This window comes from Canis lupus, chromosome X (assembly GCF_003254725.2).
Source record: "Canis lupus dingo isolate Sandy chromosome X, ASM325472v2, whole genome shotgun sequence".
Lineage (NCBI taxonomy): Eukaryota > Metazoa > Chordata > Mammalia > Carnivora > Canidae > Canis > Canis lupus.
Genome location: NC_064281.1, coordinates 16,881,537 through 16,953,625, shown reverse-complemented (window position 1 = coordinate 16,953,625; position 72,089 = coordinate 16,881,537). Strand labels below are relative to the sequence as shown.

At 36.3% G+C, this 72,089-nt stretch overlaps 1 protein-coding gene and 1 long non-coding RNA gene across 2 annotated transcripts; one reads left to right on the top strand and one right to left on the bottom strand.

Annotated features, from left to right (window-relative positions):
- Positions 1–20,555: 20,555 nt before the first annotated feature.
- Positions 20,556–62,782, bottom strand: LOC112654070 (uncharacterized). The gene is made up of 3 exons (XR_003132705.2): positions 62,646–62,782; positions 46,602–46,654; positions 20,556–20,710 (listed from the first exon to the last, which is right to left on the bottom strand). It is a non-coding gene; the product is annotated as an uncharacterized LOC112654070 (long non-coding RNA).
- On the top strand, positions 47,894–49,466 carry LOC112654062 (nucleolar and spindle-associated protein 1-like). Its single transcript, XM_035711497.2, is given in 2 exon segments — positions 47,894–48,105; positions 48,108–49,466. Coding segments are annotated over 2 exon segments (1,341 nt in total). The 5' UTR covers positions 47,894–47,952; the 3' UTR covers positions 49,296–49,466.
- Positions 62,783–72,089: the final 9,307 nt, after the last annotated feature.

The window sequence follows — 72,089 nt, the reverse complement described above, 5'->3', positions numbered from 1 at the left end:
ATTTTTCCTCAAGTACTATATATAATCATCTTACATGTAATGTCACTTAAGTCCTGAGATGATATCTATATTCATTTCATAAGTAGTTTAGCTATGGTGAGTGACATTATTCTGACCACAAATAAGCCTTCAAATAAGCATTTTTACACTTAATAAAACTGGTTTTGCTGGTTAAGAGAATATATGGGTAAATATTCACTTGTTCTCCAAATGAGGAAGGTTTTACAAGAATAAAAGCAATGTGAAAAAAATCATTAAAACGGTAGATAGATTTGACTGCATGAAAATTCCAAATTTCTGTATAATGATAATAATGAAAATTTACCACAAATTAAAATTAATATTAATTAAGTAAATGCAAAAATATAGTAGAGAACTGATATAAAGATGCTAATAAAACTATGAAAAAAACTGCTCAGTAGAAGATATGGGCTATGGTCATGAACAAATAACAAAAGAAAAAATGGTCAATATATTTACGTGTGAAATGATAAATTACAAATTACATTTGAAAAAGAATAGTAAGTTAAAGAGATAGCATTTTTAACAGATTTATTTATTTATTTTAGAGAGAGAGAGAGAGATAGCATGAGCAGGAGGGACAGACGGAGAGGGAGAGAGAATCCCAAGGAGACTCTGCACTGAGCGGAAAGCTGGATGCAGGGCTTGATCTGACAATGTTGAGATCATGACTTGAGCCAAATTCAAGAGTCTGAGGCTCAATAGACTGCACCACCCAGGTGCCTTGAGATAGCATTTTGACAATGAAATTAGAGAAGAATGATCCAAGATAATACTCCAAGTAGTCACTGGTGCACACTGCTCATTGGAGGATACATTGGGATGATCATTTTGAAAAGCAATTTGGCAAATGTACTGAGAAACTTAAATATGTTCCTACCCATTAATTAAAATGTTTAACTTCTAAGAACCTATTCTAAGGAAACATTTGTACATCTAGAGAAAATTTTACAAAAGAAGATATTTATCATAGTATTATTTACAATAGCAGAAGTTGGGGAAATAAATGCCTAAGGATGTTGAAATTGCAACGCATGATGTATTATTACATAGCCATTAATAATTGTGTTTCCAAATAATTCCAGTTCTGTTAATTAGAACTAATATCAACATTCAGAGAACATTGTCTAGAATTATATATATCAAAATGTTAACTTCAGGTGATCTGATTATGAGTAGTTAAACTTTTTTCTTAATACATTTCTGTTTTCAGCAAGGATCATATGTTATTTTTGTCATCAAAAAAAATGTCATTTAACTTGGGGCACCTGGGTGGCTCCGTCAGTTAAGCATCTGACTCTTGATTTCAGCTCAGATCATGATCTCAGGGTCATGAGACTGAGCCCCATGTCGGGCTCTGCACTTGGTGTAAAGCCTGCTTAAGATTCTCTCTCCCTCTCCCATTCCCACCATTCACTCTCTCTAAAAAATAGTTATTTAAATTAAACTTATATATACTTTAAAAAACTTACAAACTTTATTAAAGCTAGTTCTACCAGACCAAACAAGCTCTTCCGAGTTCTAGTCTATGTTTTGCATTTCCCTCTTTTTGTTCTTATCTTTGTGATTCAACCCTGCCCCAAGATCAGCTTGGTTCTCTTGTTGGGTAGAATACACGGACTGTTTTATGGAGAGATGGTGACATGTTAATGAATTGCAATGTGGAAAATGGGGGAGCTTTCTTTCCAAAACACAGAAGATCCTTTGATGAGGTTCCTTTGATGTCTAGTACTAATTACACTCAAAGCAATATTTCAATCAGGCTATAGAGGCCCATTCAAAACCTTGTCATTTGCCCCAGTTTAAATTGATTAGTTCAGGTGACTGAAGTCTCTCAAATCCTTACTGAAGGATTTAGGAAGGAAGTCCCATGGATATACATAGTCCATGTTTTCACATTATCTACACCATACCATTTTATAATGGGTCTGCATTTCCAGTACTGGTTGATCAAGAATTTGTCATATTTTATTGTTTCAGTATTCTGAAGAAAGGGGTACCAATATGTTAGTCTCCAGAGCACCAGCAGCTGAATGACAAAGAATTCAGGCATAGGGAAAGGCTTGCCAGGGTGGTAGCTTTTGCTTCTCCTTGGGGAACTCATTAAAAGCCTGAAAATGGCTGACAGTCTCTTAGAGCCTGGCTACACTAGCATTTCAACAGCACTGAAATTAGTTCTCCCAATGCTCAGTCATCTAAGAAATGCCCTTATGTGGAAATCTTCTACTAAGTAACCTTACATTTCCATTGGTATGTCATTATATTAACTCTAATTCTTCCAACCAAACTATTATAATAGATTAGTTAGAGGCTGGGTATAGTCCCCAAATTAGTGTTGAGATCAAGAAAATAGGGTGGAGTCTGATGTATCAAAGACAGAATTCTAGGGAGAGCAGCTACAGCAAGTATGATAATTCCAACAATAGCTTATACTTATTGAGTGCTCACTGTAAACCAGGTACTGTGCTAACATCTATACATAGATTACTTCATTCAGTTCTCCTCAACATCCTTAGAGGAAGGAGCTGTAATGATCTCTGTTTTACAAATGATGACATTTGAACCCCGGTGTTTTGGTGCTTCAGCCTCTGCTCTTAACCTTGAGATAAATGTGAAATGCATTTAAGATTGTAGAACCTGTGGTTGCCAGTCCATATTCAACAACTTCAGGTTCCAGTCTTCAGAGAGTTTTTGGGAGCACCACATTTTAGGATCATAGACCTGAAAAATCTGGTCACCTTCGCTGGCATGGAGACTCGTGTCTAAAAGACTGAAATGCTTGAATAGACCTGCTGGAATTCCCCTACCTGCCATGACCAACTGACCACCTTTGTGTCTATCCTGAAGATATCTTACCCAGCAAGACAATGAAAGATTTAGAGAGACACAAAGGAAAATCCTTTCTTCACCAGCCAACCCTTCAAATACAAAATAAACTAATCATTTTAAAGATGATCCCTAACATTCCTTGTATATTTTAAAAATTATTTATATGAACAATCCTGCACTGAATTAAGTCAAGTTCTTTGTCCTTGGGAGCTTGAAACTACATGTTTCAAAAACTAGAGATTGTTTTGAGAGTAGTTATAGCCATAATTCATAAGATACTTGGTGGTTGCCCAATATGCATATTAATAAATGCTTTGCATATTTTCACATGTAATTCTCAGAAGAACCCTACTAAATAGATGTGATTATTCTACATTTTACACACGAGGGACTTCAGACTCAGAGAGATTAAGTAACTTGCCCACAGTCCCACAGCTGGCAAATTGGAGCTTGAGTCTCTTTGATTTCAAAGCCCCTATTTGAGACCACTATCTCTACTTCAAGGCCCCTCAAATTTTAATGTAGGAATCACCTGGGAATCTTGTTAAAATGTAAATTCTGCTTTAGTAGGTCTGGAGTGGGGCTTGAGATTCTGGACTTTTAACAAGCTCCCTGATGTGTCTCATACTTCTGGTCCTTGGACCACTGTTTGAATAACAAGGCTTTACAGCTTACCCCTAAAGAGAAAGACCATTTGGTCATTTTATAACTCAGCTTCAAGGTGCAGAAGGAAATTTTTCCTAATTGTCCTTATGAGTAGAAAATAGTATTATAAAAATAGCAGTAGCTGAACAAGTCACTGTTCTAAGCATGTTACATGTCATATTTTATTTAATCTATGCAGTGACTCTCAGAAGTAGATAATATTACTCTTCCCTTTTACAGATGGGGAAAATGGGGTACAGTGTAATCAGTGCATAGACTTTGTTCCTCAACCTCTTCCTATTCTTCCCCCATTGACAAACTTTCTCAATTTCTAAAATTCCTTAACTAGAGATTCGTTCCCTTGTTTACATTTAAAAAGTAAACTAAAAAAAAAATACAAAAATAAAAAGTAAACTCCCAGAAGAAGGTAATATGCTTCTTTATCATTTATTTATATCTTAGTCTCTTTTTTTATAATGAAGGAATGAGGAAGAAAAAAACATATGAGGACCTTGGGTTCCTAAAGAAGGTAAAAAAGAAAGGGGAAAGAGAGGCTGAGTCTCCAATGAAGCTTGGTAGTACCTGTTTTACAAATTGTGGTATGAGCCCTGATGGCTCTCCCATACATCCAAAGCTAAAGCCATTGGTAATTTCAAGATAAGCAATAAAATTAAGTTGTGGATTTACTAACTATACAGGGATCACCATGGAGACAACTGAAAGAACTCTTAACATGGAGAGCTCTCCTTATCCATCTCTGTCTCAAATTATCAGTACATCATATAAACAGGTACAGAAATAAATTTGGGAGGGATGATTACAAAGCAAGCAGGCTAGAGCTCCAGAATTACTGGTGATGGAGTAACTTAACAATCCATAGAGAGTTTCTGAGTTTGGTCTTCAAAAGTCACATGTTTCTGGATGCTTCCTTCATGTCAATATGGCCTAGTTGGAGGAGACTCAATTTATAATTTAGAAACCATTGTACCAACTCTACCCCTGTAGTACAAAGTAAGAACCTCAAATGATGTTCTTTTCACTGCAGGGGAATCACCATGGCAATGTAACTCCTGGTCTATTCCCCTGTGTCATCAACACAATAATGAAATAAAAAGTAGTAGGGAACAGTAACCTTGACAATGTGGATTTTTGTCAAATAGCTCTGACCTAGAATAAGTCATTTCAGAGAGTAAACTCTACAAAATGCAGCAATTTGTTCTCAGTGGAAACTTAGAAACATTTTCTGTATTTTGTATAAAAATAGCATGGAAATAATAATACCATGAGTTGAGCTCAGGAAGCTGACTTTGAGATGAAGTTTAACATGCAAAATATTTATTAGGGGGTGCCCTTGGGGCAGTAGGGGAAGGGAGCAGGGCTTGAGAAGAGGGAGAAGTTGAGGTATAAGTTAGACCCAACAAGAGCCATGACTGACCCCACAGAGAGTTCTGAAACCAGAAAGGCCTTTCCAAGTTGTTCCAAGTTGGGTCAAGATGGATAGGTCTTTTTAACTTTGTACTGATTGGTCATTGAATGTGGGTCATCAGGTAAAGGGATTGATATTGGGTCAGATGGCTCTTTGCAGCTGAGGCAGCCACAAAGAGATTGACAGCTGAAGGTTGTCTGCCAACAGCACTGCCAGCAGCTGAGATGACAAGCCTTTCTCTCAAGAGAAGTCAAGGTGGCACACCACAGTGTCTTCCACCAATAGTAATGGTTTCAAAATACCAAGAGCTCTAAAATCAGATAAATGAGATTTGATTTTTTAAAAAATTTTATTTATTTATTCATGAGAGACACACACAGAGAGAGGCAGAGACACAGACAGAGGAAGAAGCAGGCTCCATGCAGGGAGCCCGACATGGGACTTGATCCCAGGACTCCAGGATCATGCCCTGGGCCGAAGACAACGTTAAACCACTGAGCCACCCGGGCTGCCCTGATTTTTATTTTTTAGTTGGGAAAACCTCTTTCTGATTTATAAACCACTTCCTGGGACAAATAGCTAGGAGATTCTACTAAGTATGAGAAGTCATTTCACTGGTCTTGGTGTGCAGAAAGTTAATAAAAATAAATGTATTTTTCATCCCTTACTGTGAATAAAAACCAAATAGATTACTCATTCTAATTTTACAGTGTACATATGTGTTTAAATGTCAATGTGTATTTTTTCTTTCTCTTAGTGAGTCAGGAAAAGGTGTAAAAACATTTAAATAATGAATTACCATATGTGTAATATACTCATTCATTCACTTAGCAAATATTTATTGAGCATCCATTATATGTCATAGCACTGCAATAGCCATTGGGTCTACAAAATTAGTAATAACATAGAACCTGATTTCATAATTATGGTAAAAGAAACTGAAAGAATAAAAGAGTATCAGGAGGAATAGAGGTAATTAGGAAACACAGGTAGGAGGATGTATTTGCTTCCTCTAATTTTCCTTTTCTATCTGCCATTTGGTAAAAATAAATAAATAAATAAATAAATAAATAAAAATAAAAATAAAAAAAATAAAGGCTTGAACAGTCCTAGCAAATAAGTATAAATGAGAAAAACAACCATCAACTTCATTTTCTGTCAACTCTTTATTATATCCATTTTATCACTATGGTTACTTTTTTTTAGGTAGCTATCTTTCCCTCTGGAGTTCATAGACTTCACTAGGTTCTTCCATTGTTTGTGAAATGCACTCCCATAATTAATAAACTTAAATCTGCTTATGAAATGATTGATGGCAATTGAAGTACTGGATAGTATCTGTGAAAATGGGCATCTAATGACACCAGTGGCAGAGTTTGGAGAAAAGTATCTCTCTTCTTTCAATGTGAAGTAACAATTTGGAAAAACTAAGTACTTTCATTTTTAGCATTCTGTAGATTTGCTGAAAGAGACTCCTGAATTGGGAGATAGAGGCTAGACATCTTCTTGGATTAAAGTGATTAAGGGCACCATTGTGTTTATGTTTACACTTTTGAGCAAGCAACTAAATTCAATATGAAGCAAGACTTGAGTAGAGGATATTTCTTGGTATCCTGGGAAGAAGATTTCACCTAGAGGTTGTACCAACCCAAGCAGAATAGATCTTTACAAAACAACCTCTAATAATATTTTATTTACTCTACTTCTGAATGCCATACAGAATAGATTTGTTTTCTTTCCTTAATTGAATCTCATGTACCTTTGACCCATTCTTACCAGGACATCTTTCTACTTGGTGTTTACCCCACTTTTATTTTTATTGAATTTTAAAAGTTATTTTTAAAGTAAATCTCCTGACTTTTGCAAAGAGTCGTGAAAAACTAGTTAAACTGGTTCTCTTCTCAAGACCTCTTGAGACACAGGTGGAAGCTATGGTGGCTGAGCAATAAGAAGATGAAAGTTGATTAAAAATTTAGAGTCTTAAAAAAAATTAGAGCCTTGGACCAACAACATCAGCTCATCTTGGAACTTGTTAGAAATGCAGAATCTTAGGCCCTACCCCAGAACTCCTAAGTTATAATCTACATTCTAACAAAATCCTAAAGTGAATTATATGCAGAGTAGGATCTAGGAGGCACTGATTTACAGCATTTGTGGAAAAGTCTTTCCCCTATAGCCAGAGGAAAAACACAGAATAGCAAAATACTTAATTTTTTCCCCTTAGTCTCTGTTCTTAGGCTAATAATATTGTAACCAGTTTGTGATACAAAAGACAATTGTCAGACAAAAGATCCCTCATAAATATGGCTCACAAAGGTCAAAGGGGCCATCTGAAGTGGAGTCAAACTTTGGAAAAGCTGAAATAGAGCTTTTCATCCATTTATTTTTCAAAGGGTTTAGAGAAAAATATCTAAGAAATATATTACAGATGCAAAATCTTCAAAACAGAACTAGAGGAAAACATTGTGGAAATGGTTTTAAAATGAGTCTGATAAAATGTACAATACTGAACTGTTTTCCCATGAAAAGAATGCAGCTGGAGGCAGCATTTACAGCTGGCAGAGAAGAAGTTTAGTCAGGGCAAACTTGCCTAATTTTACTTCAATTATTATATTATGTTCATTTAGAAAAGCATTAAATGTTCCTTTGTGTAACTTTTCTTTGTCATCTCTTTATTTATTTTTTTTATTTACTTATGATAGTCACAGAGAGAGAGAGAGAGAGAGAGAGGCAGAGACACAGGCAGAGGGAGAAGCAGGCTCCATGCACCGGGAGCCCGATGTGGGATTCGATCCCGGGTCTCCAGGATCGCGCCCTGGGCCAAAGGCAGGCGCCAAACCGCTGCGCCACCCAGGGATCCCTCATCTCTTTAGATTTGAAAGGTTATTTCATATATCTACCAGAACATGAAATCATGCTCATGAAATGTAATCTCCAGTTTCATCAGCAGCAGCTGGCCTAACAAGTCCTGCTGAAACATTTAAGTTTCTTGTCTCCACCCAGAATGCAAGCAGGTGGCAGGCAGGTCAACAGCAGTGGTGACAACTGGCTAGTGAGAGGGGCATAAGTCCAAATGAAGAACTCCAATCACATTCCTTGCTGTGGAGGACGAGAGGCCTATTGTTCTTTTCCAACATGATCAAAAACAAAGTTTTCTGGGTTCTACAGACAGGTGAAATGAAGGACTCTTAGATGAACCATCGCTAATAACAAAAATCCTGATTACATGTGGAGAGAAAACAAGGAATGCAAATAAAGCTGAATTGAAACATGAGGTTCCAAAATAAAGCCTACATTCAAAGGAGGGCTCCATACTTTCTAATCCATGAATCAGTTCTTTTTTTTTTTTTTAATTTTGCTCCTTAGTGAATTGTACAGAATTGATACTTTTATAGAAGGGAGAAGTGAGGTTAAAAGATATGCCCGCGGGCAGCCCTGGTGGCACAACGGTTTAGCGCCAGGGTGTGATCCTGGAGACCCGGAATCGAGTCCCATGTCGGGCTCCCTGAATGGAGCCTGCTCTCCCTCTGCCTGTGTCTCTGCTTCTCTCTCTCTCTCTCTCTCGAATAAATAAATAAATAAAATCTTTTTTTTAAAAAACAAGATATGCCCGCATTTGCGCTTATCTACAGAAAAGAAAGTTGTATTTGAACTTTTTAATTTTCTAGTAGCTGACATGCTTTTAACATGCACAGTACAATAATACACTTGAAGCAACTCCCTCAACAACTTTTTTTTTTTTTTTTGTGATAGGCACACAGTGAGAGAGAGAGAGAGGCAGAGACACAGGCAGAGGGAGAAGCAGGCTCCATGCACCGGGAGCCCGACGTGGGATTCGATCCCGGGTCTCCAGGATCGCGCCCTGGGCCAAGGGCAGGCGCTAAACCGCTGCGCCACCCAGGGATCCCCCTCGACAACTTTTTATCGTAGCATTTAATGATCTCTTTGATGTTGTTTACTACTTGTTTCAAATGTGGTGTTGTTTCACAAGTACTCTCCACAATTAGATGCCAAGTACCTGTATACAGGCCTGGCCATATTTTACCTGCTCTGTGAATGCTGATTGATTAATTAACAGGGAAAGGTGAACATTTGGAAGAGAAGAAAACAAAAGGACTGAAACATAATGGATCTGGGAAGAAAGGTATAGCTCTGAAAAGTTGCAGCCTAATGTTTTAAATTTAGGGCATAACATTATAGAATATTATATTTGGAAGGGTCCCTGGAGGTGATCTTACCTATCCTTCTACCTATTGAGGAACACATTCCATAGAACTCTTCATGGCAGCCATATAGTTTTATTTAATTATCTCCATTGCTAAAGAGATTATTACCTCCCATATGTCTACTGTTAGACTAATCCATTCTTTAATGTCTTTCTTTATCAGTACAGCAATTATTTATTGAGCATCTGTGTCTCAGGTGGCATGCTAGTTGTCAAGGATATCAGTAATAAGTCAAGTTCTCCCTCATGTAAAGCCCAAATAGGTGTTGCTGTTGAGCAGTTCTCTTTCAGATGTTGGTTCATAGATCCAGTCTCCTTCCATTTCGTGGCTCTGCTGTGTTTAACTTGCAGCTTCCAAGTTTATCATACTCATTTGGGTCAAGCTGGAAGTGATGGAAAGGGCACGAATGATGTGTGTGGGAGTCTAAATGTCAAGCCTGGAAGTGATGCACATCATTTCTGCTCATATTCCTTGGCTAGATCTCAATCACAGGTCCACACCTAACTTACGTCAAGGGAGGCTGGAAATAGTTGTCTAGCTGTAGGTCCAGGAAAAAGAAGAGAACAAAAGTTTGGTCATTGAGTAGCAGTTTCTGCCATAGTGCTTTCATTATGCAGATTTGTTGGATGAGGCGATGGGGCATGCTTCAAAGATCAGGCAGGTGTAAATAGTGAGGCAGGATTCAGATTTGGGTGATCTAGCACTAGAGCTCTCCAGTGGTTCTTATGTGTGGCCTCCCAGACCAGCAGCATGAGCATCACCTGGAAACATGTTAGAAATGTACATTGTTGGATCACACCCCAGACCTACTGGATCAGAAATCATGGGGTGGGGTCCAGCAATTTGTGTTTTAGCAAGTCCTCTCTGATTCTGACAGATACTCATATTTGAGAACCATTGCATCATACTATATATTACCTTTCATTTAAGGGCTTCCAGAATGTTTTTCTAGTTGGCCATTAATATTGTCCATCATCTAGAGGGATGTCTGACAGTACAAATGACTAGAAAGATAACATTTAAATTATTTTAACTTAAGGGTATCATTTTCTCTGCTTTAAGTTTAAAATAATGATGTTTCTATTATAGCGTTGCCTTGTTTTAAGTGTTATTTATGTATTTGTCTGTTTTCTCATACTAATTTCTAAGCATCCAAAGTGCTCTTGTATCTCTCACAGCCCCTAATAATTTGCTTTCCAAATACAAGGCATTCAATAACTGTTGTTTTAATTGAATGGGAAAAAATGTTGTACGATAATGTTTCTCATTAAATCAAAGATATATGGAGAACAGCTTTAAATGCTAAAACTTTTCAATCATATTTTCATGGACTATTAGAAACCTCACAAAAGGGAAAATTTAGTATCTTCGTTTTCAATAGATAGCAAAGCTAAAAAAAAACTGTTATCAGATGTGAAAATTTACAATGAGAAGTTTAAAAATTATTAGTTACTTAAAGATCTACACAGTATTCTGTTTTTCTTCCCAAAATAACTTTCTCAATTAGCTAATTTATAATGCACAGACTAAAACACATTAAAATACAACTTTCATTATTGGATATTTCACAGGCTGTAATAGAATTTTAGAATATGTATAAAATAATTTTTAGTGCTTTAAGTAATTATTGATTCTGCATAGAACTCTTTATCATGCAGGAGACTATCCTTGAAAAGAGATGTTTTCAGAATGTTGTTTACATGGCGGTGTCTCATGTAAATTTTGCTTCTAGACACGACTATTATCTTGCATATTTCACAACCTCCCTTCTTCTCTTCCTTCCATAAATCAAAATATTATAAAGATAACCAGGACACAGTTTACCATGTAAATATGTGACAGCAGATAATATTATCAGATTTTTTTCCATATCTCTATCTTCATGTTGAAAATCAAATTGAAGCATTTATCTATATAGTGTGTATTTCACAGGTGCAGCTAAGCATTTCTTTATAACTGAATCAAATATAATTTGGTATTATAAAATGAAATGGGGTGACTCATAAGCTATTGACCAAGTTTTAATGGTTAATTAGCAGCAGTACATTATAACCCCTCACCCACCCACAGTTACTATTGTGGCTAAAGGAATTTTAATTAACTGTGTGAGACCTCAGTCAAATACACCTGCAAGTCAGCTCTCTTTTATTTTTCAAAGCTCTCCTCCTAGTTTCTTGCTTTGGAATTTCTATCAGACAAAGGTAGTGATTACAACTTCTTTGGGCTTTGACCACCTTCCTTTCTCTTGTTCCCACTTCTCAACCTACATTATCCTTTGTAAACTTTGAGAGTGATCATAACAAATCTGATAATGAAACCAATGGCTCTCCATTTCTGAATGGTAACCCAAACATGCCAACCTGGCCCCGTGTGACTCTGCTCATTTCCCCACTGGTTCACTCCTTGTTTCCAGTGGCATTGCTATAAAGGCTATTTTGGATGTTCACTAGGATTTCGAATCAGTATGCTATTCACTCACTCCAATACTCGCTTCAAGGTAACTTCTAATGCTTTCAAAGCGGTTATCTTATACATGGCTTAAAGCAAAGTATTTGGAATGATCTGGGAAGGAGAGAATAGGAGTGACAAGAGAAACCCTTTTCCTTTAGCTTATATTTCTGACTGTGTAAAAATATACCTAAGCTGAGATAGATACATTTGTGGGTGAATAATAAAATTAAAACATTAAAAATAGAATGAGGTCTGGCTTGAGTTTAAGGTGAGTGAGTGAATCATGTGCCCGATTAAATTAGCATTGCACAGAAGTGGAACCAGAAGGGGGGTAGAGTATAACAGCTCTCTTCCCTCTGGGGTGACTTTTCCATCTGTACACTGCAGGCCTGCTACCAGATAATGAATGGTGAGAGATCCCAAGATGACAGGTGGCAGAAGAATACAGAAGAGTCTTATTAGCCAACTCCTACAATATGTATTCTGGGAACTGCTACTTGAGTATTTTTTCCCTTAAAGAGTACCTGTTAGCAAAAATTGAATTTAGAAATAATATTCTTTACCTCATGACCTCCCTATGGGAGGAAAGGTGCATTAAAGATACTCACAGGAAAGCATAGAAGTGAGGGTATAGATGCTACCTTTTGGTGGCTGGGCATCTATTTATCTTATTTGTAAGATATTTGGGAATTCACCTGTCCCCTGTTTATAGCCATGAATCTGAATGGAACATGAGGATGGAGAATATGGCCAAGATTAAGCCTGATATAATCTGAATATTTGTGTTCCCTCAAAATTCATATGTTGAAATGTTAATGCCCAATGTGATGGTGTTAGGTGAGGCCTTTGGGAGGTGCTTAGGTCATGAGGTTTGAGCCTTTATGAATGCAGCTAGTGTTCTTAAAAAGAGACCCCCCCCCCAGAGACCCCTTGTCACTTCTACCATATGAGGACACTGAGAGGGCACCAGCTATGAACCGGGAAGATAGGTCCTACCAGAACACAACAATGCTGGCCCCTTGATCTTGGACTTCCCATCTTTGAGAATCACAAGAAACAAATTTCTGTTGTTTATAAGTTACCCAGTCTGTGGGATTTTGTTTTAGCAGGCCAAGGGGGCTAAGACAATGCCAGTCAGCATATTGCATTTCCCCAGGACACAGTGATTGGTTCAATGATGGTTCCGTGGTCCTATAAGTCTGCAAACACACTGGGGCTTTCCCAGGGTTTCTAGGGAGAAGATATTCATTGTTTTCTGCTTTACTTGAACATGAGGGTCTGTAGAGGCCATATTACTTCCCTCATACTGGTACAACAAGGTGCCTGAGACTGAAGAAATAAATAGGGGCCCAGAGATAGTGAGATGGAGAGAAATCAAATCTCTTTTTTTAAAAGAATTTATTAAAAAAAAAGAATTTATTTATTTATATGAGAGAGAGCGTGAGCAGGGAGAGGGGCCAGGAGAGGAGCAGAAGGAGAGGGAAAGGAAAGGGGGCAAGAAGAAGAGGAAAGGGAGAAGGAAGGGGAAGGGGAGAGGGAAGGGGAGGGAGGGGGGAAGAGGGAGAAGCAGACTCCCCACTGAGTGTGGGGCCCAACAGGTGGCTCAATCCCAGGACCAGATCATGACCTGAATCAAATTCAGATGTTTGACTGAGCCACCTAGGCACCACTAGAAATCAAATCTTGATGACATCTTTTGAACATCAACTCCCAACTGTTGCCTGTAGCCGGCCCTGCCTCTGGATCAGGGTTTGTTCTGCTGCCTCTGGGTTTGTTATGTAATTTTTTTTTTTTTTTTTTTTTTTGCTTAAACTAGTTTGGAGTGTTCTGTTATTTACAACCAAAATTGCCCTGGTTACACAGATTTGAATAACAAGTGGCTGTATAGTTGAAGACTGATCTACAATTTGACAGGAGCCCACACCTTTAGAGATTTATTTATTTAGTGATAAATCAAGAGTAAGAGGAAACTTTGAGAAAAGTTTGTTTGATGGTCCAGAATTTTAAATCATTCCACTGGCAAAGCTCCTAGCAATCCATCTACTAATTCATTTGCAAGCAATTAAAAGATGACCCAAGGTCATCACCAAACCTCAAGATAATTCTGTATCTAACGTATATGTGATTTATGTAATTTTATGATATAAATGTTTTCATAACTGAAAAAGCACAATAATGACATTTATGTGCTGTGGGATAAAAATGAAAAATCAGAATGTGGAACCTTACAAGGAATCACTTTAAAAAAAGTCGCCAGGAAATCCCCAGTATGAGGCTTTTTAGAATGTAACAATTTCATTGAGAGAAATAATTTATTAAACAATTTGGAACTCCTCTGAAAGTCTTAGTCTTTATTACAATTTTCTGGTGCTTAAGTTATTTTATTTAACTTTATATGAGGGTAATATTTGATATACATTAAATATGAATATAAGGTATAACCATTGGCATCACAGTGTTTTTAAAGAAATGAATACTTATTTGATAAATACTACATTTCTGAAAATATTGTACAGACTAGTGGTTTTAAATTTATTTTGTTTGGTCCCATTACTAAAGAATTAACTCTCAGTGGATATTTATTTGAGAAAGTGGTTGCTGTACCTAAAAATAAAGAAATGTTAATGTTGCCCTTTCCAGGAGAGGCAATAGATAGCCATCTTAAGAAGATGGATTTCAAGCTATAAATATCAGAAAAATTCAGCAGTCCAATAATTTTCCAAAATATATTTTGAAACAACTAAAATAAAATGCCAGGCCTAAGTCTACAAAAGCCTTTTAAAAAATCTGATGATTAAAGGAAGGAGTTTGACTTTTTTAAAAAATTGTATTTCAAGATTGATGAGAGAATGAGTGGATCTGGTAAATAAACCAGGACATCCCACTCATACTGGATCAGTTTTGTCTGCAAGAAGTAAATGTATGATTTCTTTAATCATAGTTCAGCTTAGATCTATGAAGACAGTGAAGGTAGTAATGAGTTGCACTGAGCCAGCAGCACACAGAAATGCCCTGGAAATCAAATGATCCAGTTGGGAATCTCAACTCCACTCCTTCCTAGCTGCAAGGCCTTAGGAAGTTTACTTGCCTTCTCCAGCTTCCTGATATGTAAAATGAATCCAATAAGTCTTAGCTATTATCACCTAAGTTTTTCATATTATAACATTTGTCATTTGTAAAGTGTTTCTCTGTGCCATGTGCTGCACTAAACATAAGTGCACATATACGCACACAGTCAGACACACTTAAAACTCTCTAAGGTAGGTATTTTTAATTCCCCTCTTATAATGTAGAGACTGAGTCTCAGATAAGTTAAATATGTCACTCAGGATCACATGGCTTGTGTGTAGTCAATCTTAGATTTGAACAAAAGTCTACTTGATTCCATAGACAATGATCATAACCTGCAAAACCAAACAATCTCTACATGTTGTAACAAGAAAGACAAACAACTGTAAACTTTCACTTTGATCCATATCACAATTTTGAGGGATGCTTGCTAATTTTGCCTATTTCATAGACAGCTCAAGAATGTATAAAACAGAAATTTGTGTAAAAACCACAAACTACATACTAGCTTTGGGATGAAACTAAGATGGACAGATCCTATAGTATGAAACTGGAGGGAGAAGAATTTGTTTGTTAGGTATAAAGGTAGGGCTGTGAGCCAACATATACTGCAAGATATGGTCATGGTCACTCAGCAGATGGCAGAACCAGTCTCTAATCACTGTAGAAAAAAATCAAAGTCAGAAAACACAGCAAATCCCATTGTGGCATTAGAGTACTCCTCAACCTAGAACTCTAGGCAACCACTAATACTGATTGAGACTGAAAGATAATATGAAACTAGAGCTCATGGACCTACACAGATCATGAAACTCCATTCTTATAGCAACTCTTATTTCTCAAAAAAGGTGCAAGTCTGTGCTGGTTCTATTGGTTCTAGAATATTAGAAGTGAAGATATGTAGGCAGGTCCTAAGCTTGTATTGAATACTAGGAATAAGACTGGAATTTAGGAAAGGAAAAAAGCTATGATTTCTGGTCAACAGGCCATACCTTTTGAGCCAGATTTTCTGGTTTCATAATGATTTGTGTTTATTGGTTCTTTGTTATCTTTGATCATTAAATGAAATATGGTTTAAAGAACTTGTTCAATTATTTTGTCATTTTTTAAGAAGAGAGCCAGATATCCATAGTTATCTGGGACATTAAACTGAGAGCAGCTTACATGATTATATTGAGTAAAGTTACCCAATTCTCTAAAAGTAAAGTAGACCAAGGTTAATAATGGCCAAATTTTGAGGGACAGGTTGTTCTTTTCCATATAGAGATGTTTATAAATCAACCAATACTTTCTTTTTATTAGTCATTTCCTGATATACTATTAAACCAGTCTGAATTATGTTAAACATGTGATCCTGATGAATTCTTTTTCATTCTGAAAAATCCTTTCCTTGCTTGAATTCCTTCTCTTAGTTTTCAGCCAAGTCTTTTTCAGACTTCTTCATGAGCTTTTCTTCTGCTTGATGTTTAATTGCTGATTGTCTTCCAAGGTTTTCTATGCCCTGACCACTTCTCTTTTGCCCATGTTATATTTTATTTTATTTTTTTTTTATTTTTTTTTCCCATGTTATATTTTATACATACACATATGTAGATAGTTCTTTTGCTATGGTCTTAATCCCTTAGATATCCAAAAGCTACATATTATGAAAAAGACACAATGACTTTGGACCTTTACATAATGGACACAGTTTGGCTGTATTATTATCATACAAGAGAGTTGGAATAGAACCCCCCTCACCTAAAATTGGTTTGGATATTGAGACACATCATACCACATATACATCAAGAGGATGAGAAAGAGATTTATTATTCACATAATAAGGCTTTCTAGGGAAAGAAATGTATATTCCTAAGCAGGTCCAAAAATGACTTGAAAGAGCAGGGAGGGTTGGCTAGCTTTTGATTTATAGTTACAAGGTAGTGGAGCTCACTGGAATGAAGGGCTTGCTTGCATGGGCTGGGGCCTGCATAGTTTTAATTTCCCCCTGGCACCAAGTCTCAAACATCAAGGCCTTACTAACTTGCTCAGGTACAGGGGAAGAGGGTGTGGCAAGGCTTTAAAGCTATCAACAGTCAAACATCAGAAATGGATTTAGACTCTTTATCACAGATCGTCATCTTAATTAAGTCATAGATAATTTAGGTTTGACCACTACAAATTTACAACTTCAGTCTAGTTGTCTCTTCTGAATTATAGAATTGCCAGATTGATCTTTCTGCTTGAATGTATGACAGAGCCCTCAAGCTCAGCATATTCAAAACTGAGTTCTTATTACAATGTAAGTTAATTACCTCTCAATCCACCTAGTTTTCTGGATTAGAAAGATGAGCAATATCCTAGATGTTTCTCTCTTCTCACCAAACCCTTGCTCCTTTCTTTAAATCATAAGGTCCTATTGGTTCTACTTTTGTTCACCTTGCTGATCCATACCCTCCTCCTCCTGTAGATCCCCATTAACTATCTCAGTTCAATCCCTTATAGTTTCTTTACTGGATTATTGCAATATCTAGATTCTAATGGCCACTCTCCTCCTAGTATCATCCTCCCCGATAATTATACTTCCCCTCAACATTTACCATCTTTTTTATTATTTTTTTTAACATTTACCATCTTGACCCCAAATGAAAATATGACCATGTCATGCTATTTAATACTCTTCTGTTATTCTTTTTTTAAAAAGATTTATTTATTTATTTTAGTAGGGAGAGGCAGAAGGAATGGGAGAGAGAGAATCCCAAGCAGATTCCCTGATAAGCATAGAGCAGGACATGGGGCTCAATCTCATGACCCTGAGATCATGACCTGAGCTGAAATCAAGAGTCAGATGTTTAACTGATTGAGCCACCCAGGCACCCCGAACTCTTCTGTTATTTTTGATCAGTCATATGTTAAAGTATAAATATCATAGAATGGCACACAAAAGCTTTTATATTTTGGCCTTCACCTACTTCTTTGGCCTCATCTACCTACTTTCCTCTCCTGACTCCTATTCTTTTACATTCACCCTGGGTTTTAGTCATACCAAAATACTTTTAGTTCCTCAAATGAACTAAAGCCATTTTTTTGGTTCCCATGCCTTCTCACATGCTGCTCCTTTTGCTTAGAAAATCCTTTCTGTCCCTGTTCCCTAGGCAGCCCTATTTATTCTTCTGTTCCTAATGTAAATAATATCTCTTCTTTGAGGCTTTTCTTGACTTCCCCAGACCATGTTATGAGCATAGAACCCTGTGTATAATAAGTATAGTAACCATTTATTCTGTGCCTGACATTGTATTAAGTCCTGTACGTATGCTATCTTAAGCAATTTATATAGTAATTTTAGGAAGCAAGTGTTGATACCCCTGTTTTATGTATCAGAATATTAATGTATGGAGAGTTGCAATGACCTACCCAAGATCACACTACTATCAGGTAATAGATCTCAAATTTGAACCCAAATTTATGTCTTATCTAGACCAATGTTTATGATCATGATATTGTATGTTAGGTGTATGTTTAATGTCTTATCTCCCCCTGAAGTCATTTTTGTTTTTCCTAGGCCAAACAAATCTCTTCTTTTAGATTATTTATTTATTTATTCATGAGAGACACAGAGAAAGAGAGGTAGAGACACAGGTAGAGGGAGAAGCAGGCTCCATGCAGGAAGCTGGATGTGGGACTCGATCCCGGGGTCCCAGGATCATGCCCTGAGCCTAAGGCAGACGCTTAACCTCTGAGCCACCCAGGTGTCCCTTAGGCCAAACCAATAGTAGTACCTAACATATGTGTATTATATGTTGAAGAGACCAGGATCTGTGTGCATTGAGACTGAGTAAATGCCAAAGAACAATATAATGCAACCATTAAATCCATAAGTTAAATCATACCAGTATATCTGAAATCTAGAAAAGCTGATTAGGAAAAGACTAAGAATAGGGATCCCTGGGTGGCGCAGCAGTTTAGCGCCTGCCTTTGGCCCAGGGCGTGATCCTGGAGACCCGGGATCGAATCCCACATCGGGCTCCCGGTGCATGGAGCCTGCTTCTCCCTCTGCCTGTGTCTCTGCCTCTCTCTCTCTCTGTGACTATCATAAATAAATAAATAAAAATTAGAAAAAGGAAAAAACTAAGAATAGATTGTTATTTATGCTTATTTGTTCAAATATAAATAAGGAAAAATAGCTTACTTCTTTAAAATCATCAAATGATTAAAGTAAAAACAGTGTAAAAAGTCTTAACGGTCTTATGTCACAACATCTATGTCCCTCATATCTTGAATGGTCCATAAAGAGAAATAACTTTGGTTTCTGCCATCTGTTCCACATATCAAGATAAATACCATGGAAGGGACTGAGAATGCATTCTATGCAAGAACTGTCACACAAAGAGCAGACATTAAGACTAAAATTGCAGCTCTCAGACTGAAGAGCTGAATAATAACCAAAGATGGTAGAAATCCTAACAGCTAGAAAGTCAGGGGAAGAAAGATGAAAAAATGAGTTGCATTGTTTATCTCACTTCCAAAGATGATGTCATAAAAAACATGCAACCTAATTTCAGCTCTACTGTCATTCCAGGAGTATCTTTTTGTGTCATTCAAATCTGCCTACCTAGGTTTCATTCCTCCCTGTTGACCTTACTCATCCTTTATGATACAGTTCCAATCCCACCTCCTTTGGGATATACTCCCTGGTCCCTCAATCAGCACTGCTAACCTCACCATTTTTGCTGAAAACAATCCTATTTACACTTCAAGTTAGCACTTTTTAGCCAGATTCAAGACCAAGTTGAAGCTTCTTCAGAGCAGACGATAATTTTTTTTTTTTTTTTTTTTTTTTTTTTTTTTTTTTTTTTAGAGATAGAGAGTGGGAATAGGGGGATGAGGTAGAAACAAGGAGAGGAAATCTTAAGCAGGCTCCATGCCCAGTGGGGAGCCTGATGCAGGGCTTGATCTTATGATCCTGAGATTATGACCTGAGCCAAAATCAAGAGTCAGATGCTTAAGCGACTGAGCCCTGAGAATTCTTTTTTATCTTCTGTGCTCATGGCAACTGCCTATCAAGGACTGAGTTCAAAGTAGGCTTGCAATTAAGGCTGGTTGAATTGAAATAAATCTGTTTAGGTTAAGGAATTACTCGACTATAAATCTTTCTTGTCCAAGTTACTTGTTCCTCTGAGGATAGACAAGTTTTAAAGAAGTAAGAGTTCTCAAATAGTCTCCTTTGAGTTCTGTTTGCACTTGATAATTTTTTAGTGAAATATTAGCCTCTGAATATTTACATACTTTATTAACATAAATGACATCCTCATAGATACAACTCAGATGTTACCTATAACCTTGACTGAGTCACGCTTTACTATCCCTTCCATTTTCCCAATAGTCAACCCTGATTCTTTGTTTTCTGGAAAGCATCTGCAGCAGCTGCTCCTCCTATTACAACTACTCATATTTGTCAGCCTATATTTGGTGCAGCTATCAGGGGTCCATGCAAGTAGATCAGGAGAATGAAGCAGTCAGGAGAATGGACCTAAAATCCTGTAGAGTGAGGAAAATGGAAAAGAAGTTTGGACAGAGAAAATGAATAATAAATCTTCTGATGAGAGAGACAAAGAAAGAAAGAGAAAAGTTTGTTTTCTATACCTTAAAAGTCTAAAATTTTATTTATTCATTGGATTATCCATTTTAAACCCAAACTTGGAAATTTTCTTAAGGCCATTTGTAAACTGGAAGAAAACAAGAACTATTAATATTATTATGGCATACAAGAACAGATAAAATGATTTAAACAGCATCAGTTTTCAAAGTTACATACTACATTGTCACATCCATTAGGATGATTTTGGCTGCAAGTAACAGAAAACCCAACTCAAAATTATTTAAGCACAGGGTATTTATTATGTCATAAAACAAAATGTCCAGAGATAGGATGCCCCACAGTTTATTATTTCAATTGTTCAATGATTTATTTTATCATGAACTCTTGTTCTTTATTTTCTGGACTGTAGCTCCCCTCATGGTTGTAGAATGGCTCCAGTAGCTCCATCATCACCTTTTTGTATACCTAAGTTCAGAGGAAGAAAAAAAGTGCTTATATGTTTCTTATTTCTTGTTAAGAAGCATTTCCTAGATTTATCCCCCTACAACTGACCAGAAGACAAGATTTCCTTTCACATCTCACTGTCCAGTCACTGACCAGGATCAGTTGACGGTAGAATCACTATGATCAGCTTGCTCACTTTAGGAGCCACCCACTAAGGCTAGTGATGGAGCCAGCCTTCCCTGAAATACTGAAGCACCACATGGAGGAGCCATGTAGTCCTGTATTATTTGAAAGGAAGAAGGGAGCAGGTCTCCCAGAGAGGCAACCCAAACTGGATGCTACAGTCACTTTTTTGGAAAAATATTAAACAATGGTGTTAAATAGTTCACACACACACATCATTGTAATAAAGATAGTTAACAGGTGTTGGGGGGCCTGGATGGCACAGTCTGTTTTGAGCTCCTAACTCTTGATTTCAGTTCAGGTCATAATCTCAGCATCCTGAGATCAAGCTCTGCATCAGGCTCTGAGCTCAGTGCAGAGTCAGCTTGTTCCTCTCCCTCTACTCCAACCCTTACTCCCTCTCCCCCCCCCTCAAATAAATAAATAAAATCTTTAAAAAAGACAGTTAATAGGTGTCATGGTTACTCGTTGCCAAATAAGAGGAAAATATTCCAGGATGACTGAGGGTTATGAAAGAATATTTCTGGGAGGAGTAGGAGAGAGAAGTTGATGAAGAAATAAGAGTATTGGGGATCCCTGGATGGCTCAGCGGTTTAGTGCCTGCCTTTGGCCCAGGGCGTGGTCCTGGAGTTCTGGGATCCAGTGCCACATCAGGCTCCCTGCATGCAGCCTGCTTCTCCCTCTGCCTGTGTCTCTGCCTCTCTCTCTCTCTCTCTGTGTCTCTGCCTCTCTCTCTCTCTACCCCTCTGTCTCCCGTGAATAAATAAATAAATAATATTTTTAAAAAAGAAATAAGAGTATCAGAGAAAAGGAAACAAGAAGAAGGGATAGAGAGATTTATGATGTTAGTAGGACCTTTCTCATAATCCCATAATAGAAAATGGGCTATGCATTCTGAACTCTAATTGTAGTATTGAACACATTTTCCAGTAACTTCTTTTTATTGAAACATATTTTTATGTTTATTGAACATATTTTTCATTCTAACAGCTCAAAGGAAATGAAATACATCATTTCTTCTACCTTTCTGTAAGGTTAGATATAAGAATTTCCAAGCAGTACAAGTTGGTTGTCTTAGAATCTACACTGGATGTTTGTCTAAGTATCAACTTGTTGTCCAGCCTATAAAGGGTTCTATCTGAAGTACTGAAGGTGGGCCAACTGAATCTGAAACTATATCTGAATTCAGACATAGTTTTTCACATAGATTAATTGCAAGTAGTAGTGGCCTTTTGCAATATACTTAAAATCCCACTATTCTACACTCATTTCTTTTAACTTTTCTGGGGGATTTACATAATAGATGATTTCCAATATTGGCTCTATAACCCTTTTCTTCATATCTACATACAAAAACCAGTGCTACTTTTTGGGGAAAATACACTAAAACATCATTGTACAACCTCTTTTTCAGAGTTTTCCCAGATAATAATGGCACTGTTTTTAACAGTCCCACTACTCACCACTGTAATCCAGGTGAGAGGAAGAAGAGACATAAGCAACAGTTATAATATTTATTATTTTCTATAGAACTAAGGGCTGACTCTACCATGCTGTTTCTTCTAGGACCTCCTGCTTTAGTCAGGGAGGGGAAAGGTCAGGATCAACTCTACCTATCAAGCTGTTTTATTGACTACCTCTTGTTTTTTCTCTCCTACCAGAGATGTTATGTTGTGAATAACTGTGAGGGGATAATTTCAGTGTTTATAAAGAGAGAAATGGAAACATCTTTATAGTTATTTTGATTTATGAGAATATATAGGTATTTTTTAAATACTGAAATTATTTCCAACTTTCATTAGCAAATTTTAAATTATATCATTTATTAAAATATGAATAAATCATTGGATTAAAATTTTTTATTTACATAATCCCTTAACTGTGCAGTCCCATATTTCTTCAACTTTGGGAGGGTCGTGTCAATTTAACAAACAAAATTACTTGAGTTCATATCCCATATTGTGGGAGACTTAGCATTTCCCAGTATCTTTAGGAATTCTTAAGTAAGCATAGATTTCTTCTAGTCATCTCTTCTCTAATACCTACATTTCTCTGCATTCTCTGTTTAATACTGTCCATTAAAAATATAATGAAAGGGCAGCCCTGGTGGCACAGTGGTTTAGCGCTGCCTGCAGCCCAGGGCATGATCCTGGAGACCCGGGATCGAGTCCCACATCAGGCTCTCTGCATGGAGCCTGCTTCTCCCTCTGCCTGTGTCTCTGCCTCTCTCTCTCTCTCTCTGCATCTCTATGAATAAATAAATAAAATCTTAAAAAAAATTTTTAAAAATATAATGAAAGCCACATAGATAATTTTTAATTTTCTTATAGCTACATTAAGAAAAGCAAAATTAAACAAATAAATTTAATATTATATCTTTAAAATCCAATATATCCAAATATTATTTCAACATGTGTTACCAGCTATGATTCCAGTGTTCAATATCCAGATGTATCTAGTAGTTAATGTATTGTATAGCACAGCTCTGTACTCTTATGTCTCATTTCCAATGCTAGGTCTCTTCCCTCTTTGCTAACCCTAAAATGGACCACTAACCCTTTTCCTGATTCCCCAAAACAATTATGAATGAAAGTTTTTGCCTATATCACTCTTTAGCTTAAGGCTTAGGAATATTGGAGGATAGTTATACTATTACACAGCCTACCCAAACATTGGACAACTGGAAATTCCAGATCTTAATGTGCTTCCACCACCTTTGTCATGAAAAATTTTTCTCTGAGCATTTCTTCTCAAACCATGATCTCCTACCAGGCTTCTAAGTACAATATTAGTGGTGAAGGATTATGGGCACAAAAGAAATGTATTGCAGAACTTTCCTTAAAAACAGAAATGTTAAGGCCTAACCATCTTGTCCATCTCAAGGTTCCATCTTGGAAAAGCCCTTTTCTGACTTCACCAAAAAAATATATAAATCCTTATGAAAACTTGGCTCAACTTTTCTTAAGACAGTCAGCATATTTTGCCTTATAATAGTAACATATTTATTTACTTAGGCCCCACCTTGTCCTCCACAGAATTTGAGGCCTTCCCTGTTTTGAAGGAATGATTCTCCTCTTAATTATGTTTCCTTGCCTATTTAGGATAGCCCCTAAATGTCTCTGATTTGTGCTCAGCACAGGGGATCTGATCACTCATGTCTAAATTTGATTCTTGATTGATGCTTATGCCACTCCCTACTGTTTTTCTAATTAAATTGCAGTCACTGTCTGGCCTAGATAAGCCTGTCTTGGTGGCTCTGTGTGTTACCAACCAGCCTACCTCAAGTCTGTACATTCCCTGACACCTCTGTCATTCCATCCATTTACCAGGGCACTTCATGGGACCCAAGTTAATTAGAGCCAAAATATGATATGTCTTGGCATACTTTTTATTGAAACTATAGCTGATATAGGATTGAGAATAAGTTCTGACTTATAAGACAAAACAAACTGGAAATGAGGCACTGACTAAGGAAAACTGAATTACAACAAAAGAAAATATTTCAGATGGCTACAAACCTTGGCTGATGTCTAACTCTTGCCAGTGCCATGTGTTAACCCACATACTTGCCCCACAGAGCATGATGAGCCTTTATAACCATTGCTTTGGTGACAATTTTAATTGATACATTGAAGCTTTTCAACAATAATCTCCATTCTTAGTCATTAAAAAATTTAAAAGAACTTTAAAATGCAACCATAATAAGTATGTTTGTGGCAGGAGTGTGAGAGAGCCTTATTATTCTTATGGAGTTTGAGAATTCCCAAACAACCTGACTTGCAAATATTAGTAAATACCCAGAAAAAAAATATAAATATGTTAACAAAATTTTATAATCATCAAATATAAAATGCAAAGTTTCAATGAAAATGCATCTCTTAATGATGAGAATGGGTCTTTTTCATTTAATTATATGTTAAGGATGACTGCAACTTATTGCTAGAATGAGACAAGAGTCAGCATCATTTATTTTCCAGTTTTACATGTTATATATGTAAGTATTAAGCAAGCTTGTGCACATGCAGGAGATGAGAAAGGGAGGACCTTAGTATAGCAATGCCACTCAATTCTTTGAATGTCTTCTGAGTTCTGTGTCAAAAATCACATGTGCTTTATTATTAAAAGCTACTTTTCATGATCTGTCAACCAACAACTTAAGTACTTTTTTCAATTTTGCTGAAGAAAGAGAATTGGAAGTTGCAACTTGGCAAAGTATCTTATCCTCTCATTAGAACCATGCACTTTACAACAATGAAATTAGTATTTCAAATTGTCCCCTTGTTGGGCACCAAGGAAGTTTCCCCACCCAGGGCACTCAGTAGTAAGGTTCAGGATGGTTGAGAAACAGGCTTATTTTTATAAAAGGGAGAAGTATGAGCCTAATAGCAAAAATAGGAAAGGAAAAGCAGAATGATGGCGAGCACATTCTTGGTCAGACCAATTTTAGGAAGGAATACAGAATACACAGGAGAGTTGAAGGTCTAGATATTGATTTCTTTAAAACTATCCATGGCTGCATCCCCTTTGGATAATTTTTGTGTACCTGAAGGAGTCAACAAAGTCCCCTAATCTACAGCCCTCTGCAGTACGTCACAAGAATCATTCCATTTTTTAGGAAAAGTACAGCATAGGAAATATAATCAATAATACTGTAATAATGTTGTATGGTGAATCACTGTGGTAAGCATTGAGTGATATATAGAATTCTTGAATCTCTAGGTTGTAAACCTGAAACTAATATAACATGTCAATTATACTTCAATAAAAAAAGAATTACTCCATCTTTGGGAGATCCTCTGGAATTACTGAATTATATGCAGCTGGTTAATAATCATATGCTATACTGGGAATTTTCTTATATTTTTGATTTATAGTTTTATGCATGTAATAGGGAATTATTTAATTCCCCATAAAATATTTATTAGTTCTTATTTTCTGAATTAGGTTATACACTTTTTGAAGATCAGGACTAGATATTATTTATTGCCTCACCAATCAGAGTACCACTCACAAAACTGAACAGTGTTTGATTATTGATGCCTGTTTAACTCTGTTCTTGGCTTCATTAAGCAAGTTTCTCTCTCCCTCTACTTTCCTCTCCTTCAGAACATACTTGTAATACAGATTTCTTATCTCTAAAAGAGATTCCTATAAAAGAATAAATTCAGGTTTCTGTGGTTGTAGACATCTGGCTCTGCATTTAGATCCTGATTCATCCCAGACTACAGGCTGACATGGTAGTCAAAGGGAGACTCAGGAATCCTGAGGAGAATATGACACTTTAAGTTTAGTATTATTTAAACCTAAACTTATAGGTCATGATACTATATTTTCAGGGTTATTTATTAAATAACTACTATATTTTCAGGGTTATTTATTAAACATGTACAAATTGAAGAGGAGGGGATTCTTCTGAGCTCATTTTACAAGGTCAGCATTGCTCTGATACCAAAACCAGACAAAGGCACCACAATAAAAGAAAATTGCAAGTCTGCATCCCTGGTGAATGTGGATACAAAAATCATCAACAAAATATCAGAAACTGAATTCAACAATACTTCAAAATGATCATGTGTCATGATCAAGTGGGATTTAGTCCAGTGATGCAAGAATGGTTCAACATCCAAAAATCAATGAATATGATACACCACTTTAAAAAAATGAAGGCTAGGGATCCCTGGGTGGTGCAGCGGTTTAGCGCCTGCCTTTGGCCCGGGGCGCGATCCTGGAGACCCGGGATCGAATCCCATGTCGGGCTCCCAGTGCATGGAGCCTGCTTCTCCCTCTGCCTGTGTCTCTGCCTCTCTCTCTCTCTCTCTCTCTCTCTCTCTCTCTGACTATCATAAATAAAAAAATAAAAATAAATAAAAATAAATAAAAAAAACAAAAAAAATGAAGGCTAAAAATCCTATGATCTCAAGAAAGAGATGCAGAAAAATGCATCTGACAAAATGCAACTCAATTTGTGATAAAAACTCTCCACTAAGTGGGTATAGAGAGAAAGTACCTTCACATAATAAAGACCATGTATGACAAGCGCATAGCTAACATCTTGAGCAATGGTAAAAAATCTAAAAACTTTTTCCTTCAGATCAGGACACGACTAAGTATGGTCATTCTTACCACTTTTATTTAATATAGTATTGGAAGTCCTAGCCAGAGCTAGAAAAAGAGATAAAAGGCAACCACATTGAAAAGAAAGAAGTAAAACTGTCATCATTTGCAGATGACAGGGTACTATATATAGAAAACCCTAAAGACTCTACCGAAAACCATTAGAACTAAAAAATGAATTCAGAAAGTTACAGGATACAAAATCAATATATAAAATCTATTGCATTTTAATACGCTAGCAATTAACTATCAGAAAGAGAAATTGAGAAAATGATCCCTTTTACAACTGCATCAAAAAGAATAAAATACCTAAGAATAAATACAGCTAAGGAGGTGAAAGACCTGTACACTGAAAACTATTAGACACTGATGAAAGAAATGGAGGATAACATAGATAAATGTAAAGATATTCCATTCCCATTGATTGGAAGAATTGATACTGTTAAGATGTTCATATTACCCAAAGCAATCCGCAGATTCAATTCAATTATTATCAAAAGTCCAATGACATTTTTCACAAAAATAGAACAAACTATCCTAAAATTTATATGGAACCACAAAAGATCTCAAATAGGCAAAGCAATCCTGAGAAAGAAGAGCAAAGCTGGAGACATCACATTCCCTGATTTCAAACCATATTACAAAGCTATAGTAATTAAAACAGTATGGTATTGGCATAAATACAGACATGTAGTCAATGGAACAGAATAGAGAGGTCATAAGTAATCCCATTCATATATGATGAATTAATTTATGACCAAAGAGGCAAGAATATACAGTGGGAAAAGGACAGTCTCTTTAATAAATGGCATTGAGAAAACTAGACAGCCATATACAAAAGAAGAAATGAAAAGAATGGATGGACCACTATCTTACACCATACACAAAAAATAGCTCAAAATGTCTTAAAGACTTTATACCAGAAACCATAAAACTCTTAGAAAAAAACATAGGTGTTAAGCTTGTCAATATTAGTGTTGATGATATCCTTTTGGATCTGACTCCAGAAGTAATGGCAACAAAAGCAAAAATGAACAAATGGAACTACATAAAACTGAAAAGCTTCTGCATAGTGAAGGAAACCATCAACAAAATTAAAAGGCAACCTACTAGGTATGGCCCTAGATGAACATGGCATCTCCTGCCTTCTGCAGTCTGGGTGCCAAGCCAGGGTGGGCCGCAGGTGGGATGCTGCAGGACTCTGAGGCCCTGAAGGAAGAGCACCCAGGCCACAGGAGAGCAGTGGCTGTTTAGATGCTGAATTTTTCCAACTTTTGTATATATCACATGCCCCTAAATCTAAAGCCTCATCCTTGAAGCCTGGTCTTTGTGCCCTCCCATCTTTTTGAAACATTTGTACTTCTTTCTTAAAAAAAAAAATGGCAACCTCCTGAATGGATGAAGAAATTGGCAAATCATACCTAATAAAATGTTAATATCTAAAATATATAAAGAATTCATACAATTCAATAACAACAAATCAATCAGATTAATAAATGGACAGAGGATCTGAATAGACATTTTTCCAAAGAAGACATACAGATGAATAAGTAAGCTCAACATCACTAATTATCAGGAAAGTGCAAATCAAAACCACAATGAGCTATCACCTGTTAGAATGGCTTTTATCAAAAAGAGAAGAGATAGCAAATGTCAGTGAGGATGTGGAAAAAAGGAAAGCCTTGTGCACTGTTGGTGGGAATGTAAATTGGTAAAGCCATTCGTCAAAAAATTAAAACCAGAACTACCATATGATCCAAAATTCTACTTCTGGGTATTTATTTGAAGAAAATGAGGATGCTGATTTGAAAAGATGCACCCCCATGTTCATTGCAGCATTATTTACAATAACCAAGATAAGAAAACAACCTAAATGTTCTTTGATGGATGAATGGATAAAGAAGATGTTATATATATATATATATATATTATATATATATATAATATATATATGGAATGGATATATACACAATTGAATATTACTAAGCTATAAAAATAGATGAAATCTTGCCATTTACAATAGCGCAAACTGAAGGGCATTTTACTAAGTGAAATAAATCAGACAGAGGAAGAAAAATACTGTATGATTGTTCTTGTATCTGGAATCTAAAAAGCAAAACATATGAACAAACAAAACAATAAAACTTATAGATATGAAAAACAGATGAGTAGTCACCAGAGGGGAGGAAGGTTCAGGAGTGGGTGAAATAGGTGAAGGGGATTAAAAGGTACAAACTTCCAGTTAAAAATTAAGTTATGAGGATGTAATGTATGGCATGAGGATTAAAGTCAGTAATGTTGTATTGCAAACTTGAAAGTTGCTATATTTTAAAAGTTCTCAATTGAAGAAAAAATGTAAATTTGTATGGTGACAGATGGTAAATAGACAATGTGGTGATAATTTTGCAATGTATACAAATGTCAAATCATGTTATACATCTGAAACTAATATAATGTATCTCAATTATACTCCAATTTAAAATGCAAGTTGATAAATATATCAGATGATGAGTTTTGCCATAGAGAGCAATGAAGAAGGAAAATAGGGGAAAGGAAATGTGGAGTGTAAGGGAGGTTATTGTTTCAATAAAGAAGTCAGAGATCTCCCTGTAAAATGGAAACTATAATTCTTGCCTCATGACAATGTTGTAAAATGTTAGATAAGGTATTCAAATTTCCCTATGATGAGCATAGAGAAAACTTACTGAATTCATAGATGAGAAGAAGATGTGGATTCACTAGGTTAAGATTACTCAGTTACTGCTAATTGGCACAGTTGGGATTTGAACTTGGATTTTCTACCTCTAGAATCTGTGACCTTCCCATTTCATCTTGATGTTGTGCTGCTTCCCATGGGTATTGATCACACTTGAACAGACATTGAAGATAATATTTGTTTGCAAATAAACCTAAAATAAATGCTTATTTTTCATTTTCATGACAAAATAGTTGACAACACCGAATATTGGTGAAGATATGGGAAAATATGGGTATATAAAATGGTGTGGCCAGCCATTCTAGACAACAGTTTGCAGTTTCTTTAAAAAACTAAGCAAACTTGTTCCATGTGACCCAGCAATCACATTCCTGCACATTTACACTAGAAGAATGAAAACCTGTATCTCCACATGCACACACACACACACACACACACAAATGTGTACATGATTGTTCATGGAAGCTTATTTGCAATAGTCAAAACCAGGAAACTACAGAATTGTCCTGCAGTTATTGAATGGTTTAACTAACTGTGGTACATCCATGCTATTGAATGCTACTCAGCAATAAAAAGGAACAAGCTATTGATGTACACAACAACCTGGATGAATCTCAAGGGCATTATACTAACTGGAAAAAACCACACTCAAAAGGTCACATACTATATGATTCCATTTTTATGACATTCTTGAAGTGACCATATTATAGAGAAAGAAAACAGATTAAGTGGTTTCCAGGGGTTAGAGATGGTAGAGGTTTAGGGGGTAGCTATAAGTATAAAGGGAGATATTTGTAGTAATGGAATAGTTCTGAATCTTGATTGCTGTGGTGGTTACAGAATCTATCAATTTGATAAAATGACATAGAACTATATGCACAATTTATACCAAGGTCAATCTCCTGATTTTGACATTGTACTATAGTTATGTAAGATGTACCATTAAGTGAAATTGGGTGAAGGGTATGTGGGACCTCTCTGTACTGCCTTTGCAATGCCCTGTGAATATATAATTATTTAAAATGAAAAGTTACAAGAAATCCAGATCATATTTTTCCTTTCTAGAAGTGCTAGTTGACTATTTTCATATCTGCTTTCACCCTATTATTTTATTTTTATAAACATAAGTATCTTCTATGTTTCTATGATAATTCTAATATCTCAGGTTTTATATGTCTGTTTCTATTGCCTGTTAGTTTTTCTGGTTCTTACTCATGGTGCTTTATTTCTGATAAATTTTGTGATTTTTAACTCTGAAATAATCATTTTCCTTAGAATGTTATTTTTACTAGTTCTTCAAAGTCTGAATTGAAATCAAGGTCTTTCTATTTGTTTTTGCAGTCTGCTGGGAGTGGTACAAAACCTGGATTATGTTAAATTTAATTTTCCACTTGAGGTTTTTGGACCATATAAGTAGTATGAATTTAAACTGTAAACGCTAGAGAGGACTTTCTTATGATTGTGAATTCTCAGAGATATTTCATGTTACTGTCATCTAGTAGCAGGGTCAACTTGCTTATCAATAGAAGCAAGTTTTCTGTCTCCTTCTGTAGTGGGGTTTGATTTTCCATTCACTTTTCTCCCATAGTTGTGGTGGATGTGGTCCTTTGGAGACCATTTATATGTGGGGGACGACTAACTGCAAACTCCACTTAGAATGACACTGGTTCTGTCTTCCACACCTTGTGCAGTTGTGAAAGGAAGAAGCTCAAAATTTGCAAGGCTTGGCAAAGACCCAAGACTTGGTTGAATGCCACTTTGGCACTCTCCTTCCCACTTATCTATTTCTTCTCCCCCCCCCCCATTTTGGTTTAACTCTTTTTTGGGCAGAGGGAGCTTCTTTAATTCTCTGCTTTTATTTGAGCACACAATGATGATGCCCTTTCTATTTTATCCAGCACTTTAATGTGTCAGTAGAGAGGCTAATTCATGCTCTATAATCTGACCTACAGCCTGAAATGGAAGTCTTAAAAATTTTCTTTTCTTACATTTGTTTTTAAACTTTCCGTTTTGTAATCTCTAGCCTTCCAGAAGATACCATACCCATAAACGCCCCCCTCCACAACCTCATGAGTCACAAAGTAATGCTTTTGTTCTGTTCAGTTTTGTTTTAAATACTAGCTTCTCCTTATTCAAATTTTGTGCCCCTAAAAAGTTAAGCTGGATGATTTCATTTGAAGATGAAATGGATATCCATGAGCAATGTATAAAATATCAGTGACAATTCTAAAACGATTTTTAAGAAGGTTGAAATGAGCATAAACAGATTTCATGACAGGCAAATCTGAATAGAAAAGCCTTTGCTAGCTTTAAAACAGGCTCATAGAACACATTTGCACAACCAACAGAAAAAAAGCAGCAAGAAATCTCTGGCTCACCATGCCCAGAAAGGTAAATGAGGACCAAAGTGTCGTCATTTATATTTCTCTGGAAGTATTCTACCTATGATTTCTCCAAGAGACTAATATAGAATAAGATTTCTTAATAGGAGAATCCAGCAAATTTGTTTGCTTCCCTGAATTATTATCTAGGATAAGCCTCTGGTCTGCAGTAAGCACTGAGGTTGGATTTAATTGAAGGTGAAATGAATTCCCATTAAGCCCTTCAAGAGGGGAGAAAACAGCTTCTTAAATAGCTCAAGTCTTAGCTTATGCAGATCTTTCTTTTAAAAAAGTGGGAGTTTTTTTTTTAAAAAAGAGTGGGAGTTTGATTAATGTCTTTATTAAATGGTCTCCCCTTCTTGTTAGCAAAAATGGGATCTATTCAATGTTTCAAAACAAAACAGATTGGACTACCTCTCCTTTGGCTTTCTTCCTTTTGCCTCAGGTACATGGCTACTTTTTGCTGTCTGCTAGAAATTTGATTTATTAATGCTAAATATTCTCTTTTCTCTGAGCTTTGGAAGGTCATGGAAGACTTGCGAAAGTTTACCTGATTAGAAAATACATATTGACATTACATAGGCCTTTCAGTTACTTTACTTCTTTCTAGTCACAAGTCTGCTCTTGCTCTGAATCCCCTCTTTCTCCTGGCACAAGCCTCTAAAAGCACATATCAGAGGGCACTTTTTGGTATTTGTGCATCCCTTCTCCCTTTGCCAAATTTGTTTGATAAAAGACAATGATAACAAACCATAATTAGATTTTGCAAATAGCAGTACACAAAGCAGAAAGGGAGGGCATGCACAGACTTTGAAAGAATAAGTAAAGGGGCATCTGGGTGGCTCAGCAGTTAAGCATCTGCTTTCAGCTCAGGGTGTGATCCTGGAGTCCTGGGATCAAGTTCCGCATCGAGATCCTTCCATGGAGCCTGCTTCTCCCTCTGCCTATGTCTCTGCCTCTCTCTCTCTCTCTCTTTCTCTCTCATAAATAAATCTTTTTTTAAAAAGAATAAATAAATGGTGGTGGATATATTATTTAAAACTCCAGACAACTAAAAAAAGATTTTTATTGAAGTATAGCTGAGATACAATATTATGTTAGTTTTAGGGGTACAACATAGTGATTCAGCATTTATATACATTATGAAACCATGACCACAGTAAGTCTGGTTACCTTGCCACCATATAACTTTATTACAATATTACTGACTATATTCCCTATGCTGTACTTTACATCCTGTGACTTACTTATTTAACAGTTGGAAATTTGAACTTCTTTATTCCCTTCACCTATTTCACCCATCCCCACACTTCTAGTCAACTTTTATTGTAATGAAAGAGTGATCTGAGAGATACTGAAAAAAGAATATATAATTGGCAACCTTGAAATAAATCAGAAAACAGTGATTCGAATACATAAGACATGAATTAAGGCTGGATGACATAATAAAATAATAATCATAATAATAATTATGTATATATTTTTTAAAAGATTTTATTTATTTATTCATTCATGAGAGACACACACAGAGAGAGAGAGAGGCAGAGACACAGGCAGAGGGAGGAGCAGGTTCCATGCAGGGAGCCTGACATGGGACTAGATCCTGGGTCTCCAGGATCACACCCTGGACTGAAGGCAACACTAAACCACTGAGCCACGGGGGCTGCCCATGTATATAGTTTTTTTTTACAGGATTTACTACACATAATTTATTCAGGTCTCCCCAAGTTAATGTGTTCATGATATAGTTACTTAGAAAACCTAGAAATACGGGACGCCCGGGTGGCTCAGCAGTTGAGCGTCTACCTTCAGCTCAGGGTGTGATCCCAGGGTCCTGGGATTGAGTCCCACATCAGGCTCCCTGCGAGGAGCCTGCTTCTCCTTCTGCCTATGTCTCTGCCTCTCTCTCTGTGTCTCTCATGAATAAATAAATAAATCTTTAAAAAAAGAAAACCTAGAATAAGCCAAAAATGAAAGAAGTAAAGAACAGTTGGAAAAGGTAGTAAATAAAAGGATGTTAGAAAATCATTGTGAAGGGAAGTTTTGCCCTCTAAATCACAGCTCTGATCAAATCATATCAGGGTAAAATGTCCTCTAACGGCCCTCTATTGCCAACAGGGTTAAGTTCATAGCTCTCCATGAGGCAGATGAAGGTATATAATCTCTTTTCGTGTTACCATTTTAGTCTCATCTCAAAACATTCCTCCCATCTCAAGAACTTATTGCCCAGCCATACCACTGCTTTACCAGTTGATTCTAGAATAGATCATGCTTTTTGTTTCCTTTGTTGCTGTTTTTGTTATTTTTTAAAGATTTATTTATTGAGAGAGAGAGAAAGAGAGAGAGAGAGAGAGAGAAGCAGGCTCCATGCAGGAAGCCTGACATGGGACTCGATCTCGGGTCTCCAGGATCACACCCAGGCCGCAGGCGGCACTAAACCGCTGAGCCACTGGGGCTGCCCTGTTTTTGTTTAGTTGTAAAAGGAATATAACCTTGTGAAAAATTCACATTGTATAGAGGAAACTATAATTTTAAAGTATAAATTTTGATTCTTCTCCAACATTCCCACCCAACCTAATTATCCAGAAATAACCATTTCTGGCTATCAGCAATTTGTTGAATGATTTTTACAGATATTTTCTATGCATATAAAATACATGTGATAAATAAAAAGTATTACAGTAACCCTAACCCTATGTAATATGTAATATAATATGTAATAAAAGTGCATTCATTTCATATATAATATACATTTCATATATATGAAATATGTATTATATGAAATGTGTATATAATATATATCCTACAAATAAGACAAAGCCTTTCTGCAACTACTGTAAACTGATCTCATTGCAATATCATATTTTAAAGAATCCAAATTTAACTTCCTAAAACATTGAATTCTAATGTGTGCTTTCACTAAAACCTCTTGAATAGAGAACGAGGAGTAAGGAATAACATCCCCGTCAGCGCATATACAAACAGCAAGATTTCCAAAAATTCTTTAAACAATTCTCTCCCTCAAAGCCACCATGACATCTCTCTCTCTTACAAACTACAGCCCACTTCTTTCTTCCCCGGGTAGTGTCACACTCTGCCTAATGTGAATCAAATGAGAGTCTCTAAGCTAGTCTAAGTTAGTATTTCCTCCCATTATCTCTGGACAGCACTACAAAGACTCAGGATTTGAAAGACACAAACACATAAAAACCCTCATTAGAAGGGGGAAAGGATTGTGGGAGGGGGCAGGGATGGAATATATATTTACATTTTCATATATATGTGTGTGTGTATCAAAGCATGAATATATATGTACATGAGTGTGTGTATATACACATGCATATATAATAATTAAGATTATTCTATATTCGGTAATGTGATGTTTGATGTTTTACTTAGCAGCCTTTTCAAGTTAGTATACACAGATCAGACTCATTTTCTGAAAGTATTACATACTTGATAAATTACCATATGTAGAGGCACAATAATTATTTAACCTGTTTCTTACAGCAGATACTTAGGTTTTCCTTTTTTTCTTTTTACAATTATAAACAGTGCTACTTCATTGCACATATATTTTGGTTCTCTCTTCTTTTGGACCACTGTTCAGTTTGTCCTACTACTTCTCCTATATGGTAAAGCCTCTGTAATAGGAGGCTGAAAAATATTTCTGTTGTCTGAATTTCCATTAAAGTTCCCAAACTGAGGACAGCAGGTATTAAATATCCCCCATTCTAACATCAGGGCCAAGATACTGCCAGACATTCTCTCAGGGTTTAACAAGAGGTAGACCCTCATCCTCATTACCCCAACCAACCCATAAAGAAATTTAAATGATTTGAGAAGAGCTTACTATAAGTGATGTTCTATAAAGGAAGCAATTTGTAAGATTTTAGTGAATTGTTGGGACACCTGGGTGGTTCAGGGGTTGAGTGTCTGCCTTTGACTGAGGGCATGATCCCAGAGTCCTGGGACAAGTCCCACATTGGCCTTCCTGCAGGGAGCATGCTTCTCCCTTTGCCTATGTCTCTGCCTCTCTCTCTCTCTCTCTCTCTCTCTCTCTCTGTGTGTGTGTGTGTGTCTCATGAATAAATAAATAAAAATCTTTAAAAAAAGATTTTAGTGAATTATTGAACTAGTGAGGTGTATTCAGGAATTTTCACTCTCTTGTGCTCTGGCTTGTTTTCAGTCACATATTGGTACTCTTCACCTGGATGTTTTGTTTTCTTTTGTTTTGTTTTTCTGAACCTGCAAATAGCTTCTCTGCCTTAGCACAGGGCAAGCTGAAAATACTGGGAAAATAGCTCTTAGCCAATGACTCTCTGGCACTTGTGTATAAATACCTTAACTCCTTCGCATCTCATGTAGAACTTTGAGGCTGATGTTTTATATCAGCTCCTGAGTTTCCTCAGCCCCAGTTGCCCAGTGATGTAGCTTTGTTAATTACATATCATATATTGGGTTCCTTTCTTTCTTGGTCTCACTTCCCTTCTCCCCTGCCAATGTTTCCTGGGATTACCTTCCAAATATACTACTTGCACTTGAATCCTTATCTCAGGATTTTCTTTGAAAGAACTCTACTTAAGACACTGGAGCTGTTAGGGGAAAAAAACAGAGATTGGCAACTCACTCTCAAGTGGATGCTTACAGAACTGTGAAACTCATAGGCCTATAATAACACAGAATATTTCTGTGGGTATTTCTTAGGAGAGTTTGATATTGGTCCCACAGGATTTTAGGGCATATATTATCAAAAAAGATCGTAATTTGCTTCTAACTTCATGACTTCCAAAAGCAAGACACTTCCTGGAGTAATCTATGATGTCTGGGAGAAAAGAAAAAAGCTAACAGAGAGTAATGGAATGGATCAAGTAATCGCCATCCTTGCTATAGGACCATGGGTCAGGTCTGAATTGGAGGAAGAAAAGAGGTTTGATTTGGATCTGATATTACAGTTCTGATTTTATACTAGCTTAGGCTTGATTCTAAAGCAATTTATAGTTAGTTACTGGAATTGCTCTTAAAATTGAAAGGGAATGGAAAACTTAAAATTGGCCTAACATGTGAAAAAGTGAAAAAGGGGTAGAAAATGAGATCTTGGCCAAATGCTTTAAGTCCGTGGATAAGAAAAGTAAAGTCATTTTTTATTTGTACTCGAGTTCAGACTGTTGAATATACTAGTTACATACATCTCCTATCTCATTCTGTCCCACCACTTGCTAGTTAGGTGATCTTGAGCAAATTTTTAACCTCTCTACACTTCAGTTTATCTGCTTGATTGATTGATTGATTGATTGATTGATTTACTTACTTACTTACATTTTTTTCTTACTTAGTTACATTTTTAATTGAAGTATAGTTAACACATAATATTATATTAGTTTCAGGTGTATAACATAGCGATTCAACAATTACATAAATTACAATATGCTCACTACAAAATTAAGTTACCATATGCCACCATACAAAGTTACTGCAATATTATTGACTATATTCCTTATGCTATACCTTTCATCTCTGTGATTTATTTTATAACTGGATATTTGTACCTCTTAATCCCCTTCACCTATGTTGCTTATTCCCCCCACCCTGCCCCAGCAACCACTAATTTGTTCTGTGTATTTATGAGTCTATTTCTCTTTGTTGTTGTTTGTTTAATCATCAAAAGACTGTTAAGTGATGAAATAAGATACAGTAAGACACTTAGACTGATATATAATAGATGCTCAATAGGTGCTGGCTAGTGTTATTATTATTCTGACTCCCTGTAAATGGTATCATCCATTTGGTTTAAAACCACAAACCCATGGTTTGATCTCTCCCTCAGCCTTCTCCTAAACATATGTAAGCAATTTCCTTGCTTCATAAAATCTGTCTTCATAGTTACTCTCAAATCCACTGTTCCTTTTTCATGACTACTGACATTAAGCTAATTTTTGGAGTTATTAGTCACACAGGTTTTTGAATAGTCTCTTCCTTGCTTTTCATCCCACCTCCAAATTCCTTCTCTTCCAAATAATTCTATAGACCAATGTCCAAATTGCTTTCCCAAAGGACTCTTTTGATTTTGGCTTCCCTTGCTCAAAAAATATCTCCTTCCTATTTCAGAATGAAGTTCAGATTCTTAATCTTAGTATTAGAAGTCCTGCATATCTGATCATATCTTATATTTCTGTTTCTTCTATTACTATCGTGTATATTCTTTGCTTCTTTCTACTTGGCTAAAATGTAGTACTCACTCTTTCTGGAAAACCACCCCACACTTTGTCTTTTTTTATTATGCTCTTCCTGTATTCTAGAATACCCTTCCCTCTCTCTCTGCTTGTCAAGAACTAACTACCCTTTTAGATTTATGTTATAGGTCACCTGTTTTTTGTTTGTTTGTTTAGATTTATGTTATAGGTCACCTGTTTTTTTGTTTGTTTTTTTACCTTTAGTATTTCTTGTGGGGCATATCTAGGGATGGATTATCTATGTTTTCTGGCACATAGTTTGTCCTAGACCATTACTTAAAAAAGCCTGCCTTTAAACTAAAGAATGAGTGTAAAGGTGAACATTTTAGGCCATCCAAGAAACTATTGGAAAATGTTTTTAACTAGGTGGGAATTTGATCACATATCAGAGAACCCTGGTGTGGGCAGCAAACCATAAGTATAGATGTCAAATATATTGGTCACAGCTTCTCTTAATATCTAATTTAGACCTGTTGTTTATGCTTTGATACCTTTAACCATCATATAAATATTGACTGGTTTGGTTGTCTTTGTTGATCTTAACATAAGAGTGTCTGGCTTTTGGTAAAAACTCAATAAATTTTCGCTGGTTGGACAAAACAGTCACTTGTTTTAATGGAGCTTTCTCTGATCCCTGAAAGTATGTGTGATACTTTTATCTTTTTAATTGCCTCCATGAGTACCTCTCCATGGCTACATATTGTATTCACTATTACATTATGATTATTAAGCACTTTTCTTTTCCTACTAGACTGTGAGGTTCATAAGAGCAAGAATATCTAACTCATTTGTGTATTCCTTATTGTGTTCAATCAATGCTTTGAAGCCTCAATTTTAATGCCTGCCATATATAGCCTAAATTGTGGTAGTAACTAAGCCATGTAAGGTAAATTCGTGTTAGACTAAATTTCATCCTGAGGGTTATAAAGCACTTTAAACCCTTTAAGGAACAAAGCAGACTGTATGTAAACAATTACTTGGATTGGATTCTGTTGAGGCTTCATCCCCAGTTTGATTTACTTGGTCTGCATTGGGGCCTGGGCATCATTAAAAAAATAAAATAAAAGCCCACCCCTTCCACCCATTCACCTAAAATTCTCATATGCAGCCAGGGTTGAGATCTAGAATCACTGATCTAGGATACATAGATACGACAGATAAAGACATCTCCTTTGAATTAAAGAAAAGAACAATAAGCAAGTATATAAACTCTGTGTAATTTTATATTCTTTCCTAGAGTTATTTACCTACTTTAAGGAACATTTCTCCTTGGTTGGTAAAACCTTGTGTTCGTATTTAGAAAATATTCTCTTGCACTAGTCATTACTTCTCACTAGGGAGCTTGGTTTCTTCATTTGCTTTTAAGTAATTAGTGGAGAAATATATACAAACACATTCAAAAGAGACTGGTCATTGTTCTTCCCTGCTATGAATGTTTATCATCTTTGGCTTTAACATTTATTTCAACTTCATTGATACTTCTGCTGTGCCTTACTTTCTTTTGGCATTGACATGTTAGTATCCTTTGCCATCATATAATATATTTGAGGGCCTTACTGTGTGTGAAAATTCCCAGGCTCTTTCTCACTATTACAAATTTAATTGAATGAGGCCACTCTTTTACTGAGTTTCAGCCTGACCTGAGCCAAGGTGTCTTTCTCTGTTAGTTGCTGTCCTGAAATATGTTCTGATATGATTTGTGTGTTTTCCTAATTGAATGTCCATGAATGTATCCCTTTGATATATACATCTAAGTGTTATCCTCTGTTGTGTTCTTCATCTTCATCCTTCCCAAGCTTTTCAGAGTGAATTAACTGATACTTATCAACTTCATAATCTTGTGATTATGAAAAATCTTGTGATTTTTTATCAAATTCTAATTATACAAGTTGTGTCAATCATAGCAAAAAAGTGGAAAAGGGGAGAGATTCACAGCAGTGACAGAGCTTGGATTAAAGCTATCTAGTAAGCCAAACCTGAAAGAGAATATAGAACTAGTCTTCCACATTGTTTCCCAAGGATCCTGGTCCTCAAATGAGCACACATTAGAATGATTCTCTCAGGACGAACTCACGTGTGGTTCACAGTGACCTATGTGGGCTTAACTCTAAAACAGGCTGGGACTTCAGTCACAGAAAGTTTATAAGAAGTGTAGGACCAAAGCTAAACCAAATGACTTATGTATAAAGATGGTCTCCAGTAGGGGCTGACAATCTAAATTTTTAGATAGTAGCCATTACCACTAAGTTTAGCACAACTTTTTATATCATGTCATGTCTTCCTGGTTGCTCTACTACCTACAGCCTTCACTTTCTCTCTAGCATGGATTTCCTTCAAGGTCCTGACTTTTGCCCACTTCTTGCTTCTCTTAATCTAGTATGCCATAATTGAAATAGCCTTTTTTAAAGAATGACAGGGGAAAAACAAGAATTTCACAACTTTTCTCAGTTTGTGATGCCCAAGTTTAATGTAGCAAGAGTAGGGAGTTTTGCATCCCAGCTAAATGGAACACCTTCTTCCTAGAGATTCCTGCTGTTTCTCCCCTTACATTTCTATAGTGGCTCTAGAACACAGAAGTGGGCCCTATCTGACTGCTGGATCACATAGGAAAGTTTTGTAGAATTTACCTCTTGGGCTCAGGAAAGTGATTGTTATGTTATTACAGCCAGAATCAATAAATAAACACATTTTTAAGAGGTTAATTTCAAATAAGGTACATAATTAGAGGATGAAGAGATGTTAGATGGAATACCCCAGCATACTTGCCAAATTTAGTAATCACACTGAAACTCAAAATTTTATTTCATCAGAAGACTGCATTTTAATACGACTGTGTATGCATGTGTAATGTAAAAACTTTATTTACAACTGAACCATTAAACAGAGCACTACCATTAAGCAATGTTACAGATCTTGATTAGGTATTTCAACATGTAACACCACATAATCAGTTTGGAAAACTGTACTAAAGCTAAACACACATCTACCCTTGACCCAGCAATTCCACTTTTCAGCATACCCAAGAAAAATGATTACATATGTCCATGAAAAGACAAATATAAGAATATTCATAAGAGCTTTATTCATAATATCCAAAGCTAGAAACAAGCCAAATGCTCATCAACAGGATGGATAAATGGTAGTGTGTTTATATGGTGGAAAACTACACAGCAATAAAAAGGACAAGCTACTATTACACATAACAACATGGATGAACCCCATATATATTGAGTGAAAGAAGCCAGATACAAAAGAGTATACATGTATGATTTTATTTATATCAAATTCAAAAAAAGGCAAACTATAGTTTGTAGGTATAAGAGACCAAATACTGGTTATCTGAGGGTGGATGTGTATGGGACTGTAGACTGGAAAAAAGAAGGAGGGAACTTTGTAGGGTACTGGAAATATTTTATATCTTAATCTGGGTGATAGTTATAGGAAGAGGAGAAGGAAGGTTGGGGGAATATGTTACTTATACAGTAAAAAATTACCTGTTGCATGCTTAAGATTAGCACCGTTTACATAGTTTACTCTGTGTCTGTTATATCTCAAAGAAAATTAACTCCAACATACACTGTCATAAAAACACAGAAGCAATTTTCTTTAAGCCATTTACATTCAAATGGCTAAAGCCAGATGTGTTTCAATGTTCAACACATGTGCATATCTAAAATAATCAGCCTTTGGCAGACCTGATTGGTTGGCGTAACAAAAATGGCTGGTGATTATACAGTTATTCTTTTGTTCAAGTAGCTTGAAGGCTTTATAAACAAATCTCATGATGTGGGTGTTATGAAAATGATAAGTCTAATTCATAAGAAAACTTATCTTGCATCACAGAAGGGTTAGTTTTATGAAAAAAAAATAATTTTAAGACTTAAAATCTGAAGATAGGCTCTTATTTTTATTTATCTTGTTATTTTATACAGGAGAAGTGCCAAGATTATCATAAGCCTTAAGGAAATCTTGAGAGGCAGTACAATCTGCTGATTCACAGACTCCTCCATGTCCTAGAAGAATGACCTTGGGCAATGGCCTTAGTTTGGGAATAATAGGTAGAAGGATTAAATAAGTTAATATGTTTATAGGGCAGAAGTAGTCCCTGACACATAGTATATGCTAATAAATGTTAGCTACTTTATCATTTAAAAGAAATCAGAAGGAAAAAAATAAAAGAAATCGGATGGCAAATATAGAAGAAATTCAGTCAGCATGATGATTCCTTTCCAATACAGAAAACGTCCAACTTTAGTAACTTTCCTTTATAAATAAGGATGCATTTTCCCAAAAAAGGAATATTCTCTTATGTCAAAATTCCTTTAAAAACAAGCTATGGGTAAAATAAAATTAGGACACATGTGTATTATTTTAGGCTGAGAAATCGAAAGAGCAGCTCTAGTTGATCTACAGATCTGTGAGTAGGCAAAATAAAGCTCATTGTTATATACTGCTGAATTTTGGAGTGGTTTAAATATATCATTGTATCAGTAGCTGACTAATATACTAAATATCTGGTAGTCTAGAGCAGAGGTTGGCAGACTATGGCCAGTAGGGCAATTCTGGCCTATGGTCTATTTTTTTTTTTTTTTTTTTTTTTTTTTTTAGGTTCGTGAGCTGGGATGATTATTTTATTCTTAAAAGGCTGTTTAAAAATGAAAAAGAATAAAAATATGCAGCAAAGATCTCACAGGTCCTAGAAAGCTTAAAATTTTTACTACCTGCCCCTTATAGAAACAGTTTGCTGATCCCTGATCTAGAATAAAAGGTAAGAAAAGGAGAAATTCTCACCATAGCCATGGAAAAGGAAGACATTTTTATGCCCACTACAACCCCATTTGGATGGGTGTCCCCAACTTGACTTTATATGCTGTTTAGTGAGTAAAAGATCATAGCACTTTTGGGGAAAGAAACTGTGTGTGGAGAGGGACAGGAGATTGTAGGGGGTGGATACCTTCAAACTTTTGTTTCTATAGTCCATTGACATAAACAACTGCTTACCTTCAGGAGATAGCACTGTGTACATGGATAACTGGGGAAAAGACTGACAAAAACTTCATAAATTAAAAAAAGACTTTATAAATTGTAAATAATTTCTGCAGGTCCTGTAGCAATTCACAGCCTGTTTGTCCCACCACATTTAGTTGAGAATGGTTTTTAAGTCCTTCCTAGCTCTTTTTCTTCCTGCTTAACTATTTATACATTTGCTATTCCTTGATCTACATTGATAGTACTGCTTATCACTGGGTGATGGAGTCCTGGGAAAACATGATGAAAAAACGTACTCTGTAGCAGATTATGTGCTTGGATGTGTATCTCGTGATATATATATATATATATATATATATATATATATATATATATACACACACACTTTGGTAGACACTCTTCAATGAGTAGGTAAAGGCAGTGAGAAGTGAAGAACCAGGGACATTTAATAAGCAGCATCACATTAAGAGAGCCACACAACATCTGTCAATGAAAAGCTACTGCCTATGCCCATGTTAGGTGGCAAAAAACTCTGTATTTACTACTATCCTGTTGGTGGAGAAAGATTCTGGAATGACATGGACCATTAATTCACAGTACTTACACAATATAGAACAATGTTATTTTTGCAGACAAAATTTGGATTCTAAGCTAACTTTGATATTTTCTTCTACCAAAATACTCTTATGTACAAGAATACAATTGAGATTTGCAATACTAGGTAGCTTATTTTAAAAATATAACTTACCTTGATTATATTTTATAACATATTCTTTTGTTTAGATGTCGTTTGAAAAGAGTCTGAAATCAAATTTCTAATTGGGAAAGAGATTCAGCATTGATTATGTGTGTGCGTGTGTGTGTATACGTATATATATATGTTGTATCCAAGAAATCAGTGTTCTTTACAGAAGAGCTAAGGAATAGAGTTTTTCTGGATTAGACATATAATTGTCTGTTTATAGCAGCAATGTTCACAATAGCCACACTGGGAAGGAGCCTCAGTGTCCATCGAAAGATGAATGTATAAAGAAGATGTGGTATATGTATACAATGGAATATTACCCAGCCATTAGAAATGACGAATGCCCACCATTTGCTTTGACATGGATGGAACTGGAGGGTATTATGCTGAGTGAAGTAAGTCAATCGGAGAAGGACAATCGTATGGTTTCACTTATACAGGGCATATAAAAAATAGTGAAAGGGATTATAGGGGAAAGGAGAGAAAATGAGTGGGAAAAATCAGGGAGGGTGACAAAACATGAGAGACTCCTAACTCTGAGAAACGAACAAGGGGTAGTGGAAGGGGAGGTGGGCGGGAGGATGGGGTGACTGGGTGACAGGCATTGAGGGGGGTACTTGATGGGATGAGCACTGGGTGTTATACTATATGTTGGCAAATTGAACTCAGTAAAAAATATGTATATGTAAAAAAAGATAAGAAGCTTTTGCACAACAAAAGATACAGTCAACAAAACTAAAAGACAACCTACAGAATGGGAGAAGATATTTGCAAATGACGTATCAGATAAAGGGCTAGTATCCAAGATCTGTAAAGAACTTATTCAACGCAACAGCAAAGAAACAAACAATTCAATCATGAAATGGGCAAAAGACATGAACAGAAATCTCACAGAGGAAGACATACACATGGCCAACAAGCACAAGAGAAAATGCTCCGCATCCCTGGCCATGAGGGAAATACAAATCAAAACCACAATGAGATACCACCTCACACCAGTGAGAATGGGGAAAATTAACAAGGCAGGAAACCACAAATGTTGGAGAGGATGTGGAGAAAGGGGAACCCTCTTACACTGTTGGTGGGAATGTGAACTGGTGGAGCCACTCTGGAAAACTGTGTGGAGGTTCCTCAAAGAGTTAAAAATAAATCTGCCCTATGACCCAGCAATTGCACTGCTGGGGATTTACCCCAAAGATACAGATGCAGTGAAACGCAGGGACACCTGCACTCCAATGTTTATAGCAGCAATGTCCACAATAGCCAAACTGTGGAAGGAGCCTCGATGTCCATCGAAAGATGAATGGATAAAGAAGATGTGGTTTATGTATACAATGGAATATTACTCAGCCATTAGAAATGACAAATACCCACCATTTGCTTCGATGTGGATGGAACTGGAGGGTATTATGCTGAGTGAAATAAGTCAATTGGAGAAGGACAAACATACTGTCTCATTCATTTGGGGAATATAAAAAATAGTGAAAGGGAATAAAGGGGAAAGGAGAAAAAAACGAGTGGGAAATATCAAGAAGGGAGACAGAACATGAGAGACTCCTAATTCTGGGAAACGAACTAGGGGTGGTGGAAGGGGAGGTAGGCGGGGGGTGGGGGTGACTGGGTGACAGGCACTGAGGGGGGCAGTTGATGGGATGAGCACTGGGTGTTATTCTATATGTTGGCAAATTGAACACCAATAAAAAATAAATTTATTAAAAAATAAATAATAAAAAATACAAATACAAATACAAAAAGAAATATAACTGTCTACCTCTGTCTAGAAGGTCTCTCATTCGTGTTATTTTATACCTTATTCTAGCCTTTGCTGATACATTGATATTGACAGTAGAGCATTTGAGCCTTAAATTTGTTCTGAACTTTTAAAAAATCTGGAGCTATACACTTGCTATTCGGAATTGTGCTATACTTATTTTTTAAGAACAGAGGGAACCTGGAAAAGATACATATTTTTTAAAACAGATACTGTGTGAAGATAATAATCTTAAGAGTAAAAGTATGTGTTTTGTCAGGTTGAAGCTGATGGCATTTATGAAAAGTTTTTTTTTTAAGATTTTATTTACTTATTTATGAGAGACGGGGCGGGGGGGGGGTGGCAAAGACACAGGCCCAGGGAGAAGTAGGATCACCGCAAGCAGCCTGATGTGGGACTCGATCCTGGATCCTAGGATCATGCCCTGGGCCAAAAGCAGAGGCTCAACCACTGAGCCACCCAGACATTCCTATGAAAAGTTTTGAATCTTGTTCTAGATTTGCCTCTGTAGCTTTAATTAGCTCAGTTAAGTCAGCTCACACTTATTTTCTTGTTAGATCTAACTCAGGCGTTTGTGAAATGATATGAATGATACCAAAGAAGGCTCCATTCACCCAAAATATCTAATCAACTAAGTACTTGACATGGACATAATATTTGGGAGAAAGGAAAAAGCCTTTTTGAAGGAATGGAGACAACCCAAAGATAAATCTTCTTCAGTTTCTCAATTTTGACTGGGGTCAATTTCAGGGATAATGAGGAGTAAACATAAAAACTTACCTTGAAACTTCCTCTGTGGAGAATAAGGTATTTTTTGTGAGATGGCTTGAGTTCTGTGGGAAGAAAGCACATTAGGTCAGGAGGAAGATTCTCAATATTTGAACATCTTTGACATAAGGATGGATAGTTTTTTGTCCTGGGAGGATAGGTGGAAGCCTTCCCAAAAGGTAAGGAAGTAGGTTTTTGGTAAGTTTCAAATGGTCATTCTGCCCGTGCAACCTCTTGATGAATTATAATGAAGACATGATGTTTGGGCTCATAAAGGACTCCATGAAATCACAATTTTCAATGACAATAAAACACAATTTTTAATGACTGTAAACCATTCAATATATACTTGATTGACTTCCAGGCCTTTCATGTTTTAATCCACCTTCCCCTCTGCACTCTCCATGCAATTTCCTGACATCCTATCTCATCCTATCATATCCCATTCCTTTTCATCCCATTCCATTCCATTTCATTCTACCACTTTTCACAATTAACTATTAAATATCTACTCTGTATAAAGCATTGTTAGGTGCTCTGAGATGGAAAATGAATTCGGCATTGTAACAACCTTCAAGGAGCATAGAATCCCATTGGAGAAACCAACTCATTCATATGAAAAAGAGTGGTAGATGATAGGAAACCACGTGCCACTAAGTGACTAATTGTAAACACACATTCAGTATTTAAGAGAGGGGGAAATGTAGGCTTAGTTGATCTGAGATGGCTTCAGAAAGAGATCATAACATTTGTATCTTTGGGGTAAATACCTGGTAGAGCAATTGCTGGGTTATAGGGTAGCTCTATTTTTAACTCTAGATTGAATTTTAAATAGGCTCTCAAGGCCAGAAGGAAAACCAAATACTTGTCATCAGACAGCCTGCAATACCTATAGATTTGGATTGATTTTTCTCTTCTCAAGATCCCCAAAATATCCTGAGGTTCCTGAACCTGCCAGAAAGTGACCTTCTTTATTCACCTGAAAAGATTGCTCAGAAACCTGGAAGCAAGATATCAAGCTATTTTTCCCAATGGGGTTTATTGGCTCTGTATGGTCAACCTTAGTTCCTTAAAGCTCTTTGGACATATCTGAGTCTATGCATGTCTCACAAATATGACATTCCAGTTAAAGCCTTGGTAATATAACCAATGTTTCCAATTGTGTCCTCTTAAAAGGAGAACAGACTCTTAATGAACTTATGCAAATAAATACATTGCCATGAAAACATAAGAACATGCACTGAGAGTTTCTGAATTCTGGAGGGGTGAGGTAAGGAGAAAAAGAAATGTTCAACTGAGTGGCGCCTGAGTTTTGAACTGCTTTGCTGCGTGTGGGGTATGCGTCCTCTGCGTGGTCGCCTGGATGCAGCTCGCCATGGCCATACCCTCCCTTGAGGAGCTTGACTCCTTCAAGTACAGCGACCTGCAGAACTTGGCCAAGAGTCTCGGCCTCCGGGCTAACCTGAGGGCAGACAAGTTGTTAAAAGCCTTGAAAGCCTACCTTAAAGACGAAGCAAAAAAAAAGAAAATGAGAGTCAAAATGGAAGCCAAACTTCTGCGTCCTCCTGGGATGAGACAGAGATGCAGATGAGCAGCCAGGAACAAGCTAAGAGGGAGACAGTTGGCCACATCACCAAAACAAGGAGAAGGTGCAAGAACCCGGACTCCCAGGATCATTCAGAGATAAAAATAAATGATCACACTGAATTCCAGAATCCAGAGAAGCAGGAAAACCAGGATCTCAGAACTGTTGGAGGAGTTCCTCCACCACTAGATGAGAACCAAGGAGAGGAGAATGCAGTTTCCACAGGAAAAAGAAGAATAAATGGTAATGAAGATTCAAAAGTACCTGCAGAAAGAAAGAAGCCTCTCTGCGCAGATGGGTTTTCCAAACCTGGAAAAAGTAAAAGAACTATAAGTGCTACTCCAAACTTTAAGAAGCTTCATGAGGCTCGTTTTAAGGAAATGGAGTCCATTGATCAATATATTGAAAGGAAAAAGAAACATTTTGAAGAATACAACTCATTTAATGAACTGAAGAAGCAGCTGGTCACCAAAGAAGTGGTGGTGACTCCAGTTCCTCTCTGGGGAAGGCTCCCTGAGGCTCGAACTCCCTCCAGCCAGCGCCACTTGCAGGGCCAGCCCCTGGGCCCTACAGGCCAGATCACCTTGTGTGGGAAGGGGTCCTCCAAGCATTCCATTCTATTGGCAACTAAGATGAACGTCAGGTTTTCAGCTGCTACCAAAGATAATGAACATAAGCGTTCACTGACCAAGACTGCAGCCAGAAAGTCTCCACATGTGACCGTATGTGGGAGTACTCCAAAAGGCCAGGCTATGCTCGGGACATGCAAGTTAAAGACCGCAAAGGGGAATTCTGCTTCTGTTGTTATTCCATTCAAGTTGACAACTGAGGCAGCACAGACTCCAGTCTCCAACAAGAAACCGGTGTTTGATCTCAAAGCCAGTCTGTCTCGTCCCCTCAACTACGAGCCACACAAAGGCAAACTGAAACCATGGGGTCAACCTAAGGAAAATAGTTCTCTTAAGCAACATGCCAACAGAGTTAGATTCCACAAGAAAACTTACAAACAACCTCCTCTCCAGACTCAGGAGGAACAACGGAAGCAACATGAACAAAGACGAAAGGAGAAGAAAGCAAAGATTTTGGGAGCTCGAAGAGGCCTCATTATGGCTGAAGATTAATTTTTTAGCATCCTGTAAATATTACTTCATTTTGAACCCTTTCTTTAATGTAAATATTTTTCTGTCTTCCTCACTTGAGTCAAGACTTCCTTCTGCTGTTTGTTGTTCACTATCTATGTAGTGTTGGGGGTTCTTCACAGGCTGCATCTCTGAAAAGACCTTATTAACCTTAACGCTCACAAATTCTTTGAAATGGTTTTTACCTAAGTGTCTGTACAATTCAGTTTTCTGAGACTCATCCTATATATAACCTTGACTTAGATTTTTAATGTCTAGTTTCCTCTGCTGACAGAACTGGAATCCTCTTCTAGACAGAAGCATTGACCTGATGGTAGGTAATTCTACAAGCCTTAGTAGAACTTGGACCAATAAAAAGCTGAGAAGGCCACCTCTTCTTCCTCTAGAGAACCACGTAGTCTTACTGAAATGGGGAGCCATACACGTTGGTACTGGCATATTCTACCCGTGTGACGTGGTTTATTACCTATGCAGGTCTGCTCAGATCACCTGATGTAATCGCCATTTATCACTCAATATATTCTTAAAAACTCCATAGCTCATTCTAGCCTTACTTATTTAAAAATATCCATGCCTATATTGAAACCTGAGGGTTGCTGATTCAAGGGTCAGTATACTCTGTCAGTTAGATGTTACTCATTTTATGGGAAAGACCAGAGTTGTTCAGCATCATAGCCACATTTGTTGCCCCTAAGTGGAGCTTCTGGGCTTTGTACTGATGAAGATTTTCATAAATGTTTTCTCATGATGGTAGATTCTTTGCAAATAAATTGACTTCCAGATTGAGTTGAGCAAAAAAAAAAAAAAAAAAGAAAGAAATGTTCAACTTTTTCACAAAGGTATATTTTATCAAATTGCTGTAACTCAGTTAGCTTAAGAAAAAATTCTCTTAAATCTAGAAAAATAAATTATTTAAAAAATCAGCAATCTTTGATACAAAAATTTTATAAAAATTATAACCATCTTTCTCAGTTTATTTAGTCCCATGTTATTACTTCTTGTTTTGCTTGAATTCAGTTTTACCATTAGTTCTGGAGACTCTTACCCAGTTCATTTTTCTGATCTTAAGGTTATCAGAAACCTGTATTTTTCAAGTCTTCTCCATAAATCTCTCTGAAGATGAAAGACATTTGTAAGAGGTTTTGGTAGAGGCATCTGAGTAAAAGTGTAACTGTATATGATAAAAGACTTTAAAACTGACATAAAGATCTGATTAGAGTTTATTATTATGGTATTAACAAGGAAATTTAGTTGTTTTAATGATATACAACACTTTAAGATAATAACATATTAGAACATCAGATTTCTAGAACTTTTATACAATTTCAGAATACTTAATTTAAGTTTTTATTAAGTTTTCAATTTTAATTCCAGTATTGTTTACATACAGTGTTATATCAATTTCAGGTGTACGATATAGTGATTCAACAATTCTACATATCTTTACTCAGTGCTCATCATGATAAGTGTACCATTAATTCCCTACACCTATTTCACCTATTCCCCCACTATCAATTTTCTCTCTAATATGCTTTGTTTGTAACAAGTATCTTCAGTTAAAGTTATTATTTTTTTAAATAAGAACATTTTTACCTGAAGCATGCTTCAAAATACATGTTTTCTAAAAGATATATATGTTAAACATTCCATCCAAGAAAAATAGAATACATATTTTCTTCAAGTACACACTGAGAATCCCCCAGTTAAATCGTATAAAAAGAGGCATTACGGGATCCCTGAATGGCTCAGCGGGTTTAGCACCTGCCTTTGGCCTGGGGTGTGAACCTGGAGTCCCAGGATCCAGTCTCACATCAGGCTTCCTGCACGGAGCCTGCTTCTCCCTCTGCCTGTGTCCCTACCTCTCACGCTCTCTCTGTGTCTCTCATGAATAAATAAATAAAATCTTTTTTAAAAAAAGACATATTACAAAATTACAAATTTAAGAAGAATTAAATCATACCAAGTATATTTTTCAGCCACAATGGTATAAAACTAAAGATCAACAATAAAGCAAAGCTGGAAAATCTACAATGTAAGTATTAAATATTTAATACGTAAATATTCAACAACACACTACTGCACAAGCCATGGGCCAAATAAATCAAACAGCAAATCAAAATAAAATATGTCTTAAAACAAAAGAAAAAACCCTACAACATTCCACAACTTATGAGATACAGCAAAAGCAGATGTCAGAGTCAAATTTATGCTATAAATGCTTGTATTAAGAAAAAAAGTTCAAATAAACAATTTTACACCACAAGGAACTAAAAATATAAAAAACTTAGCTGAATTTAGTAGAGGAAGGAAAGAACAAAGAAAAATCAAAGACCAGAATAAACAATAACAACATTGAAAACAATGATCAGTTTTAAAAAATGCAAAAAAACCACAATATTGACAGTCCTTTAACTACATTAAGAAAAGAAAGAAGACCCAGAAACCAAAATGAGAAATGGAAGGGAAAACAGTACAACAGATAACCAAAGAAATAGTGTAAAAACAGGTTATTATAAACAATTATATACTAGCAAATCAAATAACTTGGGAGAAAAACAGATTAATTCCTAAAAATGCACAAGTTACCACAATTGAATCATGAATCTTGAATCCAAGAAATAGGAAGCTGTATTAGACCAATAACAAGAATGAAAGTTGAATTAGGAATCAAAAAATCTCCCATCACAGAAAAGCCCAGGACCACATGGTTTCATTGGTGAATTCTACCAAACATTAAAAAAAAATAATGACAAGCTTAATCAAAATCTTACAAATAATGGAATAGAGGGAACACATTTAAAATCATCCCATCAGGCCAGTACTATCCTGATATCAAAGCAGTATAAAAACAATATAGGAACAAAAAAGTCTAGTTTGTCCAATAGAAATATTGCTACTCTGACTTTCTTTTAGCATCCATCTGCATGATAAATGTTTCTCCACCTCCTTACTTTCAATCTGCAGGTGTCTTTAGGTCTAAGTGAGTCTAAAGACCTAAATGAGTCTTGGGGCAACTGGATGGCTCATTTGGGTAGGTGTCTGACTCTTGATTTCAGCTCAGGTCATGATATCAGAGTTGTGAGATCAAGCCCTGTGTCAGGCTCCATGCTGGCTGGCATAGGGCCTGCTTAAGAGTCTGTCTGCCCTTCTAAAAAATTTTTAAAATTTAAATATTTTTAAAAATAAAATGAGTCTTTTGTAGGCAGCACATAGATGGGTCTTGTTTGTTTTGTTTTTTATCCATTTTATCCATTTGTTCAGTTATATCTATTTCATTACATGCTTTGTCATTGTTTTTGGAGATTTTCTCTGATCCTTTCTTGTCTTTGTCAATTTTGGTCTCTCTTTTGCACTCCAAGTGTCCCCTTTAATATTTCTTGCAAATATTTTAGTTTAGTTTTAGTTTTCACAGACTCTTTTTGTTTTTGTTTATCTGTAACTCTTTATCTCTCCTTTTTTTCTGAATGATAGCCTTGCTAGATAGAGTATACTTGGCTGCAGATTTTTCCCAGTCAGCACTTTGAATAAATATTTCATGTCATTCCTTTCTGTTTTGCCAAGTTTCTGTTGAGAAATCTCTAGCTAGCCTTATGGATTTTCCCTTAAAAGTTAAAGACTTCTTTTGTTTTGTTACTTTTAGGATTTTTCCTTTATCACTATATTTTGCAAATTTAATTACAATATGCCTTGGTGTTGGCCTGCTTTGCTTGATTTTCATGGACGTTCCCTGTGCCTCCTGGATTTAGATGTCTATTTCCATCCCCAAATTAGGGAAGTTTTCTGCTATTATTTCTTGAAATAAATTTCGTGTATACTTTTTTCTTTCTTCTTCCAGGATTCCTATAATATGAATGTTATTATGTTTGATGTAGTCACTGAGTTCCCTAAGTCTGTTTCATGAGTCACATGATTCTTCTTTCTCTCTTTTTTTCAGCTTCATTGTTTTCCATTATTTTGTCTTCTAGGTCACTAATTCATTCCTCTGCTTCCTCCAGCCTGTTATTCATTGCAATAAGCCTGTTTCTAATCTCCTATATTTCACTCTTCATCTCTGATTGATTCTTTTTTAACTTTTTCATCTCTATGGTAAGGGTCTCATGTCTTCCATTTTTTTCTCAAGCTCAGTGAGTATCCTTAGGTTTGTTGCTTTATATTCTCCATCAGGTATGTTACTTATAACTATTTTGCTTAGATCTATGGCCATGGTATTATCTTGTTCTTTCATTTTGAATAAATTTCTCCATTTCAGCATTTTGTCTAAGTCTCTGCCTTCTTCTCTGTGTTAGGAAAGTCTGTTATGTCTCCTGCTGGTGAAAGTAATGGCCTTATGAAGAAGAGGTTGAGTAGTGCCCAGAGCCTGAAACTTTAGGGAGTGTCTCCAGTGTATGCTGTATGCACTCTGCTGTTGTGTTTTGGCTGCTCTGTCCTTCAGACCATTTGTCTGGAGCAGCTCTCCTTGCTTGCTGTGGCCAGTGTTTGGTCCCTGGCCTGAATGTGGCAAGTTATAACTAGATGTGCTCTGGTCTGCTTGGGAAATGAAACCTATTACCAACTACAGAACTGAGGTCCTGAAGAACTCTCTGGTTCAGGAGATGTGGTGCAGACAGGGTTTTGTGCTGGTCTTCTTGGGGAGGGGCCTGCCATGCAGGAACTATGTAGTAAGCTTAATTGAGAAGGGCAGTCCTGCCAGAGTGCCAAGGAGGGGGCTTGGCATAAGCAAGTTGGGCAGATAGTGTCTGCACTGACCTGCTTCCTTTAGGTGACTCTGTGTTTATGCTAAGGGGCAGGGGAGGGAATTGGTGCCAACCAGCTCCCTTATTCTCCAAGAGATGTCTCCCTGAATGCTGCCTCTCAGGGAAGTGCTCCTAGAATAGCAAATAATCTCCCTGTGTGTGCCCCAGGCATTTTTAGATCACTCTTTCCATGCTATTTGTCCCCAGATAGAACACTATTTTAATAACATATATATATATACCCAAATATAACTTAAGAGAGTTTAGAATCGCTTATTTAACAATGCTTTCCATGTAATTTAACATAACAAATAAGCCTAATTAAATTTCTCACAACAATTTTGAAGTATTCCAGGAGCTTCCTAGAAATACCTCAGTTAGGTTTTAGTCAAAAGATTTCATTTTGAAATCTGATTTGGGAAAATATGTAAAAAAACTATTAGAAAGTTTGAACATTTGATTAAATTTGATCCCAGATCATTATGAAACAATAACTATTTAACCAGAGTGACAGATTTTAAAAGCAAATATAGAAGGTTATGTAGTTGTGAACAAAGCTTAGCTCTTTAAATATTAAGAAGACTCAGTTTTCTTGAATAACCAAAGATTGATAAAGACAAAACATGGAATTTTTGTTTTCTACACAGGTTACATTAAATGTAAAGAAAAACCTTGTTTATAGTTTTTTATTGAGAGCAGACCAAGAACCTTAGAAACTTTTGTTTTTTAACAGAGAGAAAAACCAAATTCTAATTTTGTGCCAGTATGCTTTTGATATTAAAACTCATTTTAAATAAATTTATTCTAATCTTAGCCACAACCAAACACACATAAAATTCCTTAGTTCTTTTTTTTAATGAACCTTTTGCAACTTTTTTTTTTTATATTCAGATTTTATCCCTAGTTCTCCCTCTTTGAATAACCAATCTCCCTTTAGGACAATTTTTTTCCTTAACAAAAGTGTATTTCTATTTCTAATATGTTTCTTATCAAAACCACATATCTTACTTTCCTTGTATGCAGAGTTGTGTCCCTTATAATTTCTAGTAGCCTTAATTACATTTATTAGAATTATTAATTAATTCTTAATTTTCTTGTGTAAAAACTAAATAGTAAGCAGTTGTGATCTGTCTGTTACAACAGAATTTTTTAGATTGGCAAATTTATGAGTATATTTCATAAATTTAATAATTTTTTTTATTTTATATTATTTCTTATTACTCTTTTGGAAGCTAGATGAAGTTAATTCTATATAATATCTTATTTTTAATTTAACATTCATATCAAATAATTTTCCATGCTGCCAACTTCACAATGACTAATTTAACAATGCAAAATAATTAAAGGTATATTCCATGTTTATTTATATTTGTATTCCTTTTTTAATTTATAAATGACACTATAATACCTATAGAAGCTTTGATATTTTGAGACTTTTTAATAAGCAGAGTATCATACTATTATTTTATTTTGTTTTAATAAGATTTTTAGTGAGATTCAATTTGACATATATTTATAAAGAAGAGCTGTGACTTCCCTATTATTACCAAAGTGTAGATTTGAGCAAGGTACTGAACCTCCCTTAGTTTCAGTCTCTTTACCAATTACATGGAAACACGTTTTTACTTCACGTGGATTTTGTGAAGCTTAGACTCTGTGCAGACCCCAACATCTAGAGGCTAATTCATCTCCTTCTCAACTTTCTCTTCTCCACTTAGAGTGTGTTCTTTTTGAAAATTGGCTGATCATAGAGAAATGCTTTACTTACTTTATTACTATTTATTTACTTTATTATTTTGCTTATTATAATTATATTAATCATGTCACAGCTGCAGTAATTGTTTTTCAATGTTAAGCTTTTTGTTTATGTTAAATGTAGACTGAAATACATATTTTTTAAGGAGGCATTCATTTGAAAGGTTTGATAAAAATTTGCTTTACCTTTCTTCTTAATTTTTGCAGGCTTAAAAATATAATTCTTCAATCATTAAAAAATATAAATTTATAATTTCAAGGTAAGAATTTAAGTGGTTCTGAATGGGTTGTTTTTTTGTTTTTGCTTTTTGGGGTTTTTTTGCCACTTGGTTAACAAATATTTCAGAGAAGTTACTAAGTAAGGATTCTCTTCTCCATTAATTTATGACTCTCTAAGTGATTCTAGTTTTGCTGTTGTTGTTATTCCATCTCTTTCATCGTCCACCAATACCAACCGTGGCACTGTAAAAAGACTAACCTTGCCTAACCAATACTGAGAACATTTTTTAGTGGTTTCTGTAATGGGTTTTATACACTATTGATTCATTTTGTATGTATCAGTGAAGGATAAACACATAACAATAGACATAACAATGGCAAACTGACAGGAATTTTGGAAGAACATTCCTCAGGGATTACATGAAAGTTTTACATTACCAATGCCCCTAAGACTGGCTCAGAGCTGGTCTTCCATAATAATAAGCTGATATTTGTTGAGGGCTTACTATGAATGGGCCAAATATTACTCTAAATGCTGCACATGTATTATCATTTTTCCCTTAATGTAATCTTTAAATTATCTCCTAATGACCTATGAATTTGCTCAAAGAGCCAAAGGACACTATGGACAAAGAACCAAAGGAAACCAGGAGAACAATGTCTCAAAAAATAGACAATGTGAATAAAGAAAAAATATAAAAAAGAATCAAGTAGAAATTCTGGAGCTGAAAAGTATAATAACTAAAATGTCCTATGAGTAAATTGATGCACAGAGAGCCAAGTTTACATATCTGGTAGGACATAGAGCCAGAATTTGAACCTGCATAAGGTTCATGGTCTATCTGTCCTGTCAACCTGACTGTACATAAGAGCCCACTGGTTACATCACCTGCTGGGAAAATTGGACATCCACATGCAGAAGAATGAAACTAGACCACTCTCTTTCACCATACACAAAGATAAACTCAAAATGGATGAAAGATCTAAATGTGAGACAAGATTCCATCAAAATCCTAGAGGAGAACACAGGCAACACCCTTTTTGAACTCGGCCACAGTAACTTCTTGCAAGATACATCCACGAAGGCAAAAGAAACAAAAGCAAAAATGAACTATTGGGACTTCATCAAGATAAGAAGCTTTTGCACAGCAAAGGATACAGTCAACAAAACTAAAAGACAACCTACAGAATGGGAGAAGATATTTGCAAATGACATATCAGATAAAGGGCTAGTTTCCAAGATCTATAAAGAACTTATTAAACTCAACACCAAAGAAACAAACAATCCAATCATGAAATGGGCAAAAGACATGAACAGAAATCTCACAGAGGAAGACATAGACATGGCCAACATGCATATGAGAAAATGCTCTGCATCACTTGCCATCCGGGAAATACAAATCAAAACCACAATGAGATACCACCTCACACCGGTGAGAATGGGGCAAATTAACAAGGCAGGAAACAACAAATGTTGGAGGGGATGAGGAGAAAAGGGAACCCTCTTACACTGTTGGTGGGAATGTGAACTGGTGCAGCCACTCTAGAAAATTGTGTGGAGGTTCCTCAAAGAGTTAAAAATAGACCTGCCCTACGACCCAGTAATTGCACTATTGGGGATTTACCCCAAAGATACAGATGCAGTGAAACGCCGGGACACCTGCACCCCGATGTTTCTAGCAGCAATGGCCACGATAGCCAAACTGTGGAAGGAGCCTCGGTGTCCAACGAAAGATGAATGGATAAAGAAGATGTGGTTTATGTATACAATGGAATATTACTCAGCTATTAGAAATGACAAATACCCACCATTTGCTTCAACGTGGATGGAACTGGAGGGTATTATGCTGAGTGAAGTAAGTCAGTCGGAGAAGGACAAACATTATATGTTCTCATTCATTTGGGGAATATAAATAATAGTGAAAGGGAATATAAGGGAAGGGAGAAGAAATGTGTGGGAAATATCAGAAAGGGAGACAGAACGTAAAGACTGCTAACTCTGGGAAACGAACTAGGGGTGGTAGAAGGGGAGGAGGGCGGGGGGTGGGAGTGAATGGGTGACGGGCACTGGGTGTTATTCTGTATGTTAGTAAATTGAACACCAATAAAAAATTAAAAAAAAAAAGAAGAAAGACCCATTAGTTACAATGTTACCATCCAGAGTTTAGCACTGTTAAAAGTCTTATCAATTTTTTCAGTAATATTTATATACATGCAGTATTTTCAAAATTTGCTTTATATAAAAGTTGATATCCTTATTTTCTCATTTAAGTTTACATCATTTGGTTTTTCTTTTATGCATTTTCCTAATTGAGGTTGACAAAATTTATAAAGCGGCTTGTATATGCTTTATATGTATATCTTGCTCCATAGTTCTATTTTTTGAATGATAAATTTGTTGAATTGGAATATGTTTAGGTGAATGAATCTAAGTTTTCAGTGCACAGGCACACAATGTCTAGTGGCTTTTCAGAATATTCTTAAAATAACCAAAAGTAGTGTCTTGAGAGATTTGCTGCCCTATATTTTGCTAATATTGAGTTGTAAAATCTTTTAGAAATATCATGACATTTTAGGGAAATTGATATCTTTTTCTTATACTAAATATCATGTTTCTATTTGTAATCTGCTTAAATCTTTTTCCATATCTTAAATAACTATTAGAATTATTCATGTGGATGACACTCTAAAGGAGTCTTCTTAGTGTAAACTTCTACTTTTGGGATAAATTTAATAATTTAAATAATAAATTTATCTTTGGTTTCTTTATAAAAAGACCAAAATAGATAAACATATACTCAGCACTGAGTTTTAATAACTTTATCTTTTTTAGAAAATGAGTTAGGTATTTAATGAATTCAACCCAATTTATCATTTAATTTAGCAAAACTTTAAGGTTTCAGGTTATCAGAAAGATTTGGAGAAACTATTTTAAAAGTAAACTTTCAATCTTATTTATATCTATTTTATTTGTTCTTAACAATTTTGCTTAGATTACCTGTAAAAACTTCAATAGACATCATCAAAGTCATCCTTTCAAGCTATTATTATTATTTTAAATTATTTGTTACAGAGATAACATCAATTTATTTGACTTTAAATAAATACAGGCAGAATAAAAGTTTTAATTTTAATGCTAATATCTTTAATGACATGTCAATTTTAGTTAATACCAACAATCTTAAATTAGTTTTTTTAAAAAAGATTTATTTATTTGAACTGGAGGGTTTTATGCTGAGTGAAATAAGTCAATCAGAGAAAGACAAACATCATATGGTCTCATTAATTTGGGGAATATAAAAAATAGTGAAAGGGAATAAAGGGGAAAGGAGAGAAAATGAGTGAAAATATCAGTGAGGGTGACAGAACATGAGAGACTCCTAACTCTGGGAAATGAACAAGGGGTAGTGGAAAGGGAGGTGGGCAGGGGGTTGGGGTGACTGGGTGATGGGCACTGAGGGGGGCACTTGACAGGATGAGCACTGGGTGATATGCTATATGCTGGCAAATTGAACTCCAATAAAAAAAATTTAAATATTTATTTGAGAGAGAGAAAACATGAGCTGGGGGTGAGAAGAAGGGTGAGGTAAGGAGAGAGGGAGAGAGAATCTCAAGCAGACTCCACACTCAACATGAAGCCTGACATGGGACTTGATCTCAGGACCCTGAGATCATGACCTGAGCCAAAATCAACAGTCAGTTGCTTAACTAACTCTACCACCAAGGCACCCTTAAATTAGATTAATACCAAATATTTTTCTAGATCACATGAACTTGAAAAACATTTGGATTTGTTTCTATCTTTCTGAGAGTTTTAGTTGCCCAATCCTTAAAAGTACTTGTCTTCAACTAAATAGAGCTTTTTTTACAAATTATTTTTAGCAATATCATATGGAGGTAAATATCTCACATTTACCAACATACCTGGACACAGAAATACACAAACAAGGGGCAACTATTACTTATAGCTTTTATTTTACTAATATTTGTAGAGAGAACATTATAGGCTCAATTTTCAAATACCTACTTCTTTTTTTTTTTTTACTTTTTTTTTGTTACTTCCTCTTTTTTTTTTTTAATGAAAATCTTTTCCCTAAAGTTTGCTTTCAAAGAATGCCTCTTAGGTCCTTGAAAAGATGGAAGTAGAAGGTTTACAGAGAAAGTATCCAAGTTTTCTCTAAGGTGAAATTTGGAACATATCTGCCTGTTATCAGAGCTGCTAGAGTTTGGGTAGAAAAGCCCTTTCAGTAGTGGTATTTTTTAAAAAGGCTTCTTTCCCCTCCTCCCTTTTTTTCTTTAGTCTCAGGTGACTGTGTGCTATGTTTACACTTCAAAGACATGGTAAGATGTGTAACTTTAAAGGGACAGAGAAACAATGAAAGTTTTTTTCTAAGTATAGGACAATTTTGTTCCAGTATCTTGATTTTTATAATATCCACAAACATTTTGAGAGGTGAGGTTTATAAAGATGGGTGTGCTTTGACTTGTTTTTAGAGTTGCATCTCTGGTTTTATAGATACATATAAGACAAAGACAGTTGTTTTTAATTCCCCAAGGAACTGGATTACAGCCTAAATATCACGGGACTGTCCCACCTTTTTAACTAAATTTATCTCTTTATGTCAGGGAGATTTTTAACTAAAACGGGAATCAAAAGATTTATGCCTTTGTAAAGTCTGTATAAGATTTTAACAAAAGCCTTCTTTCTAGGTACACAGTTCAACCTTGGCTATTAGTCTGAATATTGGCCTTGCAGTTCATATGTAGGAGGTGCTAAGAGAAATTGTGGTCCTGGTTCCTCCATGCAGGGAGGCTTCTTCAGGAAGCAGTCTAAACTGTCTAATAACGGTAATATACTCTTGGGCTGGAAGAACTCCCCTTAGCAGCTGGTCAAGGTCTCTGTGAATGAGGTTATGAATAGCAATTAGTCTTTACAACTATTCTCTAAATTTGGTCAGATCTTTAGAAAGTGGAGGAAAGAGGGTCTTATAAATTAAAAGATCTGTTGCTGTTTAGGGGATATGAATTTTTTGTAGTGTTGGTGGGGTTTAGGATATATTGATGAAAGTTATTGCAAAGAAATGCCTGAAGTTGGCAGAGCCTGATTTTAGCAAATTGAGCCCTACCGCCTGTCCCAGGTGCTTTGATAAATTCAGTTTCTGGCTTTCAGCATTTACAAGAGTAGTCTGTATATTTTGAACCTAGAGATTAAGCTGGAGTGCTTTCTGCAAATACAGGGAAAGGGAAGTTAAAACAGGCAGATGGAACTGGATTTTAAGAAAGGAAATTTTCATGAGATATGGGCATATATTTGTCTTAAGTCTAATTTTGTTCTTTTATCCTGTCAAGGGAGTCTCTAAGGCTAGCTGTTATTCTAATAAGACAACTGAGAGTTCTTTATAAAGGACTTTTCTTCAAATATAGCCAATTTAAAGGATCTATTGTCTGGCCGTTTCTGAGTAGGACCTATTAATAGTAATTCAAACCAATAAGCTTTTTATTGTCATAACCAAAGATGCAAGAGGCATCTGGTGTAGATGATGTAGCCCCCATGATTCAAAAGTTCACCCCCAAAATTAGTTTAAGAAAGTGAAGACCTTTGTTGCACAGGTGGTAAGGATAGTGTAGTTAAAAATAGCATCTCCAATCTCCCATGAAATCATGAGATGCCTCCAGTTACAGACCTGCTCATCTGTGACACTGCATAGGTGCTACTGGAATGAGATTTTTCCAGCACTGACAAGCAATGAAGATTAAGACAACAAAGGCCTCTTATGGGCTAAGGCCTCTTAGGACTTAGTCCCCTGAGAGCTGACACGGCTGGACAGAGTGTGCTGTTTGTAACTGTGTGTTTTGGATCCCCAGTCTATTTGACTAACCACCAAGGTACACCCTGGTAAGTGCACCCTCCAAATGGCAGAAACCAGAGAGAATGTTCTCACTGATCACAAAGCTCTTAGGACACAGAACAAGATGAAAGGAAAAACCTTATGCAGTTGTTCTTGTATGCACTTTAACAGCTTAGGCTAACCCTTGGGTCTCTTGGAGCCATACTAATACCCAGGAGGGGTGTGCTGTGAGTTGGGGATTGTGTGTTGTTTTATAGTGTACCCTGTTGCACAGAAGTTTTCTCGAGGTTGACAGGTGGCCTAGTGTCAACCTAACCCATTCTGTGACCAACTTATCCTAACATGAAAGTCTTTGAGTTAAGTGGCAAGCACTCTAGTAGCTTTTAAATGCCTCATCTGGGCCCACCAGTTTTGTGGCTTTGGCTTCTAAGATGTCCCTTAGTAACAGCCTTTACCTCATGGGAACATAAACCCACAGTAAAATTTGTCTAAACAGACACTGGTCTGATGAGAACCATGAACTCACCAGTTTGTGAGGCTGTCTTGAATAGTAGGTTTATAGGGCCTGCACTTGAGTTCTGCCCTATGACAGGGCAGACAAATGACACAAAAGACACAGAAAAAGAAAAACAAAGGACATCTCTTGGAGGAAATGGATCAGAAACCAAAGAGTACTCTATCAACATTTTACCCAAGAGTCAGTAAGCCCTAGGAACTGGTCCCACAATATTTTCTCCTGCTCACCTAAATTGAGAAAGAGAAAGAAAGATTCTCACCACTCTTGCTCCATTGAATTTTGCAGGCAGAGATTCTGGGAGGCTGACAATCTTACTGGTTGTATGTCAGATATCTCAGGATCTCTTAGTTGCAGTATTGTTCAGGGCAAATGTGTCAAGTATCCTGCTGACTATGCCAACTGAAAGGAAGGAAAAATTCTTGTCTAGTCCAACTGGACTCGGAATTAAATTTACATGAGACAGAATAACAGGAGAAAAAAACTGAAGTTTTATTACATGAACACTGAGACCCAATAAGTGACAAGGCAGGCAATTTTTATAATTTTAGACAGACAATACATCTATGAGGAATTGACATGACAAGGAAAACAACTTTGGCAGCTTTTATTAGTAAGTCTAAACAGAATTTGGGCTGGGGTAGTAAATTAAGAAAAAGTAACAAAAGTTGTTTCTATAGCCTTTTTGGCTCCAAACTTCCCATCTCTGATGATAAGGCTGTCTCTTTATCTCCTACTACAGGGGTGGTCCCTTTCACATGGGAGATTTATTTCCTGCTTTCAGGCGGACAGGGAGGAGTCTGAGTTTCCTTGCATAGGCTGTCTCTTTTGTAACTTTTATTTAAAATAATCTACCAAAGTGGCACATTTTGGGGCATACTGCCCTTGGCCCTTACAGCACTTTGGTAGAAATGAAACAGATATTTTGACTCCTATTACATTCCTGTATCTGTTTATCAATTGGTTCAAAATTCAGAAGGACGGAGTATGAATAATCATCACTTGTGGACCACAATATAAGGCAGTAATGATCATAGCATTTTCAAGGTAGGTGAAAGTAAAGGAGACTAAAGAAAAAAATACTGGTTAACCAGAAGATCTGTGGCAGAAAGAAGTAAGTGATGAGTTGAGGTAAGAAGGAAGGGGGCAGATTGTTCTGGTTGCCATAATATGGATGGAATGTTTACATCCTAGCTGCTATAAGAAAGGTGTAAAATCAATTTTAACACAGCTAAATGCTAAACATTATTATAAAGATTCTTTCAAAGAATGGGAGAAGATAACTTTGTTCAAGAAGCATGTGAGAAGGGACACCTGGGTAGCTCAGGGGTTGAGCGTCTCCCTTTAGCTCAGGTCATGATCCCAGGGTCCGGGATCGAGTTCTGCATCAGGCTCCCTGCAGGAAGCCTGCTTCTGCCTCTGTCTATGTCTCTGCCTCTCTCTCTCTCTCTCTCTCTCTCATAAATAAATAAATCGTTTTTTAAAAAATGTTAAAAAGAAGCATGTGAGAAAATGCAGGACAAGGAGGGTAGGATAACCTTGGAAAGTTTTACAGAGGTGATACATTCCAAAAGTTGATGGTCCTGTGTGTTAGCAGCATGCCCTATATCTACCAGCAGCCCCTTGGGACGCAGCAAGAAATGAAGATGAAAAAGAAGACAGAAGAAAGTGCTAAAGGATTTTCATTAGGTGCTGGAGGCAAAAGGACCCTGGAGTTTGTTTCATTGTACAAATTCATATATACAGCACATTAGATGTATCATCTATGAGAATGTGTCCCCCAGGGCCAGGAGCAAACACACCATTTGAAATCTGACATGACCTTAGATGGCAAGAGTTCTTTAGAGAGGAAGAGAGGCTGCCTTGCTATTTGGTTCTCCATGTGGTAAGGATTTCCCCACCAAGTCTTTTCTTGGAGATACCTGCTTATTTTTTTTCTCAATGAGTGCCTGCTGCTGGTGCCAGGAGAAGCTCTGGAATGAATGCAGTATCCATGGAGAGGCTGCAGTGAAGATGTGCTTCTAGCTATGTAAGATGATGGCAGGGGTTGAGGGTGAGGAATTTGCTTTCCAACTTCAGAACTCACCACAATAGGCTTCTCCTTTCCCTTTCTAGTATTTTCCTAGTTTTCTCCATCTCAGCTTAATTAGTGTGCAAGATTGCTGAGTCCCTGATCACTAACAAAAACTTCTTTCTCTGGAATATTGGATCTGGAATTGATATTAAAACACTTCAGACTTGGTGGTTATCCTAAAGCATCTTTAAGGGGAAAATAAAGGGTGGAACAAGAAGACCCTTGAGCTCTGCTACATGTCACTTTTCCAGTAACCACCTTATTTAGCAAGGCACTCCCCAGATTACTCATCTTACTACCCACCTTAGTACTCATCATTTTCCAGTAGATTCTATAATTTATTTATGTTATTTACTGTTTGTCTCTCACTTGAATATAAATTACCAGAGGGCAGAGGTTTTCCTGTTGTGTTTGCAACTGTATCCTCGATGCCTAGAACACTGTCTGGCACATAGAAGAAATTCAATTAATATTTGTTGTATCTGTTTCATTTTGTATGGAAGTCCAGATAGAAAGTACAGCAAGCAGTGTGAACATGCCCCCCTATCTCCTCAGTCCTTACCCTCTCCAAGCATACTAGCTTGACTTCCAACTGCCAGCACTTTGCATCTCTTTGCTTAAGGGATTTCGTTGGCCATCAGAGTTTCTTCTGCTCTGCAGCACCTGCCAGGCCAGAAGAGCAGAGAATTAGCACTCTGTGAGGAGCCCAAAACTAATAGCTGATTGACAGAGTTGATGGATTAAAACCACAGCTTGCTCCCACTTCAGTAGGTATAAATCTGAGGTCCATGTTCTACACTGTATCCCAAAGTTCCTCAGTGCACTTAAGCTATGGTTGCCTGCAGTGTCACTTGCTTGAAACACATATCTTGTATTAGCTATCTTCCCTTCCCTGACTCACTTTCCATATCCTATGCTCCCATTAGTATTTCCTGAGATCACTTCCGAAACAAACTCAAATTCTTGTCTCAGAGGCTATTCTTAGGGGAACTCAAGCTGAGATAGAAAGTGTTCAATAAATGTTCAAATTAATTAATCATTATATTTGTGTACTACTTTTTATGCCTATTGGAGTAGGTAGCAAACTAATTAGCTGTGGGTCAATTTTGCCTGACGATGTAGGGTGGCAATGTTTGAATACTTCTACATGGCATGTATTTGGCATCCACCTGGTATAGGTATTCATATTGAGGCTTTTGGGGCTGGAGAGTGTGTTGTGAGAGGCAGCACATGGAATTGAGAAGCACAATTCATTCATTCATTCCAAGATTTTTAAAAATTAATTAATATTTAAATTCAGTTTGCCGATATACAGTATAACACTCGGTGCTCATTCCATCACATGCCCTCCTTAATGCCCATCACCCAGCCAAGATTATATTTAAATGCAAGTTAGTTAACATAAGTGTAGTATTGGTATCAGGAGTAAAATTTAGTGATTCATCACTTGCATGTAACATACAGTGCTCAACACAAGTGCCCTCCGTAATGCCCATTACGCATTTAACCCATCTTCCACCCACCTCCCTTCCAGCAACCCTCACTTTATTCTCTGAAGGCAGTTAAGAGTCTCTATTGGTTTATCTCCTTCTCTGCTTTTATTTTATTTTTCTTTCCCTTCCCCTATGTTCATCTGTTTTTTTTTTCTTAAATTCCACATATGAGTGAAATCTTACGGTATTTGTCTTTCTCTAACGGACTTATTTTGCTTAGCATAATACCCTCTAGTTCCATCTACATCATTGCAAATGTCAAGATTTAATTCTTCTTTATGGCTGAGTAATATGCCTATATATATATATATATATATATATATATGCCATTATATATATGATATATATACCATATCTTCTTTCATCTTCTTTATCCATCAGTCAATAAACATTTGGGATCTTTTCATAATTTGGCTATTATTGATAATGCTGCTATAAACATTGGGGTGCATGTGCCCCTTTGAATCATATTTTTTTATCCTTGGGATAAATACCTACTAGTGTAATTGCTGGGCCATAGGGTAGTTCTATTTTTAACTTTTGAGAAACCTCCATGCTGTTATCCAGAATGGCTGCACCAGTTGGAATTCCCACCAAGGGCAAACATGTTTCCTGAGTTGTTAATTTTAGCCATTTTGGTTTGTGTGACATAGTACCTCATCATGGTTTTGATTTGTATTCCCTGATGATATGTGATGGTGAGCATTTTTTCATGTATCTGTTAGTCATTTGTACATCTTCTTTGGAGAAATATCTGTTCATATCTTCTGCCCATTTCTTAATTGGATTTTTTATTTTGGGGGTATCAATTTTGATAAGTTCTTTATAGATTTTGAATATTAGACCTCTATCCAATATGTCATTTATGAATATCTTCTCCCATTCTGCAGATGGCCTTTTAGTTTTATTCATTGTTTCCTTTGCTGTGCAGAAGCTTTTTATCTTGATGAAGTCCCAGTAGTTCATTTTTGCTTTTGTTTCCCTTCCCTCTGGCAACGTGTCTAGTAAGAAGTTGCTATAGTCCAGGTCAAAGAGTTGCTGCCTGTGTTCTCGTCTAGGATTTTAATGGTTTCATTTCTCATATTAGATCTTTCATCCATTTTGAATTTATTTTTGTGTGTGGTGTAAGAAAGTGGCCCAATTTCATTATTCTGCATATTACTGTCTAGTTTTCCCAACACCATTTGTTGAAGAGACTGTCTTTTTTCCATTGGATATTCTTTCCTGCTTTGTTGAATATGAGTTGACCATAGAGTTGAGGGTCCATTTCTGGGTTCTTTATTCTGTTCCACTAACCTGTGTGTCAATACCATACTGTCTTGTGCCAGTACCATACTTTCTTGATGACTACAGCTTTGTAATACAACTTGAAGTCTGGAATTATGATGCCTCCAGCCTTGGTTTTCTTTTTCAACATTACTTTGGCTATTCAGGGTCATTTCTGGTTGCATACAAATTTTAGAATTATTTGTTCTAGTTCTGTGAAAAATGCTGGTGGTATTTTGATAGGGATTACATTGAACATGTGGATTGCTTTGGGTAGTATAGACATTTTAACACTATCTGTTCTTCTGATCCATGAACATGAAATGTTTTTCTATTTCTTTGTGTCTTCTTCAACTGCTTCCATAAGTGTTCTATAGTTTTCAGAGTACAAATCTTTTACCTCTTTGGTTAGGTTTATTCCTAGGTATCTTATGGTATTTGCAATTGTAAATGGGATCGATTCCTTGATTTCTCTTTCTTCTTCATTATTGGTGTATAGAAATGTAACAGATTTCTTTTTTTTAAGATTTTATTTATTTATTCATGAGACACAGAGAGAGAGAGAGAGAGAGAGAGAGAGAGAGAGAGGCAGAGACACAGGCAGAGGGAGAAGCAGGCTCCATGCAGGGAGCCCGACATGGGACTCGATGCCGGGTCTCCAGGATCATGCCCTGGGCCGAAGGCAGGCGCTAAAATCCTGAGCCACCCGGGCTGCCCCAGATTTCTGTACTTGCTTTTATATCGTGGGACTTTACTGAATTCCTGTATCAGTTATAGCAATTTTTTGGTGGAGTCTTTTGGATTTTCCTTTCTTTTCTTCTTTTTTTTTTGTCTTTTTGAGAGAGAGAGAGAAGGCATGAGCAGGGGCAGGAGGGAGGGGCAGAGGTGTAGGGAGAGAGAGAGCATCTTAAGCAGGCTCCACACCCAGCTCAGAACCCGAAGCAGGGCTCAATCTCATGACCTGAGGTCATGACCTGAACTGAAATCAAGACTCTGATGCTTAAATGACTGACCCACACCCCTTTCAAGTTTTCTACATAGAGTATCATGTCATCTGCAAAGAGTGAAAGTCTGACTTCTTCCTTGCTGATTAGAATGCCTTTTATTTCTTTTTGTTGTCTGATTGCTTATGCTAGGACTTCTAGTACTATGTTGAACAGCAGTGGTAAGAGTGAACATCCCTGTCTTGTTCCTGACCATAGAGTAAAGGACATCCCTGTCATGTTTTTCTCCATTGAGGATGATATAAGCTGTGGGTCTTTTGTATATGGCCTTTATGATAGTGAGGTATGTTCCTTCTATTCCTACTTTCTTGAGGGTTTCTATTGAGAAATAATTGCTGTATTTTGTCAAATACTTTTTCTGCATTTATTCAGAGGATTATATAGTTTTTATCCTTTCTTTTATTAATGTGATGCATCATGTTCATTTTTTGGTGGATATTGAACCACCCTGCAGCCCAGGAATAAATCTCACTTTTATGAATAATACTTTATGTTATTATTATATAATGTTTATGTTGAATAATACTTTTAATGTACTGTTAGATTTGATTAGCTACTATCTTGTTGAAAATTTTTGCATCCATATTCATCAAGGATATTGGTCTGTCATTCTCCTTTTTAGTGGGGTATTTGTCTGGTTTTGGAATCAAAGTAGTACTGACCTCGTGGAATGAATTTGGAAGTTTTCCCTGAACTTTTATTTTTTGGAACAGCTTCAGAAGAATAGGCATTAATTCTTTAAATGTCTGGTAGAATTCCCCTAGGAAGCAATCTGGCGCTGGACTCTTGTTTGTTGAGAGATTTTTATTACTGATTCAGTTTCTTTGCTAGTTATGTATCTGTTCAAATTTTCTATTTCTTCCTGTTTTAGTTTTGGTAGTTTGTATGTTTTTAGGAATTTATCTATTCCTTCCAGATTGCCCAATTTGTTGGGACAGTGTTCATAGTATTCTCTTATAATTGTTTGTATATCTGTGGTGTTGGTTGTGAACTCTCCTCTTTTATGCATGATTTTATTTATTTGAGTCCTTTTTCTTTTCTTTTTGATAAGTCCTGCTAGGAGTTTATCAATTTTGTTAATTCTTTCAAAGAACAAGCTCCTACTTTCATTGATCTGTTGCACTGTTTTTTTTTTTTTAATTTCTATTTAATGGACTTCTGCTCTAATCTTCATTATTTCCCTTTTCCTTCTGGATTTAGGCTTTTTTACTGTTCTTTTTCCAGCTCCTTTAGGTGTAGGTTTAGGTTGTGTATTTGAGACTTTTCTTGCTTCTTAAGGAAGGCCTGTATTACTATGTACTTTCCTATCTTGACTGCCTTTCCTGGATCCAAAAGGTTTTGGATTGTTGTGTTTTTAATCCCATTTGCTTCTATGTATTTTTTTATTTCTTCTTTAATTTCCTGGTTAACTCATTCATTCTTTAGAAGGATGTTCTTTAACCTCCATGTATTTGTGGTCTTTTCAAAATTTTTCTTGTGGTTGACTTCATGTTTCACAGTGTTGTGGTCTGAAAGTATGCATGGTGTGATCTCTATCTTTTTGTATTTGTTAAGGTCTGATTTGTGAATTAGTGTGTTATCTATTCTGGAGAGTATTCCATGTGCACTTGAAAAGAATATGTATTCTGCTTTACGATGAAATACTCTGAATATTATCTGTTAAGTCCATCTGGTCCAGTGTGTCATTCAATCCTATTATTTCTTTGTTGATCTTCTGCTTTTTTTAAAAAAAATATTTATTTATTTGAGAAAGAGAGAGTACCAGTGGGGAAAAGTGCAGAGGAAGAGGGAGAAGCAGATTTCCTGCTGAGTAGAGAGCCCAATGTGGGGCTCAATCCCAGAACCCTAGGATCATGACCTGAGTTGAAGGCAGATGGTTAACTGACTGAGATACCCAGGTACCCCTTGATCTTCTGCTTAGATGATCTGTCCATTGCTGTGAGTGGGGTACTAAAGTCTCCTACTATTATATTATTATCAATGAGTTTCTTTAAATTTGTTATTAATTTTTTATATATTTGGTTGCTCTCAGGTTAGGGGCATAAATATTTACAATTATTAGGTCTTCTTGATGGATAGACCCCTTAATTATGCTGTAGTATCCTTTTTGATCTCTTATTATAATATTTGGCTTAACATTTAATTTGCCTGATATAAATATGACTACTATAGCTTTCATTTGATGTCCATTAGCATGATAGATGGCTTTCCACCCCTTTACTTTCTATCTGTAGGTGTTTTGGGGTCTAAACTGAGTCTCTTGAAGCAGCATATTGATGGGTCTTGTTTATCTATTCTGATACCCTATGTCTTTTGATTAGAGTTTTTAGTCCATTTACATTCAGAGTAATTATTGATAGATATGAATTTAGTGCCATTGTATTACCTATAAAGTCACTATAGGTTGTCTGTGTTCCCGTCTAGTCTTTGTTGCCTGATTTCTCTTTCCAACAAGCACAATTTAAAAGGCTTTGATGTTACAATCACACACTAGAATATTATTCAGCAATGAATAGAAATGAAACATAAATATATTCTAAAACTTAGACAAACCTTGGAGACATTATACTAAATGAGAGAAGGAAATCACAGAAGATCTTATAATGTATGATTTCATTTTTATGAAATGTCCAAATAAGGAAATCTGTAGAGATAGAAAGTAGGTTAGATGTTACCTATGCTTTTCAGGGGTAGGAGATCTGGGGATTTGATGACTATGAGGAGTGGGATTTGTTTTGGGGGTAATGAAAATGGTCTAAAGACTGTGGTGATGGATGGACAACTCTATGAATATATTAACATCCATTGATTTGCACACTTCAAATGGATAAATTATGTGGCTTGTGAATTATATCTTAGTAAAGCTTTTTGAAAAAAAAAGGCTTTCCTATCTGGCACATTTAGAATCAAGTTCCTACTATACAATATGCTTGCCATGCATAAGCCATTTGAGCTGTGCAGGTAAATTGTCAGTGGGGGAAAAGAATGATGAATCTTCTGTGTCTGGTTTCTTAGGAGAAGATGAAAGGGATTCAAAAGAGGAGAGAGAAGTAAGAATGAGAGGTATTTTGGTCTAGGGAGAGAAAGTACAGAAATGAATAATAATAGCAAAAACTTCCTCTTATGGAGTGCCTGCAATGTACCAGGTCCTATACTAGGCATTTTGGCTTCAAAATTTTTTATTTTGTAATTATTCATGGTAGTTATTATTAACTCTTTTGCAAAAAAAATAAACAAAGACCCAGAAAGATTAAATGATTAAGCCATGATCACCAAGCTAATGAATCCAGACATAAAGTTCAAAACCCAGGTCTGTCTTCATCTGGAGATTGCACACTTTTCTTTACTAACTATATACTGATTGTAGTAAATACTTTAATAGGGCTTCTGTGTGCTAGACACAGTTCTAAGCTCCGTGTATATGTTAGGTCATTTAAACTGTAGGGAGGGCATGCCAGATTAAAAAAAAAATGAAGAGCGTTAGGGACAGATTGATAAAGAGAGATTTGAAACATATTTTTTAAAGGTCTCTAAGTTTTCTAAAATTGGGAAATCAGATAATTCCATTATTTATGTGTGATTTAGAAGTTTTGGCAGAATATTGTTAGTTATTTTGCTTTTGAAAGATAGCTGATATGACTAAGGAGAATCAAAATATTAGGCTGTCTGTAAAATTATTGAAGATAGCCAAGAAGCCATTTTGCAATTTGTTTGAACTTTACCTTATATCCAAAGGGTAGTCACTAAATGTTTACAATTATGGGACTGCCATGATATGTTCTAGAAATGTGAATGTGAATTGTGAATCTCTGTTCTGTGGGAATAATAAATTGGAAGGGATACTAAAGAATAAAAGCAGGAATACCACT